The sequence below is a fragment of the Lithobates pipiens genome, unplaced genomic scaffold (assembly GCF_037356315.1).
Source record: "Lithobates pipiens isolate NorthernLeopardFrog02 unplaced genomic scaffold, aLitPip1_a1.2 Scaffold_27, whole genome shotgun sequence".
Classification (NCBI taxonomy): domain Eukaryota; kingdom Metazoa; phylum Chordata; class Amphibia; order Anura; family Ranidae; genus Lithobates; species Lithobates pipiens.
The window spans coordinates 47,527,072-47,599,160 of NW_027507788.1; the positions used below are offsets into that span (position 1 = coordinate 47,527,072).

Below are 72,089 nucleotides of genomic sequence, written 5' to 3' on the forward strand. Positions count from 1 at the left end.
AGCCATTTACTATTATTTTATATAAGGATCCCATGAGCTGTACTTTTTACAAATCAGTCAACAGTCACAAATACTGACACCGTGCCTTGAAGAATTGAAAAGGACAAAGTTGATACTACAACAGTAAATAAATGTAAAATGATAGCTTTGGCAGTGCCAATTGAAATGAATTAACAAGAAAATATAAATTATTTATTTTTACTTATTTGTATTACTGGCATCCTGTGTTATGCAAAGCTGGTGTTTTCTTCATAAAAACAACTGAAATCTACCTACAGACTGGCATTCTGTTTCTTACAGAAAATTCTTTGAGAAACTTAAGAAGATTGACCTTTCTCTACACCTAGTTATTATTACCATTAAATGACAGTTGGCACACATTGTGCCTATATTTAATTTCATTAAAACTGAACCAAAAACATAAAAAAAAAAAATACAACAGAATATTATTCTCCTGTGATGCCCCACCCAGTACCATACAAATTGGAAGTAGAGTTAGCAGTCCAGGAAAATATGAGCTGTATTGTTTACAGTGAAGACATTTACAGGATTTGAGAGCACTGGAATTGTCTCAGTTGACCTTTCACTGACTGGGGTGTATCCTGGACCAGGTGCCATTACCTAAAACAGAACAGTGGGTGAGCGACGGTGGATTATATTCTAATGTGCCAGTATACTGCAGGGATGTGTGGTGAGGTCAGTGGTTGGTGAGGCACTGGCTGGTATCAGAGCCAGATACACACAGGTTGCATATGTCAGGAACGTTAGAGCGAGAGCAATAATTCTAGTACTAGACTTCCTCAGTAACTCTGTAATTGTAACATGTAACCTCTTAAAAAAAAAGGTTAATGCGTCGCCTGTGGAGACTTTTAAGTACTGAAGTTTGGCGGCATTCCACGAGTGTGCGCAATTTTAACCACTTAAGGAGCAGGCCTCTTTTTCAGACTCGGTGTTTACACATTTAAAACTTTTTTTTTTTGCTAGAAAATTACTTAGAAACCCCAAACATTATATATTGTTTTTTTCTAACACCCTAGAGAATAAAATGGCGGTCATTGCAATACTTTTTTTCACACCGTATTTGCGTAGCGGTCTTACAAGCGCAGTTTTTTTGGAAAAAATTCACTTTTTTTGAATAAAAAAATAAGACAACAGTAAAGTTAGCCCAATTTTTTTTATATTATGAAAGATAATATTACGCCGAGTAAATTGATACCCAACATGTCATGCTTCAAAATTGCACCCGCTCGTGAAATGGCGTCAAACTTTTACCCTCAAAAATCTCCATAAGCAACATTTAAAAAATTCTACAGGTTGCATTTTTTGAGCCACAGAGGAGTTCTATGGCTAGAATTATTGTTCTCTCTGTACCGATCATGGCGATACCTCACATGTGTGGTTTGACTACTGTTTTCATATTTCATTTCATTTCTTATTTATTTTACTTGATTTTATTTATGTGTACAGTGTTTTTTTTTTTTTTTAATTATCACTTTTATTCTTATTACAAGCAATGTAAACATCCCTTATAATAGAAAAAAGCATGGCAGGTCCTTTTAAATATGAGATCTGGGGTCCAAAAGTCCTCAGATCTCATATTTGGACTTAAATGCAATAAAAAAAAAATGTAATTTGAAAAAATGACATTGAAAAAAATGTACCTTTAAGAGGTATGGGCGGAAGTGATGTTTTGACGTCACTTCCGCCCTCCTATGATATAGAGATGAGTGGGGGCCATCTTACCCTCACTCGTCTCCATACCCAGCAGCAAGAAGGACCGGATCACCTCTGCCACTACCGACAGCTCCGGTAAGCGGCGGAGGGTGCGGGAGAGCGGCGAGAGGGGGGCTGGCACCTCTTCCACCGCCGATAAGAAACCACCGTTGTCGCACACAGGACCGCCTCCTGTAAAGAGGGATATCCCTCTTCAAAGTACCGACGTATATATACAGGAGGCGGTCCTTAAGTGGTTAAAGGATGACATGTTTTGTATCTTTTTACTTGGCGTAACATCTTCTTTCATAGTATATAAATAAAATCGGGCTAACTTAAGTGTTTTTATTTTTGTTTTTTATTCATGAAACAGTTTTTGTTTCCCAAAAAAATGTGTTTGCAAAATTGCTGCACAAATACCGTGTAACATAAAAGTTGCAATGACCACCATTTTATACCCTAGGGTGTCTTCTAAACCTATAATATATATATATATATATATATATATATATATATATATATAAATATATATATAATTTTTGAGGGTTCGGAAAAATTTTCTATCAAGAAAATTATGATTTTTACTATATTTTCAAAAACTGTACTCAAGCAGATGGCTAAATGGACAAATTACTGAAGTTTGAAGTTCTAACTTTCAACCAGTAATTTCACAGTATATAGATAAATAATAAATTATTATCTTATAACATATAGCATAATAATATATGATTTAGCTTGTAACTTTTCAGCTACAGCAGGTTCTTATTCTCCCTCTTAACTGTGTGAGAAAAACATGGGATTATGGGTAAATCTTATACCCATAAACACATGTTTTTTTCCTTGTAGTTAAGAGGGCTGGGCTGGAAGGGAGCATTTGTCTTTTAGACACATACCCCTTCTATGACACTGCAGTGAGAGGTGTGCCTCCACTGCAGCATTTTTATTGGACAGCTTGGGCTAAGGGTACTTTACCATTGGTATAAGACTCCAAGCTGTCCATTGAGCTCAGTGCTTCTGACAAAAAGTGAGAAGAGGTACTGTGAGCGCATCCTCTCAGTCTTCTGCAAACAGAGTGTGCCAGCTTGTATTTAAACTGGCCGCTTTGTATGTAGCTTCTGACAGGCTGCACAAGGAGTCCCATATCTCCGGAACCATAGGTTGTAGGTGCATCACCTGCCTTCCCTGACTAACTGGCCGCTTTGTATGTAGCTTCTGACAGGCTGCACAAGGAGTCCCATATCTCCGGAACCATAGGTTGTAGGTGCATCACCTGCCTTCCCTGACTAACTGGCCGCTTTGTATGTAGCTTCTGACAGGCTGCACAAGGAGTCCCATATCTCCGAAACCATAGATTGTAGGTTCCTCACCTGCCTCCCCTGACTGCACATCCCTGGTATGCTGTGTATGCTTGCAAATTGTGGCAAAACTCTGGGTTCAGTTCAAAACAAGGTGCGCATGCCCATCCACCAAAAGACCTAGGGACGACGCCTAAAGATTATTAGGACTTGGTTTTGTTGGGTGTGTATTTTCACTTATAGGGAAGGGTATATTCAAAACATTCCTCTCAGTCTGGTTGCCTTTATCTGCACTGCAGCAACTGGGAGTATATTGAGGTGGTCACAGAATTACCTGCCACTAAATTTCGTCCTTATTCAAAGGCACTCCTGGAAAATGTCCCTAATCCTATTCTATCTGGACCCAAAAACTGTCCTATACTGCAGTATACTAACCACTCCTATCCCTGATCTAGGAGATTAGACAGACTGATCAAAACCCCTCCCCACCAAATATATCCCTATGTTAAAACCTATCCTGTGAACCCAAAATATCCTACATGTTTTGCTCAAAAATAGAGCTTTGGTGAGGAGGGGTTTTGATCAGTCTGGCTAATTGCCTAGATAGGAGTGATTAGTATACTGCTGTATAGGACAGTTTTTGGGTCCAGTTAGAATAGGATTAGCAGCAGTTTTCCAGGAGTGCCTTTGAATAGGGAGGAAATTTAGTGGCAGGTAATTCTGAGACCACCCCAATATACTCCTTCTAATTGCTGAAGTGCAGATAGAGGTAATCAGACTGAGAGGAATGCTTTGAATACACCCTTCCCTAGAAGTGAAAATACACACACCCAACAAATCAATCTAACAAAGCCCTAATAATCTTTAGGTGTTGCCCCTAGGTCTTTTGGTGTGTGGGCATGCGCACCTTGTTTTGAATTGATTATATTACCAAAAAGGGCGACAAATAATTCAGATATAAGAGGCCATTGTTTAATTAAAAAATTCTGCGTTTGCCTCCTCCAACATTGACATGATCCTTATTACTGTTCTAATGTCCTCACTACCATCCTATTAGCTGCTTTTCTTATATCTCTTTATGGCCATTGAAGGCCACTGGTGATGTAACGCCTGTTCCTGGCTCCATTTTCTTCAATGTAGAGTTGCTAGGAGTGGTCTGGGAGTAATAAAAAAATCTTTACTCTGCATGTTCCACAGGCAGTGTTCACCAATAAAAAAAACGAGAAGGGAGAATGGGTCACAGAACATGCAGACGACATCTCTTCTGCCTCAAACTTCCAATCAGGGAGAGCACACAGTTTTACATCAAAATAAAGCCACATGTCTTCACACATCAAGGCTTAATTTCTCATCATGCTTTGCTCACAAAGTGCATGCTTCTGAGCTGTGAACTGCCTGTTTGTGTCTATGTATGTACCACATTCAGGGGTTAGGCTCAGAGACTAGTAGCTATAGCAGTAGAGAGGCTCCTACTGACCTGACCATCTGAATGAGTACACAAGCAGGTCTCCCAGACAGATGACAGGGGCTCACCCGTAGTGCAGAGTCTAATCACTAACCGGTATTCGCCAGAGCTTCTGATGGTAGAAATTAGTTTTGCTTCATGTTGGTACCAGGTTAGTACCAAATGCTCATGGTTGCCCCACCAAGTTGAGCAAGCCAGGGTCCAGTAGCAGATATAGCAGTTAGGGATCAAGTAGAAGTGTAGTCAGTAAATAAGCCAAAGATTGGTAACAAGTGGGTGCAAGTTGGGATCAAGCAGCAGCATAATTGAAGAACAAGCTAAAGGTTGATAATTAATGGTTGCAGGTTGGGATCAAGCTGAAGTGTAGTGGAGGAATAGACCAAAAGTTGGTAATGAGTGGTAGTGGAGATAAGGACAGCTGCAGGTACACAAAGGAACATGATGTCATCTGGAGAGAGCACAATAATCTAGCAAGCAGAAAGTACAAAGACATAAATCAGGAAGTTCATGGAAGGAACAAGGAGATCAAGAATCACCAGAAACAAGATACAATGTAAGATATGGAGATATCCAGCATCTCAAGTGGCTAAGTAAGAAGTGCCATAGCAAAGCATCACAGAGGTTGTGGTTCAGATCTGGACGTTGACTGCATGAAACACTGGCATACAGGAATGTAGTAATGACTGATACTGTGCATGTAAGGTTGGCTATGCCGGGGCATCAGGGGTCCCTTCAAGGCAAGCCTCCCTTTAGATGGGAATTAAATGTTTAAAAGAGAACAAGCTTTCTGGCCATAATTGTAGGTTACAGAAGTGCATTTACTTTTGCACTATCTGTGACCCAGAATCTACTGACAGCAGGTTATTGCCCACTATCAACTGACATGGCAGAGTGGCTTGAGGCCCTGTAAGGGTCAGCAAAATTATTGTCAGGATCCACCCAGTCACCTGACTATTAGCTGGCAATGCCACTGGAGGAGCAGAGTGGAGAGCAGTGACTAACATTTACTGCAATCTGCTCTGAGTAGACCAAGAACTGAGCGATCAGCAGTCATGTGACCGCTCAGTTCTCGGGCTAAGAGCTGGTTTGGGACAACTGAAGCCTCACACAGATGCTGCAGCATAGAGGTAAGTTTGCGAGTTTGTTTTTTTTGCAAACCCAATACTTTTCCTTTAATGCCGCAATTAAAGAGGTGTCAGGATGTAAAGAAAAATATAGTAGATCAGGTATGTAACAACATTTCTTGTTGAAGGCAGAGAGTTTAATAACACTTTAAGGATGCATGTGTAATTCACAAGGATCAGTACTGATATATAGTGATGGACGAACTTCCGACGGGACGTTTCGCGAACGCGAAACGCGAACGGGCACAAACGTTCGCGAAAACGACCGTTCGCCGCGGGCTCCATTGACTTCAATGGGAGGCGAATTTCGCAAACCTTTAGGTCGAATTTGCGGCCACGGGGTAATTATTAGGGGGTAGCACGTAGTCCCACCACCTGGACAATAGCATAATACATGTATGAGGTGAATTTGGGATCGATAACTACAAGCATTTTTTTTTTATTTGGGAAATTGTTCTGACAATTCAGGACTATGGAGCTAATGAAGGCAATGGAGGAGAGGGAAGGTCAGGGACCAGGGTAGGCAAACAAGAGGGTGCAGGAGATACAGAGCACTGACAGCAGCACCGTAATACAGAGCACTGACATCAGCACCGTGACATACAGCGCTGACAGCAGCTCCGTGACATACAGCGCTGACAGCAGCTCCGTGACATACAGCGCTGACAGCAGCTCCGTGACATACAGCGCTGACAGCAGCACCGTGACATACAGCGCTGACAGCAGCTCCGTGACATACAGCGCTGACAGCAGCTCCGTGACATACAGCGCTGACAGCAGCTCCGTGACATACAGCGCTGACAGCAGCTCCGTGACATACAGCGCTGACAGCAGCTCCGTGACATACAGCGCTGACAGCAGCTCCGTGACATACAGCGCTGACAGCAGCTCCGTGACATACAGCGCTGACAGCAGCTCCGTGACATACAGCGCTGACAGCAGCTCCGTGACATACAGCGCTGACAGCAGCTCCGTGACATACAGCGCTGACAGCAGCTCCGTGACATACAGCGCTGACAGCAGCTCCGTGACATACAGCGCTGACAGCAGCACCGTAAGCAGCCCCAGGAGGAAGTCAGCACAGCACAGGGATGGTGTGATCCCCTCATAATAAGAACCCCCAGGAGGAAGTCAGCACAGCACAGGGATGGTGTGATCCCCTCATAATAAGAACACCCAGGAGGAAGTCAGCACAGCACAGGGATGGTGGGAACCCCTCATAATAAGCAGCCCCAGTAGAAATATGACACCGCTCAACCTCTTCAAAGAGGAGGGTAGGGGCATATAGTACGGTGTGCTTTTTTGGGTCAGGGAAGTGAGCCAAATGAATTAAGAAGGTCTGTGTGCTTGATTCCAAAAATTGTTTATAGACATATACATGGTCTACTGATCACATGTGTTGAATTCCTCCGAGATCCATGCCTCATTCATTTTTAGAAATGTGAGGTAGTTAACACTGTGGTGAGCTAGGCGAGTACGCTTATCGGTCACAATCCCCCCTGCTGCGCTGAACGTCCTTTCGGACAGGACACTGGATGAGGGGCAAGCCAACAGTTCGATTGCAAATTGGGCAAGCTCTGGCCAGAGGTCAAGCCTGCCCACCCAGTAGTCTAGGGGTTCATCACTCCTCAGAGCGTCCACATCGGCCGTTAACCCAATGTAGTCGGACACCTGACGGTCTAGGCGTTCCCTGATGCTGGATCCGGATGACACCTGTCGATGGGTCGGCTGAAAGAATGACCTCATATCCGAAGTCACCAACACATCTTCAAACCGGCCTCTTCTTGCAGGCGCTGTTGGATTGGTACCCGCAAATCCTTCTCTGGGAGTGGGAATTGCTCCTCTGCCAGCGCACGCAAAAGCAGAATGCAGCATTTCTCGAAGCAAGGCCTGGAAGTGCTGCATTCTGACAGCCCTCTGCGACGGCGGTAACATTTCCGCCATTTTGTGTTTGTACCGGGGGTCTAAGTACGTTGCCACCCAGTACTGGTCCTTGACCCTCATGCTTTTTATACGGGGGTCCCTATTAAAACACTGGAGCATGAAGGCCCCCATTTGCACTAAAGTGGAAGCGGTGTGGTGGCCTGGCTCCTGCTCATCATCCAGGATAATGTCGTCCTCTTCATTCTCCTCTCCCCATCCTCGCACAACAGGGATCCCAGAAAGGTTTAAAGCATGCTCTTCTTGCTCCTGCTCATCCGCCCCGGCACCATCCTCCTCTGACTCCTCATCAGACTCCTGTTGTTGACTTGTCTCAGATAGAGTAGCCCCCCCTGGGAATTCATCCAGCATTGCGACTTCCTCATCTTCCCGCTCCTGCTCCTCCACAGCCTGATCAATGACACGACGCAATGCACGCTCCAGAAAGAAGGCATAAGGTACCATGTCACTGATGGCGCCATGGCTGCGACTGACCAGTTTGGTGATCTCCTCAAATGGCCGCAGAAGTCTGCATGTGTCGCGCATGAGCAGCCACTGGCGCGGTGAAAAAAAACCCAGCTCCCCAGAACCGTTTCTTTCGCAGAGTTCATACAGGTAGACGTTAACTGCACGTTTCTGCTGGAGCAGCCTATCAAGCATATAGAAGGTTGAGTTCCATCGCGTCGGGCAATCGCAAATAAGACGTCTGACCGGCAGATGGTGTCGCCGCTGAATGTCAGCAAGGCGAGCCATGGCCGTGTAAGATCTTCTGAAATGGGCCGAGATTTTCCTTGCCTGCCGCAAGATGTCCTGGACCCCAGGGTATTTGACAAGGAATCGCTGCACGACCAAGTTTAAGACGTGTGCCATGCACGGCACGTGCGTGATTTTGCCCTGTTTCAATGCGCTAAGCAGATTGGCACCGTTGTCACACACCACTTTACCAACTGTCAAATTGAGCGGTGTTAGCCACTCATCTGCCTGTGAACGCAAAGCTGAAAGGAGTGCCGGGCCAGTGTGGCTCTTTGCTTCCAGGCACAACAGACGCAGCACGGCATGGCAACGTCTCACCTGGCATGTGGAATAGGTTCTGGGGAGCTTGGGCGGTGCAGTGGAAGAGACGCTAGCAGCGGAAAAGGAGGAGGCAGCTGAGGAGGAGAGGGAGGAGGATGGAGTAGGAGGAGGAGAAGAAGAGTCAGGCCTGCATGCAATCCGTGGCGGTAAAACCAAATCTACACGGGTGCCACGGGTTACATGCTTGACGGCCGTCAGAAGGTTCACCCAGTGGGCAGTAAAACTGATATACCTTCCCTGCCCGTGTTTGCTAGACCACGTGTCTGTGGTCAGATGTATCTTGGCACCGACACTGTGTGCCAGAGATACATTCACTTGCCGCTGAACATGGCCATATAGCTCTGGGATGCCCTTCTCTGAGAAATACTTCCTTCCTGGGACCTTCCATTGTGGTGTTCCAATGGCCACAAATTTGCGAAAGGCCTCCGAGTCCACCAGTTTATATGGCAGTAGTTGGCGGGCTATGAGTTCTGACAAGCCAGCCGCCAACCGTTGGGCAAGAGGGTTATCCGGCGTCATCATTTTTTTACGCTCAAACATTAGGCCCACGGAAGCCTGCCTTTTTGCAGAAAAATGTGAGCTTGGCGTGATGGAAGGTGGAGTGGAGGACAATTGTGAGGAGAGAGGAGAAGGAGAAGTAGAAGACGAGGCTGGACGGTGAGAGCCTGCAGTGTGGCTTTGTGTGTTCCGTTGCTCCCACTGGGCTCGGTGATGGCTGCTCATGTGCCTTCTTAAGGCGGTCGTCCCTAGGTGAGTATTGGGCTTACCGCGACTAACGCGTTGACTGCAAAGATTGCAGATGGCAACGCTATTGTCAGCAGCGGACACGTTAAAAAAAGCCCACACTGCGGAGCCATGTGCCGGTGTCCTGGGAGCGCCAGATGTGACCGTACATGGTCGATGACTCGCTCCTGATACATTTGCAGTCTGCTTTGTCCCTGCTGTGCAATGTAAGTCATTGCTGCTTCTCCTCCCTATCTGCTGGTCCATATCTCCCTCTGAACTCCCCTCCTCTTCCTCTCTTGTGGGCACCCACGTGACATCACTAGACACGTCATCATCAACGTCACCTTCCCCACCGCTATAAGTAGAGTAGGCAGCAACACCGGGGACCAACCTCCTCCTTGGGCTGATCTGGGTACTGGCGTCAGACTGCTGAGTAGCGCTTGTTGCTACCTCCTCTTCCTGATCCAATACCAAGAGTGGCTGCGCATCAGAAATGTCCTCTTGATATGGATCGGAAAATAATTCCAGTGACTCAAGCGGAAGGTATGTGGTGGTGGTGGTGGTGGTCGTGTTGTTGGTGGTAGTGTCTTTGGGGGTGCACATAGCAGAGAGTGAAGAAGAGGGTGCAGATCGAGAGGATGAGGAGGGTGCAGAAGAGTAAGGCTGAGCGAGCCACTCAACCAAGTCTGGTGCATCCTTTAAAGTAATTGAACGCACCTTCTGCAACTTCCCACTTTGGCTCAAGCCTGTTGCTCCTGCCCTACCCCTACCACCCCTGCGGAAGGGCCTGCCTCTTCCTCTGCATGTCATTTTTTAAATGACCCTGTGACAAAACTCTTAGTCCCTATACCGCTGAAGGACTGCTGCAGTATAGGTGAGCGGTCAGCAGTGGTGCACGTCAACCCTATCTATTGTGGACCTATAGCGGTCCTTACAGAACAGCAGACTGTACCGCACTCAAGCCTATGTACCGTAGCACCCTATACCAAGTTACCAGTCCTTATAAGAACTTTTGTGGACCAAGCAGGTTGTGTGTTAGTGATTAGCAGACTGTACGTCAGTCCCTATACCAATGAAGGACTGCTGCAGTATAGGGCAGCGGTCAGCAGTAGTGCACGGCAACCCTATGTATTGTGGACCGATAGCGGTCCTTACAGAACAGCAGACTGTAACGCACTCAGGCCTATGTACCGTAGCACCCTATACCAAGTTACCAGTCCTTATAAGAACTTTTGTGGACCAAGCAGGTTGTGTGTTAGTGATTAGCAGACTGTACGTCAGTCCCTATACCAATGAAGGACTGCTGCAGTATAGGGCAGCGGTCAGCAGTAGTGCACGGCAACCCTATGTATTGTGGACCGATAGCGGTCCTTACAGAACAGCAGACTGTACTGCACTCAGGCCTATGTACCGTAGCACCCTATACCAAGTTACCAGTCCTTATAAGAACTTTTGTGGAACAAGCAGGTTGTGTGTTAGTGATTAGCAGACTGTACGTCAGTCCCTATACCGCTGAAGGACTGCTGCAGTATAGGTGAGCGGTCAGCAGTGGTGCACGTCAACCCTATCTATTGTGGACCGATAGCGGTCCTTACAGAACAGCAGACTGTAACGCACTCAGGCCTATGTACCGTAGCACCCTATACCAAGTTACCAGTCCTTATAAGAACTTTTGTGGACCAAGCAGGTTGTGTGTTAGTGATTAGCAGACTGTACGTCAGTCCCTATACCAATGAAGGACTGCTGCAGTATAGGGCAGCGGTCAGCAGTAGTGCACGGCAACCCTATGTATTGTGGACCGATAGCGGTCCTTACAGAACAGCAGACTGTACTGCACTCAGGCCTATGTACCGTAGCACCCTATACCAAGTTACCAGTCCTTATAAGAACTTTTGTGGAACAAGCAGGTTGTGTGTTAGTGATTAGCAGACTGTACGTCAGTCCCTATACCGCTGAAGGACTGCTGCAGTATAGGTGAGCGGTCAGCAGTGGTGCACGTCAACCCTATCTATTGTGGACCGATAGCGGTCCTTACAGAACAGCAGACTGTAACGCACTCAGGCCTATGTACCGTAGCACCCTATACCAAGTTACCAGTCCTTATAAGAACTTTTGTGGACCAAGCAGGTTGTGTGTTAGTGATTAGCAGACTGTACGTCAGTCCCTATACCAATGAAGGACTGCTGCAGTATAGGGCAGCGGTCAGCAGTAGTGCACGGCAACCCTATGTATTGTGGACCGATAGCGGTCCTTACAGAACAGCAGACTGTACTGCACTCAGGCCTATGTACCGTAGCACCCTATACCAAGTTACCAGTCCTTATAAGAACTTTTGTGGAACAAGCAGGTTGTGTGTTAGTGATTAGCAGACTGTACGTCAGTCCCTATACCGCTGAAGGACTGCTGCAGTATAGGTGAGCGGTCAGCAGTGGTGCACGTCAACCCTATCTATTGTGGACCGATAGCGGTCCTTACAGAACAGCAGACTGTAACGCACTCAGGCCTATGTACCGTAGCACCCTATACCAAGTTACCAGTCCTTATAAGAACTTTTGTGGACCAAGCAGGTTGTGTGTTAGTGATTAGCAGACTGTACGTCAGTCCCTATACCAATGAAGGACTGCTGCAGTATAGGGCAGCGGTCAGCAGTAGTGCACGGCAACCCTATGTATTGTGGACCGATAGCGGTCCTTACAGAACAGCAGACTGTACTGCACTCAGGCCTATGTACCGTAGCACCCTATACCAAGTTACCAGTCCTTATAAGAACTTTTGTGGACCAAGCAGGTTGTGTGTTAGTGATTAGCAGACTGTACGTCAGTCCCTATACCAATGAAGGACTGCTGCAGTATAGGGCAGCGGTCAGCAGTAGTGCACGGCAACCCTATGTATTGTGGACCGATAGCGGTCCTTACAGAACAGCAGACTGTACTGCACTCAGGCCTATGTACCGTAGCACCCTATACCAAGTTACCAGTCCTTATAAGAACTTTTGTGGACCAAGCAGGTTGTGTGTTAGTGATTAGCAGACTGTACGTCAGTCCCTATACCAATGAAGGACTGCTGCAGTATAGGGCAGCGGTCAGCAGTAGTGCACGGCAACCCTATGTATTGTGGACCGATAGCGGTCCTTACAGAACAGCAGACTGTAACGCACTCAGGCCTATGTACCGTAGCACCCTATACCAAGTTACCAGTCCTTATAAGAACTTTTGTGGAACAAGCAGGTTGTGTGTTAGTGATTAGCAGACTGTACGTCAGTCCCTATACCGCTGAAGGACTGCTGCAGTATAGGTGAGCGGTCAGCAGTGGTGCACGTCAACCCTATCTATTGTGGACCGATAGTGGTCCTTACAGAACAGCAGACTGTACCGCACTCAAGCCTATGTACCGTAGCACCCTATACCAAGTTACCAGTCCTTATAAGAACTTTTGTGGACCAAGCAGGTTGTGTGTTAGTGATTAGCAGACTGTACGTCAGTCCCTATACCAATGAAGGACTGCTGCAGTATAGGGCAGCGGTCAGCAGTAGTGCACGGCAACCCTATGTATTGTGGACCGATAGCGGTCCTTACAGAACAGCAGACTGTACTGCACTCAGGCCTATGTACCGTAGCACCCTATACCAAGTTACCAGTCCTTATAAGAACTTTTGTGGAACAAGCAGGTTGTGTGTTAGTGATTAGCAGACTGTACGTCAGTCCCTATACCGCTGAAGGACTGCTGCAGTATAGGTGAGCGGTCAGCAGTGGTGCACGTCAACCCTATCTATTGTGGACCGATAGCGGTCCTTACAGAACAGCAGACTGTAACGCACTCAGGCCTATGTACCGTAGCACCCTATACCAAGTTACCAGTCCTTATAAGAACTTTTGTGGACCAAGCAGGTTGTGTGTTAGTGATTAGCAGACTGTACGTCAGTCCCTATACCAATGAAGGACTGCTGCAGTATAGGGCAGCGGTCAGCAGTAGTGCACGGCAACCCTATGTATTGTGGACCGATAGCGGTCCTTACAGAACAGCAGACTGTAACGCACTCAGGCCTATGTACCGTAGCACCCTATACCAAGTTACCAGTCCTTATAAGAACTTTTGTGGACCAAGCAGGTTGTGTGTTAGTGATTAGCAGACTGTACGTCAGTCCCTATACCAATGAAGGACTGCTGCAGTATAGGGCAGCGGTCAGCAGTAGTGCACGGCAACCCTATGTATTGTGGACCGATAGCGGTCCTTACAGAACAGCAGACTGTACTGCACTCAGGCCTATGTACCGTAGCACCCTATACCAAGTTACCAGTCCTTATAAGAACTTTTGTGGACCAAGCAGGTTGTGTGTTAGTGATTAGCAGACTGTACGTCAGTCCCTATACCAATGAAGGACTGCTGCAGTATAGGGCAGCGGTCAGCAGTAGTGCACGGCAACCCTATGTATTGTGGACCGATAGCGGTCCTTACAGAACAGCAGACTGTACTGCACTCAGGCCTATGTACCGTAGCACCCTATACCAAGTTACCAGTCCTTATAAGAACTTTTGTGGACCAAGCAGGTTGTGTGTTAGTGATTAGCAGACTGTACGTCAGTCCCTATACCAATGAAGGACTGCTGCAGTATAGGGCAGCGGTCAGCAGTAGTGCACGGCAACCCTATGTATTGTGGACCGATAGCGGTCCTTACAGAACAGCAGACTGTAACGCACTCAGGCCTATGTACCGTAGCACCCTATACCAAGTTACCAGTCCTTATAAGAACTTTTGTGGAACAAGCAGGTTGTGTGTTAGTGATTAGCAGACTGTACGTCAGTCCCTATACCGCTGAAGGACTGCTGCAGTATAGGTGAGCGGTCAGCAGTGGTGCACGTCAACCCTATCTATTGTGGACCGATAGTGGTCCTTACAGAACAGCAGACTGTACCGCACTCAAGCCTATGTACCGTAGCACCCTATACCAAGTTACCAGTCCTTATAAGAACTTTTGTGGACCAAGCAGGTTGTGTGTTAGTGATTAGCAGACTGTACGTCAGTCCCTATACCAATGAAGGACTGCTGCAGTATAGGGCAGCGGTCAGCAGTAGTGCACGGCAACCCTATGTATTGTGGACCGATAGCGGTCCTTACAGAACAGCAGACTGTACTGCACTCAGGCCTATGTACCGTAGCACCCTATACCAAGTTACCAGTCCTTATAAGAACTTTTGTGGAACAAGCAGGTTGTGTGTTAGTGATTAGCAGACTGTACGTCAGTCCCTATACCGCTGAAGGACTGCTGCAGTATAGGTGAGCGGTCAGCAGTGGTGCACGTCAACCCTATCTATTGTGGACCGATAGCGGTCCTTACAGAACAGCAGACTGTAACGCACTCAGGCCTATGTACCGTAGCACCCTATACCAAGTTACCAGTCCTTATAAGAACTTTTGTGGACCAAGCAGGTTGTGTGTTAGTGATTAGCAGACTGTACGTCAGTCCCTATACCAATGAAGGACTGCTGCAGTATAGGGCAGCGGTCAGCAGTAGTGCACGGCAACCCTATGTATTGTGGACCGATAGCGGTCCTTACAGAACAGCAGACTGTAACGCACTCAGGCCTATGTACCGTAGCACCCTATACCAAGTTACCAGTCCTTATAAGAACTTTTGTGGACCAAGCAGGTTGTGTGTTAGTGATTAGCAGACTGTACGTCAGTCCCTATACCAATGAAGGACTGCTGCAGTATAGGGCAGCGGTCAGCAGTAGTGCACGGCAACCCTATGTATTGTGGACCGATAGCGGTCCTTACAGAACAGCAGACTGTACTGCACTCAGGCCTATGTACCGTAGCACCCTATACCAAGTTACCAGTCCTTATAAGAACTTTTGTGGACCAAGCAGGTTGTGTATTAGTGTTTAGCAGACTGTGCGTCAGTCCCTATACCGCTGAAGGACTGCTGCAGTATAGGGCAGCGGTCAGCAGTAGTGCACGGCAACCCTATGTATTGTGGACCGATAGCGGTCCTTACAGAACAGCAGACTGTACCGCACCCAAGCCTATGTACCGTAGCACCCTAGACAGACCAAGTTACCAGTCCTGATAAAGAGCTTTGTGGAACAAGTGAGTTGTGAATGATTAGCAGACTGCAGCAGAAGGGCAGCAGTCAAGTATAATATTCTTTCTATATTTGGAAGAAAGAATATTATACGTGTACAAGCCTATTACCGTACCACTGATACCAGTCCTGAAAAGAACCTTTGTGGAACTAATAGTAACAGCAAGTCTTTAAAATTATCCTCACTGCCTGACACACTGCTTCCTGCCTGTCCCTATACAAATTGGCAAAAAAGAGTAGGCTGGAACGATTAGCTGGAACAGCTCTTTTGTGGACCTGATAGTAACAGCTAATGATGATGATGATGATGATGATGAAGAAAGACTAATCTGGCTGAGCTGTCCCTAAAATAGCAGCATACAGCGCTCTGTCCCTTTATCTAAACTGACAAAAGAAACTCAGGCTGCTGACCTAACACCTATACCAGTCCTGAAAAGAACTTTTGTGTACCAAATAGCTAGCGTTTTCTCTGTCCCTACTCCACACAGGATCCTTTCCCTACAGTGACAGAAGAAAGAATGTAAAATGGCCACCGGATCGGGTGTATTTATAGGTTAGGGGGAATGTCCAAGTGTCCATGAGCTGTCATGTCTCAATTGGTTGTCCTGTAACACATGATAAACGTGTCACGAAAGGTTAAAGTTCTTGTATACATTAAACACGTAAGTCCGCCGGGGCGAACGACGGAAAAAGGCGTTCGAACCCGCGGACGGCGAAAGTCGGAAATTCGCCGCGAAACGACCGCCGGGCGAACCGTTCGGCCATCACTACTGATATACTAATCGTATTATTAATAAAATATTTTAAAGGATAAGTTCACCTTTTATGGCGTGTAACATGTCACACCCCATATATAGGGTGTAACATGCTCCTATGCATTCACCTCCCACTGCCAGTGCTCCCCTCTTTGTGACAGTGGTTAGGGGATCTTCTCCCTGCACCCACTGTAACTTTTTGAAGACAGCGGGCTGTTCAGGCTCTGCCTACACAGTAATTTCATTCATTCATGGATTCCTGTGAATGAAAAAATGACCAATACCATTTGCGACCGTGGCAGGTGTACTTATAGTTTCAATGGGCTGCAGTTGTGCTCAGAATGTGCATATACTGTAAATGTGTGAGTGTGTGCTCCTTCACTTCCTGCCCAGCAGATGCAACAGGAAGCAACTATAACCAGAATGGGCTTTCCAATCGGAATATATCCCCTCACTTCTTGTTCAAATAACCACTGTAACATTTCAGATTTTCCATCACTTTTTGCCTAGTGGGGACACAGACCGCAACTAAGGTTGTACAGGCAAATATTACTCAAAAACAAATGGTGGGAGACAGGGCCGCTGTTAGAAATCATGGGGCCCTGTACAACCTACCTTGTGGGCCCCTGCCAACGCCCCCCCCCCCCCCAGAAGGAGGCCCCGGAAAATGAAATGTCAAACAATATTTATAAAGCCTTTTTTAAATCAAATTTTCACGAAAAAGCACACTTGAATTCATTTTAGTGCAAAGAAACACAATATATTTTTTTTTGCTAAAATATAAAAAGATGATGTCTCAAGTAAAATAGATCCCAAGTGTGTCAACATTTAACCATTTCAGCCCCGGAAGATTTGGTTGCTGAATGACAATGGCCATTTTTTGCGATTTGGCACTGCGTCGCTTTAACTGACAATTGCGCGGTGGTGCAATGCTGCACCCAAACAAAATTGACGTATTTTTTTACCACAAATAAAGTGGTGGTATTTGATCAACTCTGTTGTTTTTCTTTTTTGCACTATAAACAAAAAAAGAGCGACAATTTTGAAAATAACACAATATTTTGTACTTTTTGCTATAATAAATATCCCCCTTTTTTTTTACTAGTAATGGCGGTGAATTTTATTGTGACTGCGACATTATGGGGGACACATGGGACAATTTTGACACATTTTTTGGGACCATTGGCATTTATGCAGCGATCAGTGCTATAAAAATGCACAGATTACTGTAAAAAAATGGCAGTGAAGGGGTTAACACTAGGGGGCGATCAAGGGGTTAACTGTGTTCCCTGGGAGATGATTCTAACTGAAGGGGGAGGGGACTGACTAGAGGAAGGGAAGGATCGTATTTCCTAGCTAATAGGAACACACGATCTGTCACTCCTCTCAGAACAGGGAAGTATGTGGATATAGGAACACACTCGTCCCTGTTCTGTCTCTCGTGCTCGCTATCGATCGTGACTGGTGGTCATCACGACCGTTGGCCATGAGCATCGGCACCCCCACTGTGCAGTGGGTGTGCGCCTGCTATCCCGTGAGCCGACGTCTAGCTATGATGGTTCACGGGATCGTGCCGACCTGTGGCAGTAAAATGATGGCGGCTGGTCAGTAAGTGGTTAAAATTGTGCACATCTGTGAAATGGCAACAAACCACAGTACCTAAAATCTTTCATAGGCAACACTGTTATTGGTTAAAGGTTATCCTTTACAGATTACCAGTTTAAAAATAAGCATGGGATCTAGCACTGGCATTATTGCTTTTTTTCACTTTCTTTTATATATTTTTTTCATTTAACTTTATTGATATCACAAGGCATAAACAACATTCCCTGCGATAGCTTTGGCAGTGACAGATACTCTTAATGGAGCCATCAGGGGGTCATGGCCCTCCAAGGCAGCTGATCAAGATTGGTTTGATTGGCTACTTACCTGGCAGTTAACAGCTAGGTAAACACAGAAGCAAAACCGAAAGTGACACAATTCTCTTAGATTCCGTTTTCATTTATCACAGAGAAGAGAAAAAAATGGATGTTTGTCCATTTCCTCTGTGCGCTGCCAACCTGACTACTCAAAGTGGTCCTGAACTTCCTGATGGATTGGGACAGCCCAGGAACAGTAGCGGGTGGCGGCTGAACACAAAAGCAGGGACACAGCATCATGGTCAAAGCATATATCACCCCCCCCCCCCCCCTCTGCTAGCTTTGCAGTATAAGGGGGGAGTAAAAATACACAACTTAGCCACAAGGTTTTTACCATCCCCCCTTCCCCTTCCTATACCTGTGCTGTTTGATTATCATGATGATAAGGCCTCATGCACACTGGACATTTTTACAGCTGCTGTTTTTGGCTTCAGGCTTTTTTTATGCAGCCAATAAACTCCCCAGCAAGTTATCCTTTGTGTCCATGCACACATACGCTGTTATCTGCGTTTTTTAGCAGGGGCATTTTCTGTCCGGAAGAAAACTCCCAGAACTACTGTGTTTCCCGAAAATAAGACTGGGTCTTATATTAATTTTGGCTACAAAAAATACACTAGGGCTTATTTTCAGGGGATGTCTTATTTATTTACGGTATGTACAAAAAAAAAGTTCCTTTCGCCTGTCAGCTCAGGAGTCGGCATTGTGAAATTCTGTAATCCCAAAAATAAACCTTAGTTAAAGACCTTGTAAAATCATGTATTCCGTTCTGTAAAAAGATTATATAATGTGCAGTGTGTCTCCTTGTGTAACTTTATTGTGAAAAATACCTTATTTACAGTGCCGCTGGGTGCTCATATGACCCGCCGAAGCTCTTCTTTCTTTGCTCTGAATACTTAAGAGGGAGAGGCAGAGATCCCCACTGATGGGAGGAAAGGTGAAGATCTCCAGCCGGTCATGTGAGCTCCCAGCGGAGCTGTAAATAAGGTATTTTCACAATAAAGTTACACAAGGAGACCCACAGCACATTATATAATCTTTTTATAGAACGGATTACATGACTTTACAAGGACTTTACCTAGGGGTTATTTTCTGGGTCGGGCTTATATTGCTGGCCATCCCAGAAACGTGTGCAAGGTCTTATTTTTGGAGTAGGGCTTATTTTCAGGGAAACATGGGTAAAAATGCTCTAACCCTGAAAAAAGCTGAAAAAATCTAAAAGTACAGCTATTCGGCATTTATGAGCGGTTTTGAGCCATAAGCTTTTGTGTGAGTATAGTTTTTCTAAAAAAACCACTAAAAAAAACGCTACTGCAAAAACATAGCAAAACTCATTCTACAGCTACAACTTTTTACAGCTAATGCAACTTCCATGTTTCTAACATCCTGTGTGCATGAGGTCTAATGATGATGATCACATTCATTCACTGTTGTATCATTCATCATCATGGGCATGGCATGGGTGGTATTTGCACTTTGTGTGTCTTACTGTACCTTTTATGAGAAAATAAGTCTCTGCAGCCTGGATGCATCCTCTGTGTGCTCTCTCTCTTCTGATGGCTGCCAGAGGGCTGTTGATCCCTCAGATACAGCCTACCCTCTCCTCGGCACTTCCTTGCTGAAGTAGGCAGGCAGTGATTGAACTAGTGAGAGAATCACTCCACCACGGACTGAGGCTGTGGGCCAGAACTTTAGGCAAATGTGACTCCGGCTTGTGTTAATCCACCTGAGCACCGAAATAAAGATAAAAAATCCCTCCATGCTACAACCTCCTGGACCCCTCTGATGAACTGATGGGGCCCAAGGAAATGTTATACATCTGAAATAGACCACCTGGAATCCACGAGGAAGCATAAATCCCAACCACGACATTACCTGCCTGAAGTTTGCATGTTCTCCCTGTGCCTGTGTGGGTTTCCTCCGGGTACTCCAGTTTCCTCCCGCAATCCAAAGACATGCAGGTAGGTTAATTGGCTTCTGTCCAAAATTGGCCCTAGTATATGAATGGGGACCTTGGATTGTGGGCTCATTTAGGGTAGGGACCGATGTGAGTGTGCAATGTACAGGGATAGGGGCAATTGGATACACTCACTCAGGTTGAACTGGATGGACTGGTGCAGGGGCGTAACTATAGGGGGTGCAGCAGTTGTGACCGCAACTGGGCCCTGTGATGCAGGGGGCCCATGCAGCCCCCTCTACATATGGCCGGCAGCAGCATAGGCAGCTATCACGCACTATTACATACCCCCTCCATATCCCCCTGGGGACAGGGACCCCTTCTCACGTGGGGACAGGGACCCCTACCTCCCCTGGGGACAGGGACCCCTTCTCACCTGGGGGCAGTAACTTCATCTGCCCTGGAGAAAAGGACCTCATCTCTTCTGGGGACGGGGACCCAATCCTGCCTAGGGACAGTCCCCCAATGGGGCACCTAAAAATGTAAAAAAATAAAAATAAAAAATAAAAACTCCCGATACCAGTGGTGGAACTACAGGGCTCACAAAGGTCATACCTGTGACCACGCCCTGGAGTTCCACCGCCGGACTCGGAGGGAAGGGCCCTGGCTGGGGTTCAGGGGGGCCCTTCATGGTTTCTTGCATCGGGGCCCTGAAGGTTCTAGTTACGCCACTGGACTGGTGTCTTTATTCAACCTTACTAACTATGAAACTATAACTATAAATAAACTGCCTGCATACTAATGAAAGCCATTAGACATTAGACAATCCAAAGACATGCAGGTAGGTTAATTGGCTTCTGTCCAAAATTGGCCCTAGTATATGAATGGGGACCTTGGATTGTGGGCTCCTTGAGGGTAGGGACCAATGTGAGTGTGCAATGTACAGGGATGGGGTCTATTGTAGACACTCACTCAGGTTGAACTGGATGGACTGGTGTCTTTATTCAACCTTACTAACTATGAAACTATTAGCTGGGAGCACTGATTGGGAGTCGAGCGGCAGACCTTTTTCGGTTATGCCCTATTGACAAAAGCCAGCCGAACCGCCTGCAGTACACACGGACTGAATGTTGACCGGTTCTATTGAACTTTTCGATACTTCCCAACATTTAGCCCCTGTGTACTAGGCTTTATATCCAGTTGGACTATTTATATTAATCACTATTTTTGATAAAGCAATTTATTTTACAATTTTATAATTCATTGCATGTAAAAGTGATTAGTCTCACCAATATGGCATGTGTACTTTGAGCACTATTTACGCACATATAGAGATTGTTAATTAATTGGTGTACACATATATTTTATATAATTTTTATTTTTTTTTGCAAAGGTTTTTCCACCATTACCCTACTAACACGTCACGTACATATTTGGTACCTGCTGTATTTAGCAGCTCTCACATAGGGTTGAATTTTATATAGATTGTATCACTTTCATATGAGGTTCATTGGTGTTCCACTTTAACCTCCCTGGCGGTATGATTAGTTCTGGTTTTAGGTGCTGAAAGTGGTACAATTATTTTGCATGGCAATTTGGCGTTTTATATTGTAGTCCTGTAATTCTTAGGCCGCGTACACACGGGCGGACTATCCGTCCAACTAAGTCCATCAGACAATCCGACAGACAGTCCGTCCTACTTTCGAATGAACGGACTTGACCACACACGATGAACAGACAGTCCGCCGAAAGCTTACGCGATGACCTGTACAGCACGTACGACGGGACTAGAAATACGACGTCCAATACACTGCAATGCAACCTTTCGCTGTGTAAATCCTTTCTGAGCATGCGCCATACTTAGTCCGTCGAACTAGCCTACTCACGAGCGGACTGTCCGCTGAAACCAAAGTTGGACGGACAATATTACGGAAATTCCGAAAGACTTAGTCCCCAGACTGTCCGCTGAAAAAGTCCGCTGAAGCCCACACATGAGCGGATTGTCCGCTGAAACACATTTCAGCGGACCAAGTCCGTCAGACAGTCCGCCCGTGTGTACGCGGCCTTAGGAATAACTCTCTTAAATCTGTTTAAACAAGAGTCTAGCAGACATCCCGGGTTTGATAAAGTTTATAATATAATAAATAATAATAAAAATTATTCAATAATGTAATCAAATCCTAAAACATTGAAAAAGGGACACTTTCTGGACAATCTCCAAATTCCAGCCATAAAAAACGGTATTTATAATATAAAAGTGCATGCAGGGCACTGCACAGACCACTAGGGACAAAAGGTGTGTGTATTGTTTTTATACAGTACTGTAATCGGTAAGATTACAGTACTGTATGTGTTTTGTGTACTTTTACTTTTTTTAATTTGACGCCGATCTCCACTCCCGTGCGCCGTAACGTCGCAGGTAACGGAGCTCGGCGGCATTCGGGCACTGTGTGAATCGAGCGGAGGACAACTCGATCACACAGCGCAGAGGACATTTCTGGATCCAGGGGACAAGGTAAGTAACTTCTCCGTGTCCTCCCTGTATCCAGCGATGCGATCCCGAGTCTGGCTCGGGTTTACCGCTCGTGGAACTAAAATCCCAACACGAGCCAGACTCAGGATCACCGCTAGGGAGGTTAAGTATATAATTATAGGTGCCTTTAAGGTATAGCGCCAAATCTACTCCCCTCCTTCTTCCACAGTGTTACCCCCCCCCCCCCATTTTGGGAGGAGGTATTAAGTAGAGACAGCTCATTCTCTTTTTTTCCTGGTTTATCCCATAGCGCAATCTCACTTTTCCCTTTTTAGGCTTTAAAACTGCCTAACCCCCTACAGAAGAACTGGTGGTACCCCCTTATAGGCAGCCCTGGAATGGGAGATATCTGTTTATTCTCTTTGTGTGTACATTAACTTTTTCATTAGGAAAACTGTGACCTTCTACCTCCTATTATCAAAGAACTGAAAGAAATAGAACTTTACATTATGCCATAATCATCTGAGGCACAAAACTTTCAAAAGGCACAAAATGCCTAATCAGGAATAATTGCATGGTAGACGGAACACCACTCCTCCAGGTCACCCACATTATAACCTTTTAGAATCATTCATCCAATAAAATCTAGTTGTAATGAAAAAAAATCACAAGGAAGGTTATTTTACAAAATATATATATTTCTTACAAAATGGCAGTTTTTTTTAGTTTTGTTCATTGTTCAACATAAAATTTTACCAACACAACTGAGACGGGTAATCACATATAAAAGACAACGGGTATAAAAATAGTCAAAAAGGGAAGAAAGAAGGGCAGGTTTTGTAGGCACAAAACATTTGATTCAATTTTAACAGAAAAGTGTGTATTTGTTTAAGAATTTGGTTTAGTTTTCAGCTGAACTCCAGGCAAACAGATAAATACAAAGTTTAAAGGTGCATTTAAACACTATTATACCTTTAAAAAGCCATTGGTATTCTCTGAAAACTATTTTGTCATCCAGCTAACTCTTCGAGACAGAATAAACAGGTCTGGCACCTTCATTGTTGTAGAGCACTAATAAGCACTTCATGTTGGCCATTCCTCCCCCAGGCTGACTGCTACATGGGAGGCCTTAGGTATTTACAACAATTGAATGTATATATTTTTAATTAAAACATAAGTGTATTAACTGGTGTTTTATATCTGCCTAGAGATCAGTTTTCAGTGTGTTAATCAGTTTTTATTTGCAAAGGTATATAAAACAGCTTTTTCTTGTTTCAAGCAATACAGTCTTGTTCACAACTTTGCCAGATCCACACCTTGAAATGGCCTTCTATCAAAAAAAAAAAAAAACTCTTTCAAGTAGTGACAATCTTGGAATTTAAAGAATTTTGTTTGAGAAGCTTTGGCTTTGACAGATACACTGTGTGAACCTGTTCAGAGAGTGTAAAATAGATTTCTGTGACTGTATAAAAGAAAAAAAATATATGTAGTGTCTATTTTCTGCTATAAATATCAATAATGGGCATTAAGAAACATGTATTCCCAAGGGAAAGGAGTATATAGTCCATGGCTTTACTACAATGTAAGTATATATTTTGTTCCCATGTTTTTTTAATAAGTACAGTGGTATAATAATGTAATGTTTATTTTATACCCACTGTTTTTTGCAGCGATTTGACTGTTGTACTATGCAGTTTTGTATATGTACGTATATCTAATGGGAGATGATCTAACTTTCATTTAGTTTAGTGTATTTTAATAACAATTTTTAATCCACACCGTTCAGAAAACCACTACTGCATTTGTCAATGTTCATGATCAATAAACAAATTTAGTCCATACAATACTACAAATGTGCTTTAAGGCCTGGGGATACTCTTTTTATATTGGGTCCAGCTAAGCTTGACAAGTGGTAGGTGGATAGATATTTTGTTAATTTTTTTTGGAAAAAGCAGTAGGCTAGATCCATGTGGTCATTATACATATGAACACTGTGATTGATTGTAATAATGGTAAACCTTCCCTTGAAGAATATGGAGAACCCATGACCAAATCCAGCCAGGCTTACCTTTATACAGAAATCAGATTAGCTTAATGAATTGGAAGATGTTCACTATTCAAGTAGATAATACTGAACTATACTATACTGGTGTTTAAAAATGTATTTACTGAATTCTGTATTAAAGTAAACTTCTCAGATGTTTCCTTTAGCGTTTTTTTTTTTTTTCCTCGTCTAATTAGGAGTTCCTGATACCTGGGAGTTGCTGCCCAGGTTTGTTTGATCCTTAATAATACCTTTGATCCAGTACCCACTTATTTAATAAATCAAGTTGCTTAATTGGATGGCCTAATAAACCATGTTGTGATTTTCCATGTATCCACCCTCTTTTCTGAAAGCCACAACCTTCACAGAGGTCTATCTTGGCCACTCACAAGCACTGAGCATTCTAGGTTGATCGGAGTTATCAATTTGCTAAGAAAGAGGTAATCTTAACAGTTATGTTCATGGATGAGACGATTTCTGAAAATGCATATCTCATCTAACAGGTTCATATAATGTTCCAATTCATGCAGAGCAAGCTTCCCATAACCTTTCATAGGCAATGGCTTATCTATGCTCAGTGAAGGCACTTAGCCAAAATGTTCTGCAACATCAGCATATGATTTCATCTCCTGAAATAATTACCACCTCATAAATGAAGAGATTGTCATACTATTGGGCAATTTGCTTGGACTGAGCAACTATCACCCTCCTATACTCCTCCTTAACTATCACCCACACAAAGCTAGTGTTAAACTAAAAACATAATTATAATTCCTAAACATATATATTGTATGGCTCATACACTGTCTTCATTTATGAAATTAAGGATTGTCCTATGCCTCTTCAGTTTTACTGCAGGTAAAATCATTTAATGAAATACTTACAGCTGGAGAAAGCTGCTACAATAGCATAAAGCAATATACACCTGCCCTTGAAGATGCTCTTTGACATATATTACAAAACTATTGCTAATGATGATACCAGGGCCGTCTTTAAGGCAGGGCAAAAGGGGCAGCTGCCCTGGGCCCTGTCATTGTTGTGGGGCCCAAAGCAGCTGCCTCATACTTGCCAACAATCCCAATATCTCAGTGTGGAATGCTGGTACTAATGTTGCCCAGCTCTGCCCTATTGTTGTGTACAGATGACTCACTCGCAGACCCCGTGTTTACATGTAAATAATCGGCATTCATATGTAAATAGCTGTGGCTGGCTGGATTGATATGTAAATAAAGGTGGCATTCACATGTAGATCATGCCCCCCTGCAGTGAGGAGATGATGTGCTGTAACCTCTTGCAACCAGTGAGCAGTAATACTAATAATCTCTAGCAACCGATTAAGAAGCAGAAATGCTGTAACTTCTAGCAACTAATCAGTGAGCCGTAGTGTGTTGTAACCTCTAGCAACCAGTCAGTAAGCAGTAATGATATGCTGTAACCACTGGCAACAAATCTCAATTCCTGCCTGATCTGATACATTAAACTGATTTTAAGTCTAGCTGCTATTTATTGTATGTCTCAGAGCAGGTGGAGAGTGAAATTGCATGGGGGGGGGCCCCCAAGAAAATTTTTGCCCAGGGTCCAATCAATATTAAAGACGGCCCTGGATGATACACTTAAAGTCTTTGGCTGGGTTTTAGCTTTTGGCATTGTTTCAGAACAATTATAGATTTTTTATATATTTTTTTTTCTATACTAAAATGAACATAGGATCTTATGGAATATAATTATACACACTGTTTATCTTGAATGTATAATATGTCTGTTTTCATAAAAAATACAAAATTTAAGGTTAGGCAGTCTCATTATTAGCATAAGTCCTCAACGCAATCTTTTTTTTTGTTTTGTTTTGAGTAAATGGCTTTCTATTATAATCAGTGCATTACTTGGCAATTGTTAAGCTGTTTCATCTTAGGAAAATGTGACTACTTGTTAAATGTAACACATATCATAACTGTTCAGGTCCTTTGTAAAGATGTCCTCAGAAGATGTCAAATATCCCATATAGTCAATGTTAGTGTAAGAATAAGAATCCTGTTCTTTCACTGATCCTTGATAGTCCATGGGGCAGCAAAATGTACAGTAACAGAAGCTGGAATTGTCCTGGTGCTGGTATACATGTTGATCCATTCCAGCGTATGCACAGCTATTGGTGTCAGGAGGAGAAGGGGAGCTGTAGCTCTGTGGAATAAACTCTACACCTTGACAACTTGGAGAGTATTCAAAGGAGTTTGACCTATCTGAAGATTCCGAGGGTGACTGCGGTGTCTGCAAAAGAGATACAGAGATATATATTTTTAATACACGTAATTACCTTAAAGTTAAAACATATTCCCTTTAAATTGCCTTTTCAATTGAGAACCACTGACTTAGTCCCGTTTGTATATCTGGATAAAAGGTTTTCTTTTCCCACAACTCCCTTCCACCCCTTCTCCTGCACTCCCCCAAAAAAGTTATTGTATGCTAAGGAAATGAACAAAGAGACTCTACAGGCGAATTAGATACATAGGAACCTTCATACAGTCCTCCCTGCCCCAGGCAGACCTTATCCTAGTGGCCCAACTATCTTATTTCTCTGTTGGGAATACTGGTTGTATAGGGCAGCACTAAAAAGTGGTAGAATGGACAATGGGAATCTTGACTAAAGCTGGACCTAAATTCAATAGCTATCATGGTGAGTAATATTGATCAATTAACAAAGATTGCAGCATTTGTACAGAGTTAGCCCTTGTACACACGGTCGGAGATTCTGACAACCAAATCCATCGGATTTTGTCCGTCTGATTTTTCCTGACGGATCTTGTCCGAAACTGTTGCATACACACGGTCGGACAAAGTTGTCGGAAAATACGATCTTTCAGAACGTGATGACGTAATTTCGTTACGATGGGACTACGTTCAGGCTAGTAGCCAATAGCTTTGATGTAGGAATTTGATCTGAGCATGCGTGGCACTTTGTCCGATCGGAATTCTCTACACATGATCGGAGTATGTCCGATCGGAGCATTTTGTCGGAAACTATTTCTGGCAAGTTGGAAAATTTGGTCTGACGGATATTCCGACGGAAACAGTCCGATGCAGACCACACACAGTCGGAATATTCGACAAAACACTCCGATCGAACACATTCCGTCTGAATCTCCAAACGTCTATACAAGGGCTAAGTGTTTTTTCGAAGAGTTGCAAATATAGGCATGATCATAAATGGCAAAAAGTATGAATTTGGCTACAGGAATCTTCCAGCAGTATGGAAAATTACAATCATTTAGAGGCCAGGGCTATTGAAATTGTATTACAGCTGGTAATTCCAGCCACTACAACTGGCTTACATCGCTCTATATACATAATCTTGCAAATAAAAGAGTTAATGTGATTACATCACTTTAGTAGCATGCAAAACACTAGATTAACTGAGGAACTCCAAAATATTTGTTTTTTAAATGCACCCAATAAAAGATTGCTTATCTATGGCTAGCATTATAGTTTACCATTTCCTCCTGGAGACTAGAACACCATTGCTGTAACCGCAGAACATACAACAAGGGAAACAATATTTGGGGTGAGTGCATACAGTAAAATGTACTTTAGATGCTTCTGACCGAGTCCAATAGCTTATAGACTGCTGTGATTAGTTATGTTGGTCCATCATATATGGCCTACATGGCAAAAATAAGACTTGATATTTGCACCTTTTGTAGATGATTGTGTTCTGAAGAGGTACCGTATCCTATTTTTCTCATGTGGTGCTAAATTCAGATGTTATTTATTTTTTCTTTTTTTTTTTTACTATACGTGATACCAAAATTTTATTTTGCACATAGAAAGCAAACCTTGAGTGGATTATATTTTCCAAAGGTTGAAAGACTCATCTAATGCTACGTACCCACAATCGGAATTTTGGTCGGAAAAAGCTCTGATGGTTTTCCCAATGTAATTCCGACGGGATTTCACTTAACCTGTCTTGCATACACACGGTCACACCAAATTCCGTCCGTCAAGAACGTGGTGACGTACAACACGTACAACGGGACTAGAAAAAGGAAGTTTAATACCCAGTAGCCAAGAGCTTCCATCTCGTAGTTGAATCTGAGCATGCGTGAGTTTTTGCGCGTCGGAATTGCATACACACGATCGGAATTTCCGATAGAAAGTTTTTCCATCAGGAAAATTGAGAACATGCTATCAATTTTTTGCTGGCCGAAATTCGGAGAGCTAAATTCCAATGGAGCATACACACGGTCATATTTTCCGATGTAAAGCTCTCATAAGTCTTTTTCTGGCTGGATTTCCGATCGTGTGTACGCAGTGATTTTTCCAAATTATGTCATCCTAAAGCTATACTTATCTAGTAATAATAATAATTTACTAATATTAGCAATGGTATCTTAATATTAGGAAAAAGATCACTGCATGAATGCCTTTAGCAGTTGCAATTTTTAAAATACAAATCTAAAGGGGGGGGGTATTCTGGCTCAAAATATTTAAATCTTTGTAAATGATATCGAGTTTCAGTTCTGCCACAGTGACGGCGCTTTGCAGCTCCTTATATGTCAGTGACAGTCCATACATCACCTAAGACTTTAGGGGGAGATTTACTAAAACTGGTGCACACAGAATCTGGTGCAGCTGTGCATAGTAATCAATCAGCTTGCAGATTTTATTGTCAAAGCTTAATTGAACATGCTGAAGTTAGAAGCTGATTGGTCGCCATGCTCAGCTGCACCAGATTCTGTGTGCACCAGTTTTAGTAAATCTCCCTCTAAGTGACACTATACACTTTCTATATCGTGGTTGCTAAACCTGTGACCCTCCAGCTATTGTGGAACTACAAGTCCCATCATGCCTCTGCCTTTGGGAATCAAGTAACTGTCAGCCTTGCAATGCCTTGTGGGACTTGTAGTTCTGCAACAGCTGGAGGGTCACAGGTTTAGCACCCATGGTCTATATGAATTATTTTGTGCTGACCACTAGAGGGAGTACTTACTCTACAATTCCGCACAAGAAATACACAATGGGGTTTATTTACTGAAGGCAAATAGACTGTGCACTCTGCAAGTGCAGTTGCTCCAGAGTTTAATAAATCATCCAATCATGTGCAAGCAAAAATGCTTCTTTATATTTCCCTTGCATGGGATTGGGTATTGTTTGTAAAGTGAAAGTTTACCTTGTTTACTAAGCTCTGGAGCATCAGCAGTGCACTTGCAAACTGCATTGTCTATTTGTGTTTAGTAAATAAACCTCATTGGGAAAGCCATTTCAAAATGGGTTTCAGATTAACCGTTCAAATCTTTCAGCTAAAAAATAAAAAATAAAAATCTTGGGGGGACCTGTTGGCCTTCATCTCTCCCGTCAGTCCTATAGAGATCTATGGACACCCAATCACAGCAAGCAGTGCTGGGACAAAGTCATCCAGTGGCCAGGGCAAAGATGCCAAACTGTGACCTCCCACCCCCCCCCCCCCCCCCCCCCATTCACAATGTGTAGGCTTAGGGAATCCTATTTCCAGCAGTCACTCGCTTGTCAAAATCACTGCTGCTGTCACTACTCCTGTCAGCCTTGTAACAGAAGGAAGGCGCCCCCATCCCTACAGTAAACCATTGCGGCCGGGGCAGCCGCCCTTCTTACCCACCCTTTGCCTCGGCCCTGATGGCAAGAGCTCCAAGAAATGTGTTTTGCGTTGGACTTATGATGGCTCGTCAGTAGAAGGTAGGGTAGGGGTAAGTGTTATTTTTGCATTGCAATCATATTTCCCTATACATCAACCGGTCCTTTTTAGAGATGATTTTTAACAGTTCACAGAACAAAGTTATCCAGAGCAACCAGTAGGACTGAGGTTGGTATAAGCATATTAGAAGAGTTATTTTATTTTGTTTGTACAATTATTGTACAATTATTTTAATTTGTTTGTAGAGAAAAAACTAGGTAGTCTATCCCCAGGTCAGACATACAGCAAGTAACATATAGGGGGATTTTTGCTAAAACTGCTGCAAACAGAATCTGGTGCAGTTGTGCCTAGTAACCAATCAGCTTCTAATTTCAGCTTGTTCAATTAAGCTTTGCCAATAAAACCTGGAATCTGATTGGTTACTATGCACAACTGCACCAGATTCTGTGTGCACCATTTTTTTTTTGTAATCTCCCTCTTAGTGCAACTAAACTCAGCTAAACTATGCTGTTGCTCATGTTCCTTTAATGCCTAATGTATAATACTTTTTTTGCATGCGCTGCTTTCAGGACAATCATACCAGGAAGATATAACTACAGACACTTCCATTCCTAGGGTGACAACACTTATGCAGTTTAGCTGCTGCGTTGTCACCTTTTCCTTAATGTGAGTTTAACCACAAGTTTCATAGTTTCATAGTTAGTAAGGTTGAATAAAGACACCAGTCCATCTAGTTCAACCTGAGTAAGTGTCTACAATTGTCCCTATCCCTGTACATTGTACACTCACATGGGTCCCTACCCTCAAGGAGCTCACAATCCTAGGTCCCCATTCATATACTAGGGCCAATTTTGGACAGAAGACAATAAACCTACCTGCATGTCTTTGGATTGTGGGAGGAAACCAGAGTACCTGGAGGAAACCCACACAGACACAGGGAGAACATGCAAACTCCAGGCAGGTAGTGTCCTGGTTGGGATTCAAACCAGCGACCCTTCTTACTGCTAGGTGAGAGTGCTAACCACTACACCACTGTGCCGCAAAGTTGTTGCACTAACACACTGGGGCTGATTTACTAAAACTGGAGAGTGTAAAATCTGGGGCTGCTGCACATGGTAGCCAATTAGCTTCTAACTTCATCTTGTTCAGTTAAGCTTTGAAAAAAATAAAAATAAAACTGGAAGCTGATTGGTTTCTGTGCAGAGCTGCACCAAGTTTTGCACTCTCCAGTGTTAGTAAATCAACTCCACACAGTGTGCACTGCTGGCTCATTCTGCTGTAGCCACCCCAGTAGATCTGTATTGTTCATCCACTGCTGGAGAGTGAACACCTACACAGGAAGTTCATATAAAGTCTACAGGACATGTATAGCACAAGGAGAAAAAAAGAAAAGAAAATAAAGGCAAAAACAATTCATATTATTATTTATTTTTTATATATAAATAAAAATATTCAGTCCTATTTCACACAGTTCTCTTCAAAACTCTGTCATTTTTTTGTGAGAGTTTACTTCTACTTTAGTAAAAAGTGTCCATATAAATGTCGGATTACATAACTAATTTTTTTACACATTTTGGGGCACTTTAAATAATTATCTGCAGTCTCTAAGTACAGAGCTATGTCAATACCTTTTTAACTCTGTAAAATATTCTGCTATACTGTCAGATATAAAAATAAAAGGCTTTACAAGAATTGGCTTTCTACCACTGATTACTCAGCAATTACAAGCAAAAGGGACAAAATACATTTCCAGACAGCTCTCTTACATATTCACATTGTTTTTTTTTTTATTGTAAAACTTTCTGTTCTAGGCTGTTTATAGAAATGATAGGACTTGCCCTAGTAGCCTTTTATTTACTGCCTTTTACCCATGATTGTGCTTACACCAAGATCAGGGAGTCTATAGCTGGTGTATATATTGTATTTTGATCTTATAGACTAAGCTCATGCAGGCTCAGTGGGCCATCTAGTGACTGCTTATATCTGCACCACCACCAATACAGATAACAGAAAAAACATTTTTACCATGTTCTCATGAAAGATGGGAAATGGCTGGATGGATCCTTCTGAGAAAGTTGGAAATACATTCTGGAAGTCACAGGAGCTGCTGTCCACAATGGTGTTAGGCTGATGGTAATAGTCCAGAGTCAGCTGATCCAGTAAGCTTGTGCTGTTTTCCTGAACTCCATAGCAGGGCATTGGTGTGGTCTGTGGGTATTGGGCTGCAGGCACAATAGGTGCACATGCACTATAACATGCTAGGATTAAGACACAAGACCATGGTTAGTTTTATGTATACAATGAAAAAAAGATTTGCATGTCAAACAAATTACTATTTTGCATAATCTTGTTTGCTTTCAACAAAAGGTTTCATGGTTTGATCATGTCATTAGAATTACTGAAATTAACCATATAATACAAGTCTTTGTTTTCATTATGATGTCATCATTGCTTTGGGACACCCTTGCTAAAGCTAAAAGCAGTGAAACATTTTCAAAAGGACTTGTTCTTTGTCCTATAGATATAGTGCAGGTGCTATTTCACTAAAATTGTATTCAGGAGGATAACTATTAGAGCCATGGGCTGGTGGTATATGGCATGCCCTTTATTGTAATGCAACCAATTCTGGCATTGTAGGTGAAAAAAAATAATCAGGCATTGTAAAGGGACAAAGGCAACCAACTAAGGTGTGTAGTCAATACTGGAACCCAACCCACCATGTAGTGACTCAAAGTCACACGAGTTGGGGGCCATTATGGATATAGTACCTTGCAGAATGGATATGTTTAATAAAAATTGTAATTAAATATTGCCAAAAATTTATTTTTTTGACCAGTATAGGGCATGCTATTTGAATGGAAATTGTCCAGCATGCAGGAAAATGTTTGATTGCATAAGAAGTACAGTAACAATGTTAGTATGCAGGGCAGCTCACTTCGTTTTCGTATTTTCGGGACATAAGAAGACCTGAATTGTCCTCCTTAGAACATTCATTGGAAAAGACCTGCTGATATGTCAGTGGCTACAATGTATGAAGATTTAAGAAAACATGTGAAAGATCTGATCTTGGGGTAGCTGAGTATACAGTATAAAGTTCATACCACAAATGGTTTATAATCGATTAGTATGACTTGTATTGATCACACCAAAACGACTCCAGGATGTTGTTAAAACATCTGAACAAGTCAGAAAATTAGAACTCTAAAGACTTGATGGAATCAGAAGCATAGCTTATGGCAACTATGACAGCTGACAATTTAGCTATATATCTGTATTCGATTAAACACAAGTCGATATATAGTTTGTGACTAAAATAAGCTCGTTTATTTCTTCCTTTAATTGACATTATCCCCATGTGATTTTTTATTTTTTATTTATTTTTTGTTTAATAAAACAAAGTTCCCAGTTTATTCTTTAGAAATTCGTAAAAAAAAAAAGAACAACTGAGCCTAATATACAGTTCAATCCATAAAAAGCAACTTGATCAGATCTCCTTTGTGTCTCAACAAAGACAGTCTGCTCATATATTCAAGTAAGGATGTGAGGTTTAAAACCCTCCAAACACCTCTTATTTAGACTAGCAGATCAAAATGTGTCACATTCAGACACTTTAAAAAAAAAAAAAAAAAAAAACCTTACATGGTTATCCTGTTGTCCTCATCTGCATCCCTTCTAGCATTTAGATCTGATTGGTTGGAATAATTATTGAGTGGATCTTAAGTTGAGCTGTGAGCTTTCAGACTTCCATGTATAAAGAAATCCCTGTGACTAGGTCATGATTATTTTGTGATTTTTTTTTTTTTTTTTTAACACTAACCTGGAGGAGGGACTGAATCAGAAAACTGCATTTTGTTCTCCTGGAAGCCCTGCAAAAATATAAAAAAATATATATAAAATAAAATAAATCAATAATATCAATTGCCCACCTCTACTTGTATAGCTTTTTGAAGAATACAGCCAGCCAACTATACTGGTGCTTGACACTAGGTAAGTGAGAACTTTTATTTTTTATTCTATGTATCGTTTTGGTTGCTTAGGTTGTGATTTATCTAAAGTTATCCTATGTGTTACAAATGTGTCAATGTGAAAAGAAAGGGCAATAATTACAAGGTGATCGTTCAAATCATTAATATCAGAGCGTGTAAGATAGGGATGGAGAGTCTATTGCCTAAAGAAGTATTGTCTGTACACTCAAGAGAGGATTTTTTCATATATATATATATATGTATATATATATATGTATGTATATATATATATGTATGTATATATATATATATATATATATATATATATACATACATATATATATATATATATGTGTGTGTGTGAATATATATATATTTATTTTATATATATATATATATATATATATATATATATATATATATATATATATATATATATATATATATATATATATATATATATATATATATATATATATATATATAAATATATATATATATGTGTGTATGTCTATATCTTTTTTACTTACTTTTTACTTTTAGTGCTCTTTTGCATCTACACCCATACGATTTAACACCTTTTGACTATGGTCATCTGCTATTATCCATCGATTATGTTAAACTGAATGTATATAAGTATTTATTAATTCAATGTGAATAATATAATTAAATATGTACAATAATGTAATAATAAAATAATAACATTTGAATAATAATAATATTGTTTATTTAAAAATAAATGTTTGGATCCCTAATTGATTGGACGTGCATTGCAGTACAACGTTCCGGCATAGGTCCAAGCCATGGTGATGCTGCTGTTCCAGTGTGTAAAAGGTTAATGTTTAAAGGGACTATCAGTCAGTGTACTGGGAGGAGAGGGAGGGGTTGTAGAACGACCTCAGGTATTGTTCCTCTAACACATGCTGGATTCATTCACTATCACATTCATGAACCAGGAAGCGCTAATGATTTACTTGGCAGCTCCCAATGCAAATATCATCGACTGCAGATCACTTCCAAAAAGAAAAAAAAGTGTTTTCTTTCCTTTGTGTTCATTTGTTCAATGGGGTGGCTGCAGCTTGGTTGTCTTATAACTGTACGACTTGTGACCTGCATGTTCCTATGTAATACTAACTTTAGAAAATTCGATTTATTGCTACACAGTGGCAGGTGCTATGTACAGAGTAGGATTTCTGATAAAGAAATGCATGTCATAGCTGCCAAGGGTCCCTCTTTTTTGGAGAAAAAGTTCTTTTTTTCTGTAACTGTTCTTCTCATGTATAGATCTCAGTGAATGTTTGAAAGATATTTAAAGCCCAAAACGCAGTGTGAATACATAGGGGCTGATTTACTAAAACGAGAGAGTGCAAAATCTGGTGCAGCTCTACATAGAAACCAATCAGTTTCCAGTTTTTTTTTTTTTTCAAAGCTTAATTGAACAAGCTGAGAAGCTGATTGGCTGTCATGCATACCATGAGATTTTGCACTCTCCGGTTTTAGTAAATCGGCCCCAGTGTTTTGGTGCAACAACTTGTAGTTAAAGCAGGGGTTCACGCACTGTGCGGGCGGCACAGTGGTGTAGTGGGTAGCACTCTCACCTAGCAGTAAAAAGGGTAAAAGGGTGGCTGGTTCAAATCCCAACCATGACACTACCTGCCTGGAGTTTGCATGTTCTCCCTGTGCCTGTGTGGGTTTCCTCTGGGTACTCCAGCTTCCCTCCACACTCCAAAGACATGCAGGTAGGCCAATTGGCTTCAGTATATGAATGGGGACCTTGGATTGTGGGTTCCCTGAGGGTAGGGACCGGTGCAATGGATAGGGATAGGGACAATTGTAGACACTCACTCAGGTTGAACTGGATGGGCTGGTGTCTTTATTCAACCTTACTAACTATGTAACTAATACAGGTATTTGCACCCACCTCTGGGCATAGACTCCCATGGGAGTCCCTGCCTCTCCCCCCCACCGTCCTCTGGGAAACACACAGATCCCAGAGACAGCAGGGACCATCCAGATTGTGCAGCACAACTCATGCATGCGCAGGAAGTGAAGCAAGGCTTCATTTCCTGATTCCCTTAGCAAAGATGGTGGTGGCAGCACCCAAGAGCTGAACGACATTGCGTGCGCCCTGGACAGGTAAGTGTCCATATTAAAAAAAAAAAAATTCCGGCAGACCTCTGCTTTAAACTCATGAGTGAAAAGGAACATGGCGAAAATGCAGCAGCTAAACTGCATAAGTCGCTCGGTGTTTGCTACCCCTCTCTGTCAATACCTCCACTGGCTTCCACTCACTGAACAAATTAAATTTAACAACTACTTACAAAGCCATCCACAATTTAGCCCCCAGTTACATCATTTGCCTAGTCTAGAAATACTAACCCTCTCTTTTCTCTCAAGACCTTCTGCTCTCTAGCTTCCTCATCACCTCCTCCCATGCTTGTCTCCAGGACTTCTCCAAAGCCTCTCCAATCCTATGGAATGCCTTTCCCCAATCTGTCCACTTATCAGCTCATCCCCCATAGTTATTACATATTGTTCCAATTGACCCTCCATTCTAGATAGTAAGCTCTAAGGAGCAGTGCCCTCTGATCCCTCCTGTATTGATTTGTATTGTAGGTGTACTGTCTGCCCTCATGTTGTAAAGTGCTGTGCAAACTTTTGGCACTATATAAATCCAGTTTTTTTTTTATTTCAATGCACCAAGCCAAATGCAAAAATGTGGCATGTTTGCTGAGGCTTGGGGGTACTATTAACAATAAATGCCACCCCATGCATCTGCAAAAATTCAGCATCTTCTCTCAGTGGGTTCCTCAATTTTGCGTGCATTCCCCTCCCACGCATATATGAATCTAGCCTTAAAATGGTCATAGATGGATCGAAATTCAGCCGGTTCATTCCCGTTCAAGAGGAGTGGACCTAGAAATCAACTACTCTCCAACAAGACGGCTGGAAACGTTGTGTTCCATCAGTGTATGCAGCCATTTAGCTGCAGTGTTGGTCAGCGTATTCTACCAGTGGAGAAGTCCCGCTGTCCGAATACAATAGCGCAGTGGAGAGGATTCTTGCATTCACCTCGAATTTGTGAATCGGGGAATCCAAATAAGTTATGGCCAGCTTAGGCAACATCTGCAATACTCAATTCAAAATAATATAACTTGGACTGGAGTCCCTGAGTGTAGACGCTCCCATTCAGACCTCAATGAGAGTTAATAGCTACCTAATCTCAGTTCAGATCTGCAATCACAGCACATGGTAGGGGTGTGTCTTTCAGCCTTGATGACGTTACATCTTAGAAATGTTAAATGACGAAATACAGAGAGCTGTAAATGTAGTCAATGCTGGAAGAATGCAAAACTGTGAAATGTTAAATATTAAAAAAAGCCAAATGACTATTTGTTGTTATTAAGTGTGATTGTTTGTGATAATGGCATGGTATTGTAATTAATTGTATTTAGGAAGCAGCCTTGCCTTGCCTTGCAGCACTGGAGTCCTTGTTTCGATTCTTGGCCAGGACACTGTATGCATGGACTTTGCATGTCCTCCATATGTTCACATGGGTTTATCTGGGTACTCTGGCTTTCTTCTGGTGGGCTAATTGTCACCTCTCTACAATGGCCCTAGTATATGTGTACAAATTGGCTGTACACAAGTGTTGTTACATTCTGCACTGAAGCATTCAAGGAGCATTCTTTCCATTGACTCCCAATGAATTGGTTTTAGTAAGGGTTTGTTGAGGTCTTAAAATCATTTTAGGGGTTCCTCTGGGGTAATCAAGATTGATAAAGGCTGCATTAGTATATGCGCTTAGTTGTGATTGGTTGGGTTATCTACTGTCCATCAGTGCACAATGCATTACTGCTTTCCATGCCTTACAAAATTATAATGCCTCAAAGAGGCCAATTGGAGTCAAAGTTCCTCTGGGAATTGATGAGTAGAGAATCTAAATCGGAATCTGATTGTTGTGGCTTAATACAGACAGTAGGTATTAGGGACATCCTGATAAATAAAGCTTTACTTAATAAACACCAATCAGAATTCACTCTACTGAAGTCAAACTAGGACACAGTTAATTGTGATTGGTTGCTATGGATAGCTGGACTTAAAGCAGAGCTCCACCTAAAAATGGAAGCTCCGCTTATTTGCCTTCTACCCTGCTCCGCTGCCACATCTGGTTTTGACAGGTACCCGCTCTCACTTTTGGCTGACTTTGCCATGGCGAACTCATGAATAAGTTTGGTGCCCCTCCTCCTTTCCTCGCCGCCAGGCCATTCACAAAGTGCAGCGTGCTTCACGTGTGCGCGGTAGGGAACCGGCTGTGAAGCCACAAGACTTCATTGCCCGTTTCCCCTAATCAGGATGGTGGCGGCAGCACCCAAGAACTGATGAACACACCACTGGATTCGTGGACAGTTACATGTTCTAATATTAAAAGTCAGCAGCTACAGTATTTGTAGCTGCTCACCTTTATTTTTTCTGCAGGAGTCTGGAACTCCACTTTAAAATAGGAAAAATTATTGAATAAGTCCTATCCGTATCTTTAAAATGAATCATAAAGATTAGTATATATTGGCCGCACACCCCAGATTTTGAAAATGTTGTCCAAATGTTTTTTTAAGTGATTAGATCACATCAGTAAAGTGCAATGTTTCAGAGTCACGCAGGATCCCTTTGTCAGGCATGTAATGTCATCACACGCCCGACAATGGGGTCCCGCGAGGCTCCTGAAACATTGCACTTTACTGATGTGATGTGATCACTTCAATAAAAGTTTGAATGACATTATGAAGATTTGCTGTACGATAGCAATACACATTTCTACTTATGACGTTACCAATTTTGAGTTGGTAGTTGCTACTCTACCTTGCTATTCTTCTACCAATTCCAGGAATGTGTGCAATGGAACTATTATATATGACTTTTAATCATAAAGAGTAGTACTGGTTCCTAAGGTTCCTACACATTACATTCTGTTATAAAATAGCAGCCCAGTCTGTGATGGAATAATAGGCACACCTGACAATGGCCTGCAAGAGAATAGGACTTCTAGGTTTCTAGAGATGTATAAAATGAAACTCCCAGTTGTCTACTGAACTGAACATACCGCTGGATGTAACTAGATGGCAGTATGGCAGCATGGACCATTATGTACAGAAAAGAAAATATTTACAATGGAAATCTATCTCTTCCTCCCCCTCCCTCTCCGATTTTGAAACTGTTTGTTATGGAGATCTATATTGAAAAACATTTGAGATAACTGCTATATGCTTTCCTGTTAATGTGTACTAAATTTGGTTGTTTTAGTTGACACTTGACTTTTTAGTTTTCAAGCCTGAGTGTAGGGTCCCTGTGAGCAAACAACAGGATGGTGCAATTGAAAGTGAAACAGATGTGATGGAATATGCAATACCTATAATACCTATAATACCTATAATACCTATAATACCTATAATACCTATAGCACCAACTTTGAACTAAATGTAGTCTGAGTAATTAAAGTGGCCTTGTCACCACTCTCCGAAAAACGAAAGCAAAACTCAGTTCCCTTTTAAACACACCAAAAATAAGTAGCACAGCAGTATTGAAAATAAAAAGACAGCTTTACTGTAATATTTCCTATCCCCTGCAAAAGGTCCCCCTGGCCAGCTGATGGCGCCCCTTTGCTGGGTTGGACAACTCTATCTGTATGATGGCAGACTCTCAGGCACTCATGGTGTCATTCCACCAGGCTGGGATCACAGTACTACTGCTCAAAAGGCATACAGTATACCCTTCCATAAAGGATATGTAAAGGTTAATTAAACAAATAATTAAAACATGTCATACATACCTCCCCTGTGCAGGGCTGATGCAAGGATTTTTGACACCCTAGGCGAAACCTCATTTTGTAGCCCCCCCCCCGTCTCCACCCCTGACCTAACCCCCCTTGCCCTGCCCATGTATACCCCACCTTTTTAATGAAGCACCCATCAAATGCAGCCTCATCAGCGCCCATTAAATGCAGCCTCACCAGCACCCATTAAACGCAGCCTCACCAGTGCCCATTAAATGCAGCCTCACCAGTGCCCATCATATGCAGCCTCACCAGAGCCCATCAAATGCAGCCTCACTAGAGCCCATCAAATGCAGCCTCACCAGCGGCCATCAATGCAGCCTACCAGCACCCATCAAATGCAGCCTACCAGCGCCCATCAATGCACTACTAGTGCCCATCAATAAATGTTTGCGTGCTTCCATTTATTCCGGAGTCGGGACACAGACACAGTCCTCTGCCACCACCGCACCTCTGACACTATGTTCAAACAGAGCGGCGGTTGCCTGCTGATGCTAAAACTTAGTTGCTTGCTGCAGAGAGAAGAGAGTAGGAACACCCGTGGCCAGGCACCCTAGGTAGCAGTGTGCCCTAAGCAGCTGTCTAGTTTGCTTAGTGGTAGCACCAGCCCTGCCTCTGTGCAGTTGATTTTGCAGAGTGGCCCCGATCCTCCTCTTCTGGCGTCCCTCAGTGGCACTCCTGGCTCCTCCTCTTCTCGAGTGCCCCGTTGGAGAGGCCACTCATGCGGGCACGCTCCCGTGTCCTGCACCTGCATCCATTCACAAAGACAGCAGGACTTAGGTCCACCCCAGGCTCCTACATCATTGGATTTGATTGACAGTAGTGGGAGCCAATGGCTGCTCTGCTTTCAATATATCCAATCAGGACCCGAGACACTAGCTGGAGCTGGTGTACTCATCCCCGTTGCTGGAAAGACCGGGTTCAGGTAAGTAAAAGGGGGCTCTGGGGGGCTGCAGCATCACCGGAGGTTTTTTGCCTTAATGCATAGAATACATGAAGGTGAAAAACCTCAAGGGCTTACAACCCCTTTAAAGTGACACTAAACATTGGTTTAAAAATAAATAAATCTATTCAAGTATATATTCTTAACACCTATCTACATTCTATTGCATTCTGCCTTCTCCAAATCTCTATAGTCCATTTTTTTGCTGTTGTGATGTGACTTCCTGTTAGAGGTTGGCAACATTCATTCTCCATGATTTCTCTGTATGTAGGAACCCTTTCTTTCTCGTTCCCGAGACGGACTTGTGGCTATGGACTATGGAGTTTTTAGTGTACATAGAACAGTACACATGATCACAACCACATGTACTGCTTGTTGCAAACAAATGGAAGTGAGGTGGAAAGGGAGATTAAAGGGCTGCTAATAGTGGACAATGTATGAATTATCTTTTGGAAAATAAGAATGTCTTTTAGTGTCACTTTAACAAGTTGTGTTACCATGCACATGAAATTTAATGGCATCCTAGTTTTAGTCTGTAGGGTCCAATATTGAGTTGGCCCACCCTTTTCAGGTATAACAGCTTCAACTCTTCTGGGAAGGCTGTCCACAAGGTTTAGGAGTTTGTCTATGGGAATGTTTGACTATTCTTCCAGAAGTGCATTTGTGAGGTCAGGCACTGATGTGGACGAGAAGGCCAGGCTCGCGGTCTCCGCTCTCATTCATCTCAAAGTTGTTCTATCGGGATGAGGTCAAGACTCTGTGCTGGCCAGTCAAGTTCCTCCACCTTAAACTCGCTCATTCATGTCTTAATGGGCCTTGCTTTGTTCACTGGCCCAAATCATTTGGTGGAGGGGAGATTATGGTGTTGGGTTGTTTTTCAGGGGTTGGGCTTGGCCTCTTAGTTCCAGTGAAGGGAACTCTTGAGGCATGAACATATCAAGAAATTTTGGAAAAGTGCACAAAGCAAGGTCTATAAAGACATGGAAGAGCGAGTTTGAGGTGGAGAAACTTAACAGGCCTGCCCTCAACCTGATAAAAAACTTTTGGGATGAATTAGAGTGGAGCCTGCGAGCCAGGCTTTCTCATCCACATCAGTTCATTGGCAATGACTAAGCGCACGTGAAGTGTGCAAAACACGTCTACCCAGCATTCTGATTCCTGTCGTTTTTGGGATGTCCAAATAAAAAGGATTTTGATCTACAGTGGTGTGCAGCCATTTCTTCTAAATTCGTCCACATCAGTGTCTGACCTCACAAATACACTTCTGGAAGAATGGTCAAACACACTCCTAAACCTTGTGGACAGCCTTCCAAAAAGAATTGAAGCTGTTATAGCTGCAATGGCTGGGCCAACTCAATATTGAACCCTATGGACTAAGACTGGGATGCCATTAAAGTTCATGTGCGTGTAAAGGTAGGTGTCTCTATACTTTTGGTTATATGGTGTAGGTGTACTCATTTAAAAAGTGCACTGTTGACTTTCTAGATACAGTTCAAGTCCTTGTGAACATTATGGGTTAAGCTGGCCATAGATAATTTGTTTTTTTATTGTTCAGCCATCAGGTTGGAAAAAAATACAATTCAATACAGGGGGAATCAGAGAGCCTTGCTCGTTAGAGCTTACAATCTAGGAGGGATTTGTATATTTGCGTTTATATCGTAACGTGATATTTTGCTAATTATTAGCTGTGCAACCTATAGTGGAACTATTATATTTGTATGACACCTAAGGAATTGAGAATGTTAATAAAATATTGTATGCATATTCACTTCAAATTTCAACAATCTACATACGATTGGATAAGTGAAGTGAATATTCACGCAATTTATTGTGTGAAAATTCTCCAATTTTTTAATAAATCCACCTCATTATTATGCTGCTTCTGATTATCATCCCGAGTAATACACAGTTATTGCTCTAGAACGAATGTACAATATACAGGGCATTACACCAGATTTTCCAACTGTCCCGGATTTGCCGGGACAGTCAAGTTTTTTACTAAGTTGTCCCAGAAAGACCGTGTCCCAGGCAGCATCCCGGAACCTGTACTGTGCTGTCCTGATCCCAGTATTGTGCCCTCGTCACCCCGCCCCCCACCCCCCCCCCCCCCCCTTTTAATTGCAATTACTAATAATAATATATGTTTAATTCTATCAGCTATTTATACTTTATAATTCTTGAGAGTAGGTGTGTAAATTGGGGAAGGCTGGTAGGGGCCCTAGTGCATTACTTTGCCCAGGGGCCCATAATGATATTATGATGGCCCTGACAATATACAGTAAATACCATATATTGTAGAATGAGATTCCTTGCTGTGTTATGACCACATACAAACACAGAAGTCTATTAGGCTATCAGGTCTAGCCAAATGTCTGTGCATTGTAGTAAGTAAACTAAACCCCATTATACTTTGTCATTGACCAACGCAACTCCAGCAGACTGGAATCTTGTTGTCTTTGACTGTTGTACATCGCTCTTCACCAAAGAAAACACATTGGTCTTGGTTTACAAAGAAAAACAGGCTGTTAGGCTGTTCACTTTGCAAAGGATTTATCCCCAGAATGTGGACAATTAGGTGAAAGCAGGGCTGGTGCAAGGTTTTTTGACACCCCAGGCGAAACCAAATTTTTCTGCCCCCCCCCCCCCCCCGGCACCATCCCTGAATCGACCCCCTTTGCTCTGCCCATGTATACCCCACCTTTTTAATGAAGTGCCCATCAAATGCTACCTCACCAGTGCCCATCAATGCAGTCTGCCAGTGCCCATCAAATGCAGCTTCCCAGCGCCCATCAAATGCAGCCGACCAGTGCCCATCAAATGCAGCCTCACCAGTGCCCATCAAATGCAGCCTCCCAGCGCCCATCAAATGCAGCCTCACCAGTGCCCATCAAATTCAGCCTCACCAGTGCCCATCAAATTCAGCCTCACCAGTGCCCATCAAATGCAGCCTACCAGTGCCCATCAAATGCAGCCTACCAGTGCCCATCAAATGCAGCAATGCAGCCTACCAGTGCCCATCAAATGCAGCCTTCCAGTGCCTATCAAATTCAGCCTCCCAGCGCCCATCAAATTCAGCCTCACCAGTGCCCATCAAATGCAGCCTACCAGCACCTATCAATGCAGCCTACCAGCACCTATCAATGTAGCCTACCAGTGCCCATCAATGGATATTTGCTTTCTTCCATTCATTCGGGAGTCGGGACACAGATAAAGTCCTCCACTGACGTTGTGCGCCTCTGACGCTGTGTGTGAATGAAGCGGTGGCTGCCTGCTCACACTGAGACTTAGTTGCTTGCTGCAGAGAGAAGAGAGTGGGAATGCCAGTGGCCAGGCACCCTAGGCAGCAGTGCGCCCTAGGCGACCCTGGGTGAATGTCCATTCCCAATCATGTGCAGGCAAAAAGAAAAAGTTTTCTCCTTGCATGTGATTGTGTATTTTGTGCAAAGTGAAATTTCACCCCATTCACTAAGCTCTGGGGGAAAATTCCCTTACAAAACCTAATTTTGTCACCTTTTGTCCCTAAGTATTTTCATGCCATCTATGAAATCGTTGGCCCAGTGTGGCGTTAGAGTCGATTTTAGTCATCAAACCATACTTACACTTGAAGCACACATCATGATAGAATCTGTCACATATAATACAAGTGCAGTCCTACCATGTATGCAGATAGATTAGCTTAATAAGAAGGTGGAGATCTTAAACCTCACGCACATACTACACAAAGGCATTGTGCTCTTTAAACAGTACAGTAACCAAGCCTATTAATAATTACATATATCTGGCACAGACCCTCCCAGGTGAGAAAAGCAAACAGTGCTATGTGCCTATTGAGCTGCAGATGTTAGTGTTAGTACTCAGTGCTGCTCCAGTGGCAACTGAACACAAAAAAAAAACTTACCGGAAAGTCCTTTCCTGCTTTAAAGGCTCTTTTCTGTTCCAGAAGCTCTTTCACCGTCACTCGCACTTTAACTCCTTGGTACACCTTCGGCTTGGCTAAAAACAAATGAAGACACAACATTATCAGTTGCATCATGAGAAAAATAAATATGTAACCTTGAGCCCTAAGGATGGAATTGTTGGTCCATGTACTTTTGGGAAATTAACACGGCTTCTTTGTGATCCATAGGCGTGTGCACAGGGTGTGCCGGGTGTGCCTGGGCACACCTTAATCACCTAGTGCACATTAGCATTATCGCTCTGTGTAGCAGTGGGGAAATGGCAAAGATCGCCTTTTTGCCAGCTGTGCCATAAGAGAAGTACTTACGCGCTTCTCTTTCACTGTGCTGGCAGGGATGTCAATGTGCCAGGGCCAAATATACAGTATATAGACACACACACGCTTTGGGGTGCACACTCTAATGCAATAGGCTGCGCACACCTATGGTGTCACCCAAGTAGTGATCTTTTATGGGTAGCAATGGGAGTCTGTATGTGTATGTACATTGACAAGAAAAAGTATGTGACCCCATTGGAAACATTAGGGCTCCTGTTACAAACCATGGGGCCCTATACAGCCAATTGTGTGCTGCAGGTGCCAGCAGGAAGAAGAGGAGGGGATCTGGAATAGAGGGGGGTTTTCACGGGGGGGCCTGAGCACAGGGGGAAAGGTATGGTGCACAGGGAGGGTGATCGGTGTAGTGGGGGGGGGGGGGATTACTGAAACGAATTCCCTGTATGTAACTTCCCAGCAATAGTGAGGAACAAATGGCAAATGACTGCAGAAAACTGGTAATTCACATACTTTTCCCAGTGCTGTGGATTAGGGGGTACCACCGGTCCTTCTGTACAGGGCCCAGGACAGCAGGAGGTCTTAAGCAGCGGGGCGAATTGGGTGTGGGCAGGGCACAGCAGGGGGCACAGCGGGGGGCATGGCTCTCTCTGCTGCAGCTGAAAGCTAGAGGGAGGGAGAGGAGAGGAAGCCAGCTTTTCAGCTGCAGCAGAGAGAGCCATGCAACATACAGGGGATTGGTTCTAGAAATTGCCCCCCGCTGTGCCCCCCAGCCATGCCCTGCCCACATCTAATTCACCCTGCTGCCTAAGACCTCCTGCTGTCCTGGGCTCTGTACAGAAGGACCGGTGGTACCCCCTAATCCACAGCCCTGGGAAAAGTATGTGAACCCCTGGCAATTACCAGTTTTCTGCAGTCATTTGCCATTTGTTCCTCACTATTGATGAGTAGTTACATTGTAGGTGAGGTCGAAAAAAGACACAAGTCCATCAATTCCAACCAATGTATGTAATTATATTTCAGTATTACATTGCATATCCCTGTACATTGCGGTCATTCAGGTGTTTATCTAATAGTTTCTTGAAACTATTGATGCCCCCCTGCTGAGACCACCGCCTGTGGAAGGGAATTCCACATCCTTGCCACTCTTACAGTAAAGAACCCTCTGTAAGGATACACACTGTAAGTTTTTCTAGTTCAACCCAGTGATCTGAACGAAAAAAAAAACTTACAGATCGCCGCACTAACACATCCATGTTAGTGCAGCGATTTCCTCCACCGAGCTATTGTGTTCTGACAGGGGGACTGCAGGTATTGAGGTTGATTTACTAATAGTGACCTTACATGTGTTGATTTTATTATTTTATTTATTTCAGGTTCTTATATCGCTCCGTAAATTTACGCCGAACTTTATATATACATAATATACAACTAATTCATATTAGTCCCTGTCCTCAAGGAGCTTACAATCTACGATCTCTAACTCCCATTCATCCATACTACAGCCAATTTCGACTCGATCCAATTAACCTACCAACATGTCTTTGGAGTTCGATCAATGGGAAATTCAAATAAAATTGATTTGGTATTCAATCCAACTGGCATAGCTTGCCTTCCGTTCAATCTCAGTCTAGATCAAATTCAATCCAACTGATCCAACGATCGTGGAAAATTAGCAATGTTGTGAACAGATATAAGATTGATCGTTTCCAATTGTCTGTTATGATCCCATTTTAGCAATCTAAAAATCCACGTCCTAATGTGCGTGGCATAGCGATCGATCGATAGATCAATTATCCCTATCAGAAGAGTTCAGTCAAAAAATAAATTGATCTTTATGTAAATTGAAGTGTGAATGGCCACCATAAAGACTTCTGCCTGTCGGTGGATAAATGGCGGCAAAAAAGAAATTCTATCGCCAACATAAAAATTGTAGGTACAGGCAAATGTAATATTTTAAATGTTTACTTGCAGCTGTTTCCCTTGATATAAACAACTTGCAATGCGCCACTAACCCTGCTAAGGAAGTGACCCTCCAAAAAATGTAAGTCCTCTAGCATAGATTCATCAACTGGGAGTAAATAATTGCTGTCTGTGCTGGCCCAGCTCCTCTGCCCCCCCCCTCACCTTCGTATATAACTTGTATATAGAACTCCAGGGGAAAAGTATAAAGTGTTGAGTTACCGCCATAGGTGTGCGCAGGGGGTGTGTCAGGTGTGCCTGGGCACACCCTAATCACTACACACAGTGCCTATTCCCCTACTGAAGAATTTAAACTGAGATTGGTTTGAACGTTTAAGGCCGACCATAAACTACACAATCTGATTGTACAATCTCCTTTAGATCTATAATTTGATATGCAGTGCAAGGTCCTGCCTGATTCGATACTAATAGAATGGGTCGTTTAGGTTTGCCCTCATATTTCATAGTTTTGGAAAATCCAAAGGAGATTGTACAATCAGATTGTATAGAGTATGGCCAGCTTTAAACCTTCAGAGGACATTATTATTATTATTATAATACAGGATTTCTATGGCACCAACAGGTTACACAGCGCTTTACAATATAAAAGGGAGACAGTGAAGATAGAATACAATAGAATGAAAAGTGGGTTAAGAGGGCCCTGCTCAGAAGAGCTTGCAATCTAATAGGGTGGGGCAAGTGGTACAAAAGGTTGTAACTGTGGGAGATAAGCTGATGAAAGTAAAAAAAAGATTAGATGGAGGTGTGATAGGCTTCCCTGAAGAGATGAGTTTTCAGGGATTAAGGCAGCCAGACTAGGAGATAGTCGGACAAATTGAGGCAGAGAGTTCCAGAGGATGGGAGAGGCTTTGGAGAAGTCCTGGAGACGAGCATGGGAGGAGGAGACATGGGAAACATGGAACACCCCCCCCCCCCCCCCCCAGCCTTGATTGACTAAAGGCACCTTACCTTGGCCAATCATGGCTCTCACAGCAGATTTCATTGTGATTGGCCAAAGCACGCAGGTCAGGTGCATGCTTTCGCCAATCAGCGGCCATCAATGCACTGCGATCTCACAGTGCATTATGGGGCACTCCGCGGCACTCAAATTTGCTGCGAACGCCCCATATGTTTGCCTCGAACATCGGGACCATCCCTATTTGAGATCAGGAGGTCTTGAGAGGAGCGGAGAGGACGGTTTGGGTGATATTTGGAGACAATATTGGTGGGAAGAATAGTGCCCCATCATTGGTGTCAGTGAGAGGAACAGCGTCCTGTCATTGGTGTCAGTGGGAAGAATAGTGCCCCATCATTGGTGTCAGTGAGAGGAACAGCGTCCTGTCATTGGTGTCAGTGGGAAGAATAGTGCCCCATCATTGGTGTCAGTGAGAGGAGCAGTGCCCTGTCATTGATGCCAGTGGCAGGAATAGTGCTCCATCATTGGTGTCAGAGGGAAAAATAGTGCCCCATCATTGGTGTCAGTGAGAGGAACAGTGCCCCATCATTGGTGAAAGTGGGAGGAACAGTGCAGTGCCCTGTCATTGGTGTCAGTGGGAAGAATAGTGCCCCATCATTGGTGTCAGTAAGAGGAACAGTGCCCCATCATTGGTGTCAGTGGGAGGAACAGTGCCCTGTCATTGATGTCAGTGGGAAGAATAGTGCCCCATCATTGGTGTTAGTGGGAAGAATAGTGCCCCATCATTGGTGTTAGTGGGAAGACTAGTGTCCCATCATTGGTGTCAGTGGGAGGAACAGTGCCCCATCATTGGTGTCAGTGGGAGGAACAGTGCCCTGTCATTGATGTCAGTGGGAAGAATAGTGCCCCATCATTGGTGTTAGTGGAAAGAATAGTGCCCCATCATTGGTGTTAGTGGGAAGACTAGTGTCCCATCATTGGTGTCAGTGAGAGGAACAGTGCCCTGTCATTGGAGTCAGCGGGAGGAACAGTGCTCCATCATTGGTGTCAGTGGGAGGAATAATGCCCCATTATTCTTTTATTTTTTTACCATTTTTTTTTTTTTTTTAGCAGACCTATTGGGGGGCTTTAATGAAATATACAGTAATGAGTCTAAACAGACCCCTAGTGTTTCTCTTTTGAGACTTGTGGACAAAGATTCCCCAGTCCCTTTCTTGGCAGCCTCACCTGCACTGTACAGAGAACGGATGGGAAGTGTTGTGCTGAGAGGCTTCCTCTTCATTCACAAACTGAAGCATAGTAAAGATAGTTTACTATGCTTTGTCATGGAGACAGGAGTCACGGGTACAGATCACTCACTGTGTTATTATTAATTAACATATTTTCGAACCTTTTCCTACTCCATAAAACAATGTTTTGACTTTAAATATATATTTAAATATGATATATTTGTTGTGCTATTTTATTGTGATTTGTAAGATTGTCTTATTTATTGGGAAGATGAATAAAAAGTGTACAGAGCTGAGAGCAGAAATACTCCAAGGGTGACCAGAGCCCTGCTTCCTTTTATCAGATAACGGGAACATGACCAGGAGGATTTTAGTCATTGCCATGAGCAACCAGGACACGGTTCTTCATATTCTCCTTGTTCCAGCATCATAAGTCGATCAGCAGTCAGTGGCCATACACTATACAATCAGATTGTACAATCTTCATTTAGAAGGCCAGGGCTTGCTCTCATCCATACAAACTGTATAGATTGTTTAGGTGTGTCCTCCTATTCTATCATTTCAGGAAACCTAATGGTGGCCATACATGCTTCAATTTTATTATCCAAATGTGTGTGATTTGATTAAAATAATTAAATTGACAACTAATCAAATAGCCATGACTTCCCTTTTGATCGATTTACACTCAATTCAGATTCGATCGGGCTGTACTTACCAGCCAGAGTGGGAAATAATCGTTAGCTTCGTATTGATTGGCAGCTATGAGAAGCTTTTGTCATAAATCTGATCAGAATTTAATTGAGCAGTTTATGAGATTGTATAGTGGATTGTATAATGGAGACAGCCATAGGATTGATCAGAACCTCCAATTATTAATTGAAATGCACTTCCCTGTGTGTGGTATATTGGTTGTCGATTATAGTTTGATTATTCCTATCTGGAGGGATCGATCAGAAAATAATTCAATCGTTTGTTGAAGCGTGTATGGCCACCATAGAAGGGATTGTACAGAGATTGTATGGTGTATCTAATAACTCGATGGTGGCAGAGATAATAGTAGAACCATGTATAGATTGTATGGAGTTTTCTGGCAGTGATCGGTGTGATGATGAATCTGCAGAGAACTCACACAGGTCGGATCTCCTCCAATAGGACAGAAGGAGAAGGCAGAGCCGAGGAGAAGCTGCCTGGCATCTGATAGACATCGTACAGCCTGGGACTGGGACTGATCGGTCATCGTGTATGAAGAACAGCGATCTGGGTGTAAGTATCTCTCCATACAGACAATGGAGGGCAGAGTGTACAACGCCCCGGCCATGGCGGCGCTCCACGTGTGTGCGAGGAACAGGCAGCGGGCGTCCGATCTGCAATGTACCATCATACACGTCCAATACATCGCATGCGATCAGATCGCCCACTGCCTAGAGTCTTCTCTACACTATTAGATCGCTATGATCTCACCAAGACCCCAACCACACAATCTATCTTATTCTACACACTCCGATACACCAGGTGACCCGAATTTACTATTTATTCACCTGAAAATATCCTGACATGACAGATTCATCCCAGGTGACAGCTGAGCCCTCCCCCCCCCCCCCCATCTGCATCCAATGGGGGGCGTCTATTTCTAGGGAGACGCCTCTGTCTATGGGGAGGACAGGTGTCCCCACATGGGGAGGACATGATCACTCCAGGGAGCCAATAAAATGTCCAATATGTATCAATCACAGATTATTCATTGATTGGAAGGTGACTGCAGACACTGCCAGCTTATTGACTATTGACACACAATGTATATATATATATAATAAATACAGTGATGTGATATATTCATATACTGTAGATAGAGGCAGTTCTTGGTTGGAGGGCAACTGTATATTTCAGGAACAATTGGGGGCATCTCCCCCTCCCCCTCTCTCTATATACAGTTAATAACTTCAGTAACGTATTATATTCATCTATTGTATATAATGACAGAACTGGGTGACGTCTCTCTCTCATTCATTTCTCTCTAACCCCCCCCAATCTTTCTAATTCGCTCTCTCTTTCTTTCTCTCTCTATATATATAGTTAATAACTACCGTAACGTGTATATATATATATATATATATATATATATATATTTATATATACGTTATAATAAATATATATAACATTATATCCATCTACTGGGATAATATAACTGACTGGGTAACTGGCTACTTTAGGAACATACATGTTGGCCCATACATATAGACTGTCACCTTATATTACATTATATTCTTCATACTTTGGGGGGCAACTTCTCTCTCTCTCTCTCTCTCTCTCTTTCATCCCCCCTCTCTCTCATATTCCCTGTCTCTCCTTAATAACTACAGTAACTATTATATTTATTTACTGTAGCATTTTGTAATCTCACTCACTCTCTCTTTTATTCCCTCTCTCTCTCTTTCTAACTCCCCCCCCCCATTCTTCCCCTCTCTCTCTCTCTCTCTCTCTCTCTCTCTCTCTATATATATATATATATATATATATATATATATATATATAGATAGATAGATAGATAGATAACTACAGTAACGTATATGTACGTTATAATATAAATAACGTTATTATTCAGCTACTGAGATAAAATAACTGACAAGGTAACTGGCTACTTTGGGAACATACAAGTTGGCCCATACATATAGATTTGTACCTTATATTACAATATAGTCTTCATACTTTGGAGGGCAACTTCTCTCCCTCTTTTATTCCTCCTCTCTCTCTCTCTCTCTCTTTCTAATTCTCTCTCTCTCCTTAATAGCTACAGTAACGTATTCTATTCATCTACTCTAGCATAGTAACATAAATGGGCAACTGGCTACTTTTCTGGGTAACTTTCTCTCACCCCTCACTTTCTCTTTTTACTCCCCACTCTCTCTTTCCAACTATCTCTCTCTCTCTCTTTTTTGTTTTCTCTCTCTCTGGCTAGTAGCACACAAGTTTTTCCATATATATATATATATATATATATATATATATATATATATATATATATACTGTCACGTTATACTAAATTACATTCTTCATATTTTGAAGGGCAACTGGGTACTTCAGAAAAATTATTATATAAATATAATTGTTAATATGGTCACAGACCATATACAATATATATATATATATATATATATATATATATATATATATATATATATATATATATATATATATATATTGTATATACATATATATTGTACACAGTCTGTAACTTCATTTCTACTGTAACGTAACTGCAATTTTTCGGGTGACAAGTGTCTACTTTAGGAGCCCACAAAATTCTGTAGAGACTACAGTAACATGTTATCCTCATCTCCTGTGACTTATCTGCCATTATTTGGGGGGGGTAAGTGACAACTAGATGAAGTGAATTGTATCCATATAAACAGGGAGGTAATGATACTTCAGGGTATCAGGAAGAGATGGACACAATGCTGATATGACAGTCTATATAGAGGAGTACAATGAGAAAATGAAGTAGATACACAGAGAATCTGGACAGATCCCTATGATTCCCTATATCACAGGCTGCATTGTGCCTCTCTGATACAGATCTGTACATGTGTCTGAGGACTCTAATGAAGACGTATGGGGGCAGAGCCTGGATAAAACTCTATAAATGATATGTGTTGCTGCTCTGTGCATCACTTATGCCATATATATATATATATATATATATATATATATATATATATATATATATATATGAGCCTGGATAAAACTCTATAAATGATATAGTTGCTGCTCTGTGCATCAAGTGTGGCACATATATATATATATATATATATATATATATATATATATATATATATATATATATATATATATATTGTGATCCTGACACGTGGCCATTTCAACATTGCATATGAATGGTGTAAATGAATGTTAGTGAATCTGGTGATCTTGCCATGCCTAGCTGGTAATAATGGTGAACAGGGCTCAGACTGGCTTCCATGCGGCTCATGGCCAGGTTTGTGCCCGCTGTTGGCAGCCTGGTCTGCGGCTTAGCGCATTGAAAATGTCCCGTACACAGCGACCCCCGCTGGCCGCGTGTGGTAGAGCAGCCGAGGCTGAGCGGAGCAGCACGGAGCGATGGCAGAAGGGGAGAAAAGGGGGAGCCTCGCCTCGCCGATCTCCGCTCCAGAACCGGGCACAAGGCACATCACAGTGACCCCCTCAACACCTGCCTAGGTGGGGAGGGAGGAGGGAATCCCTAACGCAATCCCTACGGCTCTGATCGCCTGTTCTAGACATAGGGGAAAACAGAAACGCCCAGTTTTAACGGTCAGAGATGGGGGGATCTACAGAACTATGATTCTAATCTCTTCTTTTTTTCCCCTCTGTGTCTTTTTTTCCTACTTCTCAATGTCACTAAAAATTCACTTAATTTGTAATCTGCTTTGAGATGATCACTGAATCCTCACTGCATTTTATGGAGGCAGATCATAGCATGCAGAAAAGGCTGACACAGCAAAAAAAAAAAAGAAAAAAAAAAAAAGAAAAATATCGAATAGGGAAAAAAGTATTAAAAAAAAAAATTCTACAGATTGCAATAAAAATAAACAGTGATTAGTGTCAAGGAGAAAAAAAAAACCTGCAGCCTGCCTATAAATGAATGGCTGCAGAGCTAAGCTGTCTAATCACTCATCTGCATTGTCCCTAATTCGGATAATTGATACAATATATCATTTACAGTCTAAAGCAGCCACATAGTCAGAAACAACAAACAAATCCAATCTAAAGGGCTGGAAAAGAGGAGAGATTTGGGTGCTGCTGCATGTGCTGCACACACTGCACTGTCATTATCCCCATATTAAACTCTCTCTTTTTTTTTCTTCAAAGGTAAAATGTATAAAGAAGAATGAAAGAAAATTGAGAAAAAAAAAAGTGCAAAAAAAATAAAATAAAATAAAAGATGCAAAATGAACTTACCAGACATTGGTGAAAATAAAGGTGTCTTTCCTTAATGGCAATGAAAAGTCTCCCTGTGATTGTGCTGTGTATCAGCCCCAGCAAAAGGGAAAATAGGGTGCAAGAAAAGAAATTCTTCAAAGTTCATGAAATCATCCAAGTCCCTGGTCCCAAATCCCCACTGGAGATATACAATACAAATGTATTATACCTACAGATATATGATTGAAATTTATCCCCACCATGCCATCTATTTAAAAACTCCAGAATCCAATGATTTGACAATCAATGATTGCGCGATAGTTACAATTTGAATATTCAAAGCCCTAACAAAAAGACAGATCTTTTTTTGAAACAAAGCACCTCTCCATAGAACTGAGGGTCTCTAGGAATAAGATTTGATGTCACTCCCTCCCACTGTCCCTTTTTTTTCAAATTTTACAACTTTTTATACCACTTTCCCCAAAATTTAGCTGTCACTTCACAAAGAAGCCCACAATTTCCAGGGCAGGGAGAAGCAGATGGCCAGAGACATGTTCACTTGTCAGGAGGGACAGGGCATGATCTGATGGGGCCGTGGGGTGATTTTTGGGGGGTCGTGTTGGGCTTATTTTGGGGGATTTTGGGTTATACAGCTGGGATATGCCATTCAGGGGGTGTGGCAGTTTAGCACACAGCAAGTCGGTGTGTCAGAAATACAGGCCAGGCGCCTCTGCTCTGACTGCAGGGAGTGTACAACTCATCCAAACTCACTAAAAACACACAAAAACACACTTATTCTTATTTATTCTTTACACAATGCTTATTGCACCGTAATCTCCACTTATAAAGGAGTAATAATATTTAATAATAATAAAAAAAAAAGTAGTTATACAGCAAGGAAAAGGTAATCACAGGCACATGCAACACACAGGCACATGTATGTATTGTGTATTTGAGCACATTTTCACTGTTGTATAATTGCTTGCTTTTTATTTATGCATTTTCTTTTTTAGTAACGCTGTTGCTCTGTAGACATTCACCAGCCACTCTCCGCTAATTGTTAACATTCGCATCCATCGCTGCGAAACAGTATTCTGCAAGGGGGGTCTGCTACAATGCTACAGGGCTCCATCATCACACTAATAAAAAAGAAATACACGTAGTTATAGGGAAAAGGTAATCAAACATTCAAAGGTACTATATCTATCTATCTATATATATCTATATCTATATATATGTTTGACATGCCCTAATGTAATAACAGTTCCCCTGTTGTTCAACTGCTTGTTTTTTTCTCTTTTTAATAAGTATGGAGGAGAATAGTGTGTATATATATATATATATATATACTTATACACACACACAAATATAATACACACACACATTATACACACACACATACAAATATGCATGTATATATATATATATATATATATATACACACACCTATTGTGCATTTAATTACATTTTTACGGTTGCATAATTATTTGCCTTTTAACATGTTGCATCTCATCTATTCTATAGTGGAGAAGTGTCCTTGCCATTCTCTATACATACTCCTTACATGTTTTAACAGCTCTTGTGTATATGAACCTTCTCTGTATATGTGTATTACATATATGTGTGATATAATTGTTATATTACAGTGTCCGAACTCATATGCACACACTTATATTGAATACTGTATAGCCCATATATATATATGTGTGAACTCTTGTATATAGAGTCAATTACAGTTTACAGGGTCGTATGGAATATGTGTGTGTGTATATATATATATATATATATATATATATGTGTGTGTGTGAACTCTTGTATATAGAGTCATTTACAGTTTACAGGGTCGTATGGATAAGAACATACATACACACACACACACACACATATATATATATATATATATATATATATATATATATATATATATATATATATATATATAGCTAATTAGCTATCTACAGGGTCGTGTGGATGAGAGCATATGTACAATTCATATGTATATAAAACTCTGATGTATATGCATATAGATTAAAAGTGTGTATATAATATATAACTGTACTTATTTTTATTATTTATTACTTTTTTTTACTGATTATTTACTCTGCAAATGTTGTTAGCCTTCATCCTTGTTGTAAAGCCCTGGGCAAGATCGTATGGAATTAAAATAAATAAATAAATAAATATATATATATATATATATATATATATATATATATATATATATATATATATATATGTGCAGATTGATGACTCCAGTGTACGATGACATTCCCTGCACCCTCTGGCACGATCAGTATGTACATGTTGTATATATGTTGTATATAGTGGGCCTTATTTGCTCTTGCTGCACCTCTCAGGACATTTCCATGCACAGGAAGGTGAAAGTGATGGCAGGGGATGGGGAAGTGGTGCAGCTATAATGTGAATGGCCGCGGTACAAGTCATGCCCAGGGAAGTAGGCTTTTTGTGGAAGCGATTTTTTTTTTTTTTACTTAAATTTTTTTTACCTCTTTAGGGTTAGAATACCAGTAACTCATCCAGTTCACTCAGACTGTTCACCACTTTCCAAAAAGCCTTTAGTTGGGATAAGAAAGGAAAATTCAGTATATAGACAGCTAGCTTTTACATTAAAATCCTATTGACTTATTGTGTGTAAGTACATATGACTTTTGTGTTATGCAGTACAGGGTAGTGTCTTTTTGTAGGTTATTGCAGAAGTCATAAATACGGTTACAGCACCACCTGCTGCTAGGAAAATGTATTTATGTATTGTAAGAATAAAGCTCTGGGAGAAGACTGTGCAGGATGCCATTGCTAACCTTCATTTGAAAATACTATCTGCCTGGCTTTCTTTTGCTTTAGTGCTTTCTAAGGCACTGGCTCAGAAAAGGTATGCAGCAAGTCAGCATATCTGATTTAAATACTTGTTTAAAGTGACACTAAACTGCGGTTTACAAAATAAAAAACTGACAAATCTCCAAACTCCTTTCTTATTGTTGCTGTGATCCCACATCCTTTTAGCCCTTGTACACACGGTCGGACATTTCGCCGGAAAATGTCCGCTCGGACCATGTTGTCGGATAATCCGACCATGTGTGGGCTCCATCGGACTGTTTCCGTGTCATCACTTTTTTCCAACAACTTTGTCCGACCATGTGTATACAACACCAGTTTCGGACAAAATCCGACGGATTTTGTTGTCGGAATGTCTGACCGTGTGTACAAGGGCTTAGAGGATGGCTCTGTTCATTCTCCATGTTCCCACTGTATGTAGGAATGTAGCCACCCTCTCTTGCTCGCACCTGAGATGAACTAGAGACTCTGGGGTTGATTTACTAAAACCGGAGAGTGCAAAACCTGATGTAGCTCTGCATAGAATCAGCTTCCAGGTTTTTATTTTTGTTAAAGTTTAATCAAACAAACCAAAACTAGAAGCTGATTGGTTTCTATTCACAGCAGGGCCAGATTTTGCACTCTCCTTAGTAAATCAACCCCTATGAATAATGAACTGTGGTATTTGAAGTGTGCATAGAGCAGTGCACATGATGGCAAATAACAGTGCACTGGTTATGCAAACAACTAGAAGTGAGGGGGAAAAGGAGAGGTTTGGGAGCTTTAGAGGTTCTGGAGCTATAGAGGATGTTACAAGATGGCTGAAAAAAAACACAGAAGGAAATAGAGTGTTTTTGTTGCTTTGGCTGGTTATCAAACAGATTAGCTTATCGCTAAACATGACTGGCCACATACCTGTCAATGGAGTTTAAGATGAAGAAGGTGGCCTCTTATGCTGTTCCTGTCCATGCACCCTTAGTAGTGGAGACATGGGATGCTAGGGCAATAGAAGGGTGCAGGTGCCAGGAAGTTGAATCAGCAAGCTTGAGCTTGGGAATACTGGGGTCAGATGAGCAGAAGCGTGGAGTCAGGTCACAAGCAGGGGTGGACTGACAACTCATGGGGTCCCCGGGCAATAGGAGACTATGGGGCCCCCAGGCAATCCGAGATTATGGGGCCACACAGTATACAATCACACAGTATACACATATATGTACACACAGTATGCACAGACATATTTCTATTGGCAGAGAAGGTACTGGAGAGGTGGGGCAGCTATAATCTCTGGATTTTTAGACCAAAAGTATGTCGGCAAGAGACATTTCAGAGACAGATGTAAAAAAAAAAAAAACACAGATTTTTTACATACTGTCCCTGGTTTTACTGAGACTGGAAACTCTGATGGGGCCCCCTAGTGGCTCGGGGCCCTCGGCAGTGCCCGAGTGGCCCAATGGTCAGTCCGCCCCTGGTCACAAGCCAAGTTGGGTAACAGCGGATAGGAATAGAATCACTATAAAAGTCCAGGTCAGAGACAGCCAAGGGTCAGCAGTGTGCTGTCAGTGAAGTACAACATTAGAAGGCAGGATCTTATTTAAAAACTCAAGGCCGAGTTTGGTAACACTGGTGAGCAGCAGACATGAGTAGGCAATGGAAGATGTTGGTAAATGTAGACTATATACTTTCTTTACTACAGGTTCCATGTAAAACATTTTTAAGTAACACTTTCTTAAGGAGGTGGGCTCTAATAGAGTGTATTAAATGTTTTACTCAATGGTCCCATACTTCCTCCCCGCCAGACCACCAGTCCACCGAAGCTGCTCCTCTGCTCCGGTCTTGTGGTCTTTCCCCAGAACCAACATCAGCATGTGCAATGTAGGATCGGTGGCCTCCTGTATTGTATGTAGTGATATTGAGGGCCCTCCCGCATTCCAGGACAGGAGAGAAGACTGGATCATTGGCTGCACCAGGACCAGGGTGTAAGGTGAGTCTTGCTCTCTGTTACATGACCCCCAGACTAAACAAACAGTATATACTTTATGGGGTGGAATCACTAAAGGGAAATAGACTGTTCACATTGCAAGGGAATATTCCCCAGAGCTTAGTGATTGTGGCGAAGCTCAGCTAACTCCCATCATCCAATCCTGTGCAGCTTGTACTTGGCTGTGTATTCTTTGCAAAGTAACATTTCATCACATTCGCAAATTCCTGTGCAATTTTCCTTGTAAAATTAACAGCCTATTTGCTTTAAAGTGTTTCTTAAATCCACAACAGTAAAATCAGTCTGTATATGCAGTAAATGCTGGTTATAATCAAAGTGAAACCTAAGGGGTTAATCCTCAGCATTGTGTAAAAAAGCTGTTTGATCCTGTCTTCTCTGATCCTCCCCTCCTTCCACCATCCCCAATATATTTCCTGATAATACAGAGCCAGGGGACAGGCTGCACATGCTTAGTTTGGTGTGTATTGCTAGAGAGTGTCTTTTTTTTTTCCTGGGAGGGTGCATGTGATCAGCACAGGGCCAATCAGAACTGTCCAGACAGAGGGTCAGGGGTCCTAAAGCCTCAAAGAACAGTCAAAGCAGAATGAAAATTTCTCCTACAAGCTTTAACCAGATACTGATAGAAGTCACAAGACTGCTATATACTGCTGATGAAAAAAAAGGTATCTAGCAGTTTATGTTTACTAAAATAATTACAGTTACATAGTTGCATAGCTAGTCAGATTGAAAAAAGACACAGGTCCATCTAGTTCAACCATAAAAATAAGTAAATAAATAAAAAATAATATCATATAATCCCATATACCAGTGATGGCGAACCTTGGCACCCCAGATGTTTTGGAACTACATTTCCCATGATGCTCAGCTACACTGCAGAGTGCTTGAGCATCATGGGAAATGTAGTTCTAAAACATCTGGGGTGCCAAGGTTCGCCATCCCTGCCATATACCCAATCCTATACCCACGGTTGATCCAGAGGAAGGCGAAAAACCCCAGCAGAGCATGATCCAATTTGCTTCAGCAGGGGAAAAAAATCCTTCCTGATCCCCCGAGAGGCAATTGGATTTTCCCTGAATCAACTTTACCTATAAATGTTAGTACCCAGTTATAATTGAATTACCATGTTCTGTGTACCGAGGGAGACCAGATTTAGTGAATGCAGGCTCCTGGGTTTAGGAACCCAACCGCACTATATGAGTTTGTGGGGTTGTAGGGGCTGTCACTATTTATTTTTGCAAACAGTCCTTAGTTGGGCAGTTATTAACAATGATTAATTAAATAATATGCACCATTTTTTTTTTTTTTTGATGTTTTATTTCAGTTTTTCTTCAAGGAAATACAAAATCATTGGTGTGACAGTTCAGTAAGACTGTACAATAGATATACAGAAAATATGCATGGTGGTTAAACTGCATGTACAGGTATGTTTGCCAATAAAACAGAGGAAAAAGAAGTTGTATAATCATGTTAACTGAAATATGCCAATAAAACAATTGTACCAGCGTCTGCGGGTTTCACATCATGTGTGCCTTTTAACTAAGTCATAAAAAAGCAAGGGGAAACTAAGATTACGCCAATTTTTTTTTTTTTTGTATTTCAATAGATTTTTTTTTAGTTTTATAATTAAGTATAAGTAACAAATCAAAAACTAATTTTACACTTATTTCCATCCAAGAAGAACAAATTGCAGAATTTACATACAGTAGTACCAGCAAAGAGCTTTGAAATTGAGGAACAATAGAAGCTAATTGCAACGCAGATAACTTCTCCATATCATACCTACCTCTTAGATATTACAGATAACAGGATCTAACAAGTCTGCTCACAATCATTGAGTACTAACACAAATAATTGTATCAAGATAGAATAATGACCAGATAAGCAATATTCAAGTTACAGGCCAGTACCCACTGTCCATCCAAAGTAAAGCTATGTGTGGGAGGGATTGGGTATCAGTTGCGTAGTCTTACTAGATGACAATTTCAGTAGAGCCTACCTATTGTGAAATTTAGTGATGTGACCCTCCTTGTAGGCCATTATGTGTTTGTAGCTGTATATCTCTTCCAGTTGTGTAACAACCTCTCCTACGTTAAGAGCCATTGTGGACCTCCAATTACACAGTAACGTCAAGCGGGTTGCAAAAATCATTGCATAAATAAAGTTTTCAGTGTAAGGGGAATTTTTTTTTACATCTTTTTTTCTTACATAAAGGTTTTATTAGTAATAAAGAGAGCAGATAACATTTAGAACAGATAACAATAGTACATACATGTAAACATATGTTGTAACCTCTACATACAGTGTTGGAGATGACAAGAGGCCATAAACGTATAGAACATTTAACGGTAAGGCTTATCAAGAATGGTCAATAGGTCCATCGCTAATTGAAAAGTAACATGAATTTTATACTTTTGAGAGAGTCATATATGGTAGGTACCAAATATATAGGCGTCTCTAGGATTCGAAGAGGATCTACTGTATAGTGAATAGATCCCGTATCCCATGGCTTTGGGATGGGGTTTTAGTGTCGTCTTAGAGGACCAGTTTCGTTGATGGACAAAATAAGTCTATATATTAAAGAGTAAATGGATATCTCTGAGTATTCATAATGAGAAAAAAGGTATTACGTTTTAAAACAGGGTTCGGCATAGGCTCGCAGGAGTGGGGGAACCTGGAATATGTCAAAAAGGACCAATAAGCCTTCACATAAGGTAACATGGTCAATGTTGAAACTGAGTTCATCGTATGTCTGGGGGGGGCATTCATTGAAAGGAAGGATAGAGGGAGAATATCAAGGTGGGAGGATGGACGCAGAAGGGAAGGTGGGAGGGGAGGGATGGGAAGGGGGGGCCATCTCTCACTCCCTTCATCGGTTTTCATAGGGGAAGGGGCTGATTGTCTTTCATTTAGTCAGTGGAATTAATAGTTTTAGATGCTTACGAGAGATAAAGGTTATATATCTTTATAAGCGTAATAGATATTTATTCACATCAGTTCACTGTGTGGTCCCATTAAAGGGCTGGGATGGGGGGTTACTGAGTTTGCTGAATTCTGCGGTGGTTTGGAACTGGGTCCAGCAAGCCCATTTGGTAAACAATTTGGTGGAGGTGTCTTGGGCTATGCTAATCAAGTGTTCCATCTCTGCTATTGTATTTATCTTTGTTAGCCATTCTTTGATTGGGGGGGGGGGGGGTGTTGTGTGGAACCCCCGTGGAGTGAGATACATTGTTTTGCAGCATTTACCATGTGCATTGCTAGTGATTTGAAGTATGCACCATGTGGGAGGGTAGAGCGATGTAGGAAGAATTGGGCTGGGGAATGGTCTAGTGCAGTGATGGCGAACCTTGGCACCCCAGATGTTTTGGAACTACATTTCCCATGATGCTTAACTACACTGCAGAGTGCATGAGCATCATGGGAAATGTAGTTCCAAAACATCTGGGGTGCCAAGGTTCGCCATCACTGGTCTAGCGTATAGGTAGTTGCCTGGGCAATGATGCGGTGTACATCTGACCAGAAGGTTTAGATAAGTGGGCATGACCACCATCTGTGTAGCAGTGACCCACGTTCGGATTGACATCTCCAACAGGTGTCTGGGAAGTCTGGGTAAAATTTTTTGAGTAAAGTGGGGTTTCTTTACCATCGTGTTTGGACTTAATAGCCATTTTCTTGGGTGGAAACGTTGATTGATAGTGATGGACGAACTTCCGACAGGACGTTTCGCGAACGCGGCCGATAGTTCGCGAACTGGAACGTTCGCGGCGGGCCGCATTGACTTCAATGGGAGGCGAACTTTGCAAACCTACAGGTCAAATTTGCAGCCACAAAATAATTAATAGCTGTGCAAACATAGTCCCACCACATGGCCAATGACATAACACATGTATGAGGTGAATCTGGGATCGACAACTACAAGCATTCTTTTTTTATATGTGAAAATGTTGTGACAATTCAGGACTGTGGAGCGCTTGAAGGCAATGGAGGAGAGGGAAGGTCAGGGTAGGCAAAGAAGAGGGTGCAGGAGATGATCACCAGCAGCGTGACATACAGCAATGACAACTGCACCATGATAGAGTCATCTGACACCAGCACCGTGATAGAGAGCACTGACATCAGCAGCGTGACATAAAGCACTAACACCAGCACCGTGATATACAGCACTGACAGCAGCACCGTGATAGAGAGCACTGATATCAGCAGCGTGACATACAGCAATGACACCTGCACCATGATAGAGTCATCTGACACCAGCACCGTGATAGAGAGCACTGACATCAGCAGCGTGACATAAAGCACTAACACCAGCACCGTGATATACAGCACTGACAGCAGCACCGTGATAGAGAACACTGATATCAGCAGCGTGACATACAGCAATGACACCTGCACCGTGATAGAGTCATCTGACACCAGCACCATAATAGAGAGCACTGACATCAGCAGCGTGACATAAAGCACTAACACCAGCACCGTGATATACAGCACTAACAGCAGCACTGTGATAGAGAGTACTGACATCAGCACCGTGATATATAGCACTGACACCTGCACCGTAAGCAGCCCCAGGAGGAAGTCAGCATAGCACAGGGATGGTGGGAGCCCCTCATAATGAGCATAGCACAGGGATGGTGGGAGCCCCTCATAATGAGCATAGCACAGGGATGGTGGGAGCCCCTCATAATATGCACATCAGAGGTACAGCCCCAGGAGGAAGTCAGCACAGCACAGGGATGGTGGGAGCCCCTCATAATAAGCAGCCCCAGGAGGATGTCAGCATAGCACAGGGATGGTGGGAGCCCCTCATAATAAGCAGCCCCAGGAGGATGTCAGCATAGCACAGGGATGGTGGGAGCCCCTCATAATAAGCAGCCCCAGGAGGAAGTTGGCACAGCACAGGGATGGTGGGAGCCCCTCATAATAAGCATAGCACAGGGATGGTGGGAGCCCCTCATAATATGCACAGCAGAGGTACAGCCCCAGGAGGAAGTCAGCACAGCACAGGGATGGTGGAAGCCCCTCATATTAAGCAGCCCCAGTAGAAATATGACACCGCTCAACCTCTTCAAGGAGGAGGGTACGGGCATATAGTATGGTGTGCTTTTTTGGACAAGGAAGTGAGCCAAATGAAGAAAGAAGGTCTGTGTGCTCGATTTAAAAAATAGTTTATAGACATATACATGGTCTACTGGTCACATGTGCTGAATTCCTCCGAGATCCATGCCTCATTCATTTTTAGAAATGTGAGGTAGTTAACACTGTCGTGAGCTAGGCAAGTACGCTTATCGGTTACGATCCCCCCTGCTGCGCTGAACGTCCTTTCGGACAGGACACTGGACGAGGGGCAAGCCAACAGTTCGATTGCAAATTGGGCAAGCTCTGGCCAGAGTAAAAAGGAAAAAATAACACAATAAGGGAGCCCCCAAAGCTGCATAACCCATAAGTATACAACAAAAACACAGGAAATTTCCCCAGGGGTTTTTTAGCAGCAGAGAGTTGGTGTGAAAATAGTTGATGTAAAAAATATATAATTTATTTAACAGACAATAGTAATTCCAAATGAACAATAATACATCATCCATATAGGTAGTGCGACAAATACAAACATGGAACATCACTCATAGCAAAAAACTCTATGTACAAGCATGGTTTGCCAATTGTATTCGTAACATATGTATCCACATGAAAAACCCCGATGCATTTCGACCCTTGCGATTTCCGGTCTCTTCAGGGGGATTTATATTCTAGGGGAATGTCAAAATATCTAATTAAAGACTTTGGACAATATAAAAATATATATAGGTATAATATTTCAAATTAAGCAAAAATATGTCTCCATGCATATAGAGGTATAGTTACCAATGGGTGTATGAGGACATGAGGATGTGTCGCATGAACCGGCATTGCAGGATTATAACCATCCAGTGATCCCATCGCTGCCACATGTTCCCCTCGCGCCCTCTGGGTGGGTGCATAGTCCACTGAGCTTACAGGGGGCCACGTTATGGGACCCAGAGAGGAGGATGGGGGGTAAAACACCTGCAGATGGACATGCAAAAAACTTTTTGTAGGTCATCATTAAATATTAGAGGAAGTATATAGAAGTGCTTGGCAGTTATAGGCTTATTACTTGGTAATTAATGAATTCATATTGTAAAATAATTAAATTAGTTATATATAGCATGGCGTAGTTTCTTCATTAGTTATATTAATTATAAGAGGGATTAGCTGACAGTGAGAAAAGGTGGGTGAGGGATAGGGTGTGGAGATGTGATGGGTGAAGTGAAAATGCATGATGTGAGGTACACTGATGACGGGGCAGGGGGGGTGTGAAAGTGAAAACAAAACCAAACTACTGAAAAAGAAAACTGAAACAAACAACAAAATTGAAAGTGTGAAAAGAATGATGCATGCGTGTATGTGTGTGAGAAAAAAAAAAAAAAGAAAAAGGTGGACAATTGAATAAGATGGTGAAAGTGAGGTGGATCAAGGTGCCAAACATGAGAGATATGACACTGAATGCTGTCTGCATGAAGTGAGGGAGTAGGATTATGATTACCGTATATACTCGAGTATAGGCCGACCCGAATATAAGCCGAGGCCCCCAATTTACCCCCAAAAAACTGGAAAACTTATTGACTCGTGTATAAGCCGAGGGTGAGACATGGCTGTCCATCCCTGTGTGTCCGTCCATCCCTGTGTGTGTGTCCGTCCATCCATCCCTGTGTGTGTGTCCATCCATCCATCCATCCCTGTGTGTGTGTCCGTCCATCCATCCCTGTGTGTGTATCCATCCATCCATCCATCCCTGTGTGTGTGTGTGTGTGTGTGTGTGTGTGTGTGTGTGTGTATCCATCCATCCATCCATCCCTGTGTGTGTGTGTGTGTGTGTGTGTATTCATCCATCCATCCGTGTGTGTGTGTGTGTGTGTGTGTGTGTGTGTGTGTGTGTCCGTGCAGCCTTGTGTGTGTGTCCAGCCTACCTGTGTCCCAAGCCTCCGTCCCGAGCCGCCGTCGTCCCGAGCCTCCTCTGTCCCGTGCCTCCTCTGTCCCGTGCCTCCTCTGTCCCGTGCCTCCTCTGTCCCGAGCCTCCTCTGTCCCGTGCCTCCTCTGTCCCGTGCCTCCTCTGTCCCGTGCCTCCTCTGTCCCGTGCCTCCTCTGTCCCGTGCCGTGCCGATGGATCGCCGCTCCAGGATCGCCGCTCTTCTCGGCGGCCATTCTACAATTCAAAAGCCGCGCCTCCTTCTCCGCCTCCGCCTGTGATAGGCGGAACACTCAATTTCCCAGCAGCCTGTGTTCCGCCTATCACGGACATCCTCTCATACTCGTCCGTAGTATGAGAATGAACGGATGTCCGTGATAGGCGGAACACTGACTGCTGGGAAATTCAGTGTTCCGCCTATCACAGGCGGAGGCGGAGAAGGAGGCGCGGCTTTTGAATTTTAATGTCCGCCGTCTGTCTGCTCGATACGCTGATCGAGCAGTCAGACAGCGGTGACTCGAGTATAAGCCGAGGGGGCACTTTCAGCCTCAAAAAAGAGGCTGAAAATCTCGGCTTATACTCGAGTATATACGGTATATTACTAAGAAATAATATTGTGTAGGTTAGGTAGTAATGTTAATAAATGAATGGGTATCACATAAGTACAAGAATTACCCAGTCATAATCATTCCAAAAGCTACACTTACCAAGCACTCCATCAGTCTTGTATTGGTGTATGACAACACTACCAGGGAACACCTCAGGATCTCCTGGGAGCTGTGGGATTTTAAAGTATCTGCATGATTTGTCCATTGTCTGCAGGTGTAGGACCCCACCCAATCCACCCTCCCACAGGTCTACAACACCAAAAGGGCGTCGTCCGCATGGTCCCCTCGGCGTTCCGGAAGGCATAAGCCCTGGCCTAAGCCATCGCCTCCGACGCAAAAGCGTGACATCACTGACAGTCCGGTGGCGATCACGGAATGCCGCCGGCACGGAGAAAGCCCCCCACAGTGGCCCAAAAAGGACTCAACTGTAGGGAAACAAACATTGGGGAGAATCGCAGATGACATCTGCGTCTCCCCACCTTCCCGGGAAGCGGGGCGGAAAAGAGGCACCCCACCCAGTGGCGCGGGGCTGAACAGAGCGGTTTGCACCAAGGGGATGGAGAAAAATAAAACACTGCAATACATGCAAAGTAGTACAAATAAAATGATTTACAGGTGATCATATGTTAATATATGTATATTTTTGGTAGAAGGAGCCAAAGGCATATACAATGCCATCAATTACATAAAAGATGGAGGGGGGAAGAAAAGAGGATAACTTTTTGCACCCCAAGGAAAAAGGATATACTCCTATGCTCAAACAGTGATTCCACTTGTCTGAGCTGAATGCAGGTGCCTTTCATTATAGGCTATTACGCTTTGTATGCGTCCCTTTGTCGCCTCAAGGGTGGCTAAAGGAAAAATACCTGCATTATGATTTCTCCAAAAATTGGTAGCATGTCTTGGCTCGTATTAGGGCTCACATGTGTTAAAAGGGGGAAGAAGCGGGTGTTTAGCCACCCAATTGGTATATGTAAAAAGGAAAAAATAACACAATAAGGGAGCCCCCAAAGCTGCATAACCCATAAGTATACAACAAAAACACAGGAAATTTCCCCAGGGGTTTTTTAGCAGCAGAGAGTTGGTGTGAAAATAGTTGATGTAAAAAAAATATAATTTATTTAACAGATAATGTAGCTCTTCTCAATCAATACATTCCCAACCTATCCAAACATAAACAGAAACTTGCCTTCTTCATATTGTTGGGTGCTAAAACTACGATAGCGAAGGCCTGGAAGAAGCCTACGGTCTCTTTCTAGTGTTGTAAAAGGAAAATCTCTTGGATTATGTCGCAGGAACACCTAGTGGCTAAATTGAATGATAAGGTTGAGAGCTTCTTTGCCACCTGGGATCCATGGGCCGCTTATTGCCACTTTCCCCTTAGACCTGGTTTGTCATGTTAATTTGTTTTTGATTTTTCTTGTAGATACTCAAGTACTACCCTTTCTGTCTCTATTCTCCTTTCCGCTCTTTCTTTTCCCACGTTTTCTTCTTTTCTCTCTAGGGGGGTATCTTTCCCTCTCTCCCCATTTGTTCTACAAAACTTGTTATGACACCCACGCATATTTGAAGGTCAGAGGCTGTTTAAGGAATTGGGGGAATTCGGTCTGACCCACTTCCTAAAAGTACATATAAATCAATTTTCCATCTTTGATTTTGTGGCCCAGGAGGCCAATTATGTTGACTAACTCTACCAGTGGAGGGTGGGTGTGGTGGGGGGTGTCGGGGTGGTCTCTGGAAGTCCTAGGCCCTCACACAGTTAGCTCCCATTGGGGTGGGGGGGCCTGGACTCTCGGAGGTCGCTCTGGAGCCTTATACTGGATCCCCCGTTTTTATAATTCTTTCTCATTTTTTTTTTTTTTATTATTATTCTCGTTTTTATCATACTTCTGGTTTCCTGAACCTGATTGATCTGTATTGGGGAGTTATTCCCTTTCAGTTCAGGTCATTTTTGAGGGTTTTCATGAATAGGTTAAGTTTTGCTTTTTGTATGGCTCTCTCATGATATTCTATTTGTCTCAATTACACGTATTTCATTTATTTAGTGGTACGTGTATAATGGTCGCCTTACTGTTCTATGTCTCTTTATAGCAATGGAGCCAATGCTATTCTGTTTAACTATGAAAATACAATAAAACTTTCTTGAAATTTATTTAACAGACAATAGTAATTCCAAATGAACAATAATACATCATCCATATAGGTAGTGCGACAAATACAAACATGGAACATCACTCATAGCAAAAAACTCTATGTACAAGCATGGTTTGCCAATTGTATTCGTAACATATGTATCCACATGAAAAACCCCGATGCATTTCGACCCTTGCGATTTCCGGTCTCTTCAGGGGGATTTATATTCTAGGGGAATGTCAAAATATCTAATTAAAAACTTTGGACAATATAAAAATATATATAGGTATAATATTTCAAATTAAGCAAAAATATGTCTCCATACATATAGAGGTATAGTTACCAATGGGTGTATGAGGACATGAGGATGTGTCGCATGAACCGGCATTGCAGGATTATAACCATACAGTGATCCCTCTGGCCAGAGGTCAAGCCTGTCCACCCAGTAGTCCAGGGGTTCATCACTCCTAAGAGCGTCCACATCGGCCGTTAACCCGATGTAGTCGGACACCTGTCGGTCTAGGCGTTCCCTGATGCTGGATCCGGATGACACCTGTCGATGGGTCGGCTGAAAGAATGACCTCATATCCGAAGTCACCAACACATCTTCAAACCGGCCTCTTCTTGCAGGCGCTGTTGGATTGGTACCCGCAACTCCTTCTCTGGGAGTGGGAATTGCTCCTCTGCCAGCGCACGCAAAAGCAGAATGCAGCAAGGCCTGGAAGAACTCCATTCTGACAGCCCTCTGTGACGGCGGTAACATTTCCGCCATTTTGTGTTTGTACCGGGGGTCTAAGTACGTTGCCACCCAGTACTGGTCCTTGACCCTTATGCTTTTTATACGGGGGTCCCTATTAAAACACTGGAGCATGAAGGCCCCCATTTGCACTAAACTGGAAGCGGTGTGGTGGCCTGGCTCCTGCTCATCATCCAGGATAATGTCAGCCAGGATAACCTCAACCCTATATATTGTGGACCTATACCAGTCCTTAAGGAATAGCAGACTGTACCTCACTCAACCCTATGTACTGTAGTACCCTATACCTTACCAGTCCTTATAAGGACCTTTGTGGAACAAGTAGGTTGTGACTGATTAGCAGACTGTACGTCAGTCCCTATACTGATAAAGGACTGCTGCAGTATAGGGCAGCGGTCAGCAGTAGTGCACCTCAACCCTATGTATTGTGGACCTATACCAGTCCTTACAGAATAGCAGACTGTACCTCACTCAACCCTATGTACTGTAGCACCCTACACCAGGTTACCAGTCCTTATAAGGACCTTTGTGGAACAAGTAGGTTGTGTGTGACTGATTAGCAGACTGTACGTCAGTCCCTATGCTGATGAAGGACTGCTGCAGTATAGGGCAGCGGTCAGCAGTAGTGCGCCTCAACCATATGTATTGTGGACCTATACCAGTTCTTAAAGAATAGCAGACTGTACCTCACTCAACCCTATGTACTGTAGCACCCTACACCAGGTTACCAGTCCTTATAAGGACCTTTGTGGAACAAGTAGGTTGTGTGTGACTGATTAGCAGACTGTACGTCAGTCCCTATACTGATGAATGACTGCTGCAGTATGGGGCAGCGGTCAGCAGTAGTGCACCTCAACCCTATGTATTGTGGACCTATACCAGTCCTTACGGAATAGCAGACTGTACCTCACTCAACCCTATGTACTGTATCACCCTACACCAGGTTACCAGTCCTTATAAGGACCTTTGTGGAACAAGTAGGTTGTGTGTGACTGATTAGCAGACTGTACGTCAGTCCCTATACTGATGAAGGACTGCTGCAGTATAGGGCAGCGGTCAGCAGTAGTGCACCTCAACCCTATGTATTGTGGACCTATACCAGTCCTTACGGAATAGCAGACTGTACCTCACTCAACCCTATGTACTGTAGCACCCTACACCAGGTTACCAGTCCTTATAAGGACCTTTGTGGAACAAGTAGGTTGTGACTGATTAGCAGACTGCAGCAGGCAAATATAATATTCTTTCTATATTTGGAAGAAAGAATATTATACGTGTACAAGCCTATTACCATACCACTGATACCAGTCCTGAAAAGAACCTTTGTGGACCTAATATAGTAACAGCTACTGATTAGACTGACCCTCACTGCCTCACACACAGCTTCCTGCCTGTCCCTATATAAACTGACAAAATAGAGGCTGCTGGAACAATAACTGGAATAGCACTTTTGTGGACCTGATAGTAACAGCTAATGACTAAACTGACTGTCCCTGCAGCACACACCATCCTGTCCCTTTCTCTAAACTGACAAAAGACACTCAGGCTGCTGCAACAATCACTAGCACAGCACTGCCTCAAACCTATATCCTGAACTACACCTAACACCTATACCAGTCCTGAAAAGAACTTTTGTGTACCAAATAGCTAGCGATTTGGGTCACTGCAATCTCTCCCTGCTCCACACAGCAACCTCTCCCTATAGTGACAGAAAAAAGAATGTAAAATGGCCGCCGGATCGGGTATATTTATAACTTAGGGGGAATGTCCAAGTGTCCATGTGCTGTAATGTCTCAATTGGCTGTCCTGTACCCCATGATGGATGTGTCATCATAGGTCAAAGTTCTTTTATACAGAAAACAAGGAAGTCCGCCGAGTGAACGGCGGCAATAGTCTGCCGATTGGGCGGACCACGAACAGCCGAAATTCGCCGTGAAAACGACCGCCGGGCGAACCATTCGGCCATCACTATTGATTGACCCCTTGTGGATGTTTAGATGAATTTGTTCCCAGCCTTCTGATGATAGAGGTATGGAAAGGTCCCTTTCCCAGGCTGCAATGGCTGACCCATGGTTTGAGGGAGTATTTTCAAATAGGAGTGCCTGTGTTGTAGATATTAAGTGGCTTTGAGGACTTTTCATCACACAAAGGAATGCAAAAGGTGTGAGTGCTCTGGAGACAGAAAATGTTCTGACTAAGAATGAATGTAATGGGATAGGAGCAAATTGGTCCAAGGAGGGATGGAGGGAACGTCCCCGTTAGAAAGTAGGTTTTTGAGAGATAGAAACTTGCCTTGGGAAAATAAGTGGTGTATTAGTACATTATCATGGGGCCAATTATCCTTTAAGAAGTGGGTGTGCATGCCAGGGGGGAAATCTGGGTTAAGACGGATTGGGGTTAAAGGGCCTGGAATAGTCGAGATGATGGTGGATTTGCATATGTTACTGAAGCAACTTATGGTAGGTCCAATTAGGGGATGTGTGCAGAGTTCTATTATAATATGATTGAGGGGGAGCCATGGTAGTGAGTTTAGGGGTAATTGGGTGAAAGGGGCCTCAAGTTCTACCCACTCCTTGAGTTTACCATGAATATTCCAGTCTAGGATTCTGGAAAGGTGACATGTGTGATAATAGTTTTTAAGGTTTGGT

At 42.8% G+C, this 72,089-nt stretch overlaps 1 protein-coding gene across 1 annotated transcript; it reads right to left on the bottom strand.

The window, feature by feature from the left end:
- Positions 1-23,117: 23,117 nt before the first annotated feature.
- On the bottom strand, positions 23,118-44,852 carry POU2AF3 (POU class 2 homeobox associating factor 3). Its single transcript, XM_077456945.1, has 4 exons — positions 44,783-44,852; positions 33,964-34,012; positions 32,172-32,404; positions 23,118-26,749 (listed from the first exon to the last, which is right to left on the bottom strand). Exons 2-4 carry the CDS (start codon positions 33,992-33,994, stop codon positions 26,414-26,416), a joined length of 600 nt encoding a protein of 199 aa, XP_077313071.1. The 5' UTR covers positions 33,995-34,012; positions 44,783-44,852; the 3' UTR covers positions 23,118-26,413.
- Positions 44,853-72,089: the final 27,237 nt, after the last annotated feature.

Bases quoted from the DNA above. Each gene is read 5' to 3' on its own strand.
- POU2AF3 (XM_077456945.1), bottom strand. From the start codon at position 33,994: ATGCAGTTTTCTGATTCAGTCCCTCCTCCAG. The intron at 32,405-33,963 runs GTTAGTGTTAAA...TCTTAATCCTAG, and splicing joins TGATTCAGTCCCTCCTCCAG to CATGTTATAGTGCATGTGCA. The intron at 26,750-32,171 runs GTAAAAATGTTT...TCTCTTTTGCAG, and splicing joins CCATCTTTCATGAGAACATG to ACACCGCAGTCACCCTCGGA.